General features: G+C 35.2%; 1 protein-coding gene across 1 annotated transcript; it reads left to right on the top strand.

Moving 5' to 3' along the window:
* The first annotated feature begins 29,350 nt into the window (after window positions 1-29,350).
* LOC132556775 (uncharacterized) lies at window positions 29,351-56,539 on the top strand. The gene is made up of 3 exons (XM_060221217.1): window positions 29,351-29,446; window positions 42,166-42,601; window positions 56,481-56,539. The coding sequence occupies exons 1-3, from the start codon at window positions 29,351-29,353 to the stop codon at window positions 56,537-56,539; spliced, it is 591 nt and encodes a 196-aa protein (XP_060077200.1).
* The last annotated feature ends 11,059 nt before the right edge of the window (window positions 56,540-67,598 follow it).

Raw genomic sequence — 67,598 nt, forward strand, 5'->3', positions numbered from 1 at the left:
ATATTATAAGAGAAGCTGAGATAACCAGAATGCTGATATTACAAGAGAAGATGAGATAACCAGGGTGCCGATATTACAAGAGACAATGAGATAACCAGGGTGCCGATGTTATAAGAGAAGCTGAGATAACCAGTGGTGTCGATATTACAAGATAAGATGAGATAACCAGGGTGCCGATATTACAAGAGAAGCTGAGATAACCAGCCTATATTACAACATAAGTGGTGTCGATATTACAAGAGAAGATGCCGAGATAACCAGGGTGCCGATATTACGAGAGAAGCTGAGATAACCAGGGTGCCGATATTACAAGAGAAGATAAGAGTGAACCAGGGTGCCGATATTACAAGAGAAGATGAGATAACCAGGGTGCCGATATTACAAGAGAAGATGAGATAACCAGGGTGCCGATATTACAAGAGAAGCTGAGATAACCAGGGTGCCGATATTACAAGAGAAGATGAGAAGATATTACAAGAGAAGATAACCAGGGTGCCGATATTACGAGAGAAGCTGAGATAACCAGGGTGCCGATATTACAAGAGAAGATGAGATAACCAGGGTGCCGATATTACAAGAGAAGATGAGATAACCAGGGTGCTGATATTACGAGAGAAGCTGAGAAAACCAGGGTGCCGATATTACAAGAGAAGATGAGATAACCAGGGTGCCGATACTGAGATAACCAGGGTGCTGATGTTACAAAAGAAGAGGTGTCGATATTAAAAGAGAAGATGAGATAACCAGGGTGCCGATATTACAAGAGAAGATGAGATAACCAGGGTGCCGATATTACAAGAGAAGCTGAGATAACCAGTGGTGCCGATATTACAAGAGAAGATGAGATAACCAGGGTGCCGATATTACAAGAGAAGATAAGATAACCAGTGGTGCCGATATTACAAGAGAAGCTGATGTTACCAGAGGTGTCGATATTAAAAGAGAAGCTGAGATAACCAGGGTGCCGATATTACAAGAGAAGCTGAGATAACCAGGGTACCGATATTATAAGAGAAGCTGAGATAACCAGAATGCTGATATTACAAGAGAAGATGAGATAACCAGGGTGCCGATATTACAAGAGACAATGAGATAACCAGGGTGCCGATATTACAAGAGACGATGAGATAACCAGGGTGACGATATTACAAGAAAAGCTGAAATAACCAGGTTGCCGAAATTAGAAGAGAAGCTGAAATAACCAGGTTGCCGATATTACAACATAAGATGAGATAACCAGGGTGCCGATATTACAAGAGAAGCTGAAATAACCAGGGTGCCGATATTACAAGATAACATGAGATACCAGGGTGCCGATATTACAAGAGAAGATGAGATAACCAGGGTTCCGATATTATCAGATAAGATGAGATACCAGGGTGCTGATATTATAAGAGAAGCTGAGATAACCAGAGTGCCGATATTACAAGAGAAGATGAGATAACCAGGGTGTCGATATTACAAGAGAAGATGAGATAACCAGGGTGCCGATATAACGAGAGAAGCTGAGATAACCAGGGTGCTGATATTATAAGATAAGATGAGAAAACCAGGGTGCTGATATTACAAAATATGCTGATGTTACCAGAGGTGTCGATATTAAAAGAGAAGATGAGATAACCAGGGTACCGATATCACAAGATAAGATCAGATAACCAGGGTGCCGATATTACAAGAGAAGATGAGATATCAGGGTATCGATATTATAAGAGAAGCTGAGATAACCAGGATGCCGATATTACAAGAGAAGATGAGATAACCAGGGTGCCGATATTACAAGAGAAGATGAGATAACCAGGGTGCCGATATTACGAGAGAAGCTGAGATAACCAGGGTGCCGATATTACAAGAGAAGATGAGAAGATGAGAGTAAACCAGGGTGCCGATATTACGAGAGAAGCTGAGATAACCAGGGTGCCGATATTACGAGAGAAGCTGAGATAACCAGGGTGCCGATATTACAAGAGAAGATGAGATAACCAGGGTGCCGATATTACGAGAGAAGCTGAGATAACCAGGGTGACGATATTACAAGAGAAGATGAGATAACCAGGGTGCCGATATTACAAGAGAAGATGAGATAACCAGGGTGCCGATATTACAAGAGAAGCTGAGATAACCAGGGTGCCGATATTACAAGAGAAGATGAGATAACCAGGGTGCCGATATTACAAGAGAAGATGAGATAACCAGGATGCCGATATTACAAGAGAAGATGAGATAACCAGGGTGCCGATATTACAAAGAGAAGCTGAGATAACCAGGGTGCCGATATTACAAGAGAAGATGAGATAACCAGGGTGCCGATATTACAAGAGAAGATGAGATAACCAGGATGCCGATATTACAAGAGAAGATGAGATAACCAGGGTGCCGATATTACAAGAGAAGCTGAGATAACCAGGATGCCGATATTACAAGAGAAGCTGATAACCAGGTTGCCGATATTACAAGAGAAGATGAGATAACCAGGGTGCCGATATTACAAGAGAAGCTGAGATAACCAGGGTGCCGATATTACAAGATATTACGAACAGCTGAGATAACCAGGGTGCCGATATTACAAGAGAAGATGAGATAACCAGGGTGCCGATATTACAAGAGAAGATGAGATAACCAGGGTGCCGATATTACGAGAGAAGCTGAGATAACCAGGGTGCCGATATTACGAGAGAAGATGAGATAACCAGGGTGCCGATATTACAAGAGACGATGAGATAACCAGGGTGACGATATTACAAGAGAAGATGAGATAACCAGGGTGCCGATATTACAAGAGAATATGAGATAACCAGGGTGCCGATATTACAAAGAAGATGAGATATCCAGGGTGCCGATATTACAAGAGAAGCTGAGATAACCAGGGTGCCGATATTACAAGAGAAGATGAGATAACCAGGGTGCCGATATTACAAGAGAAGATGAGATAACCAGGGTGCCGATATTATAAGAGAAGCTGAGATAACCAGGGTGCCGATATTACAAGAGAAGATGAGATAACCAGGGTGCCGATATTACAAGAGAAGATGAGATAACCAGGGTGCTGATATTACGAGAGAAGCTGAGAAAACCAGGGTGCCGATATTACAAGAAAGCTGATGTTACCAGAGGTGCCAATATTACAAGAGAAGCTGAGATAACCAGGGTGCCGATATTACAAGAAAAGATAAGTGAACAAGGGTGCCGATATTACATGAGAAGCTGAGATAACCAGGGTGCCGATATTACAAGAGAAGATAAGTGAACAAGGGTGCCGATATTACATGAGAAGCTGAGATAACCAGGGTGCCGATATTACAAGAGAAGCTGAGATAACCAGGGTGCCGATGTTATAAGAGAAGCTGAGATAACCAGGATGCCGATATTACAAGAGAAGATGAGATAACCAGGGTGCCGATATTACAAGAGAAAGATAACCAGGGTGCTGATATTGCTGAGATAACCAGGGTGCCGATATTACAAGAGACGATGAGATAACCAGGGTGACGATATTACAAGAGAAGCTGAAATAACCAGGTTGCCGAAATTAGAAGACAAGCTGAAATAACCAGGTTGCCGATATTACAACATAAGATGAGATAAGATAACCAGGGTGCCGATATTACAAGAGAAGCTGAGATAACCAGGGTGCCGATATTACAAGAGAAGATGAGATAACCAGGGTGCCGATATTACAAGAGAAGATGAGATAACCAGGGTTCCGATATTATCAGAAGAGAAGATGAGATACCAGGGTGCTGATATTATAAGAGAAGCTGAGATAACCAGAGTGCCGATATTACAAGAGAAGATGAGATAACCAGGGTGTCGATATTACAAGAGAAGCTGAGATAACCAGGGTGACGATATTACAAGAGAAGCTGAGATAACCAGGCTGCTGATATTATAAGATAAGATGAGAAAACCAGGGTGCCGATATTACAAAATATGCTGAGATACCAGGGTGTCGATATTAAAAGAGAAGATGAGATAACCAGGGTGCCGATATTACAAGAGAAGATGAGATAACCAGGATGCCGATATTACAAGAGAAGATGAGATAACCAGGGTGCCGATATTACAAGAGAAGCTGAGATAACCAGGATGCCGATATTACAAGAGAAGATGAGATAACCAGGGTGCCGATATTACAAGAGAAGATGAGATAACCAGGGTGCCGATATTACGAAAGAAGCTGAGATAACCAGGGTGCCGATATTACAAGAGAAGATGAGATAACCAGGATGCCGATATTACAAGAGAAGATGAGTAAACCAGGGTGCCGATATTACGAGAGAAGCTGAGATAACCAGGGTGCCGATATTACGAGAGAAGCTGAGATAACCAGGGTGCCGATATTACAAGAGAAGATGAGATAACCAGGATGCTGATATTACAAGAGAAGATGAGATACCAGGGTACCGATATTATAAGAGAAGCTGAGATAACCAGGATGCTGATATTACAAGAGAAGATGAGATAACCAGGGTGCCGATATTACAAGAGACGATGAGATAACCAGGGTGCCGATATTACAAGATAAGCTGAGATAACCAGTGGTGCCGATATTACAAGATAAGATGAGATAACCAGGATGCTGATATTACAAGAGAAGATGAGATACCAGGGTACCGATATTATAAGAGAAGCTGAGATAACCAGTGATATTACAAGAGAAGATGAGATAACCAGGGTGCCGATATTACAAGAGACGATGAGATAACCAGGGTGCCGATATTACAAGAGACGATGAGATAACCAGGGTGACGATATTACAAGAGAAGCTGAAATAACCAGGGTGCCGATATTACAAGATAACATGAGATACCAGGGTGCCGATATTACAAGAGAAGATGAGATAACCAGGGTTCCGATATTATAAGATAAGATGAGATACCAGGGTGCTGATATTATAAGAGAAGCTGAGATAACCAGGATGTCGATATTACAAGAGAAGATGAGATAACCAGGGTGCTGATATAACGAGAGAAGCTGAGATAACCAGGGTGCCGATATTACAAGAGAAGATGAGATAACCAGGGTGCCGATATTACAAAATATGCTGATGTTACCAGAGGTGTCGATATTAAAAGAGAAGATGAGATAACCAGGGTACCGATATCACAAGATAAGATCAGATAACCAGGGTGCCGATATTACAAGAGAAGATGAGATACCAGGGTATCGATATTATAAGAGAAGCTGAGATAACCAGGATGCCGATATTACAAGAGAAGATGAGATAACCAGGGTGCCGATATTACAAGAGAAGATGAGATAACCAGTGGTGCCGATATTACAAGAGAAGATGAGATAACCAGGGTGCCGATATTACGAGAGAAGATGAGATAACCAGGGTGCCGATATTACAAGAGAAGCTGAGATAACCAGGGTGTCGATATTACAAGAGAAGCTGAGATAACCAGGTTGCCGACATTACGAGAGAAGCTGAGATAACCAGGGTGCCGATATTACAAGACAAGATGAGATAACCAGGGTGCCGATATTACAAGATAAGATGAGATACTAGGGAGCTGATATTACAAGAGAAGATGAGATAACCAGGGTGCCGATATTACGAGAGAAGTTGAGATAACAAGGGCGCCGAAATTACAAGAGAAGATGAGATAACCACGGTGCCGATATTACAAGAGAAGCTGAGATAACCAGGTTGCCGACATTACGAGAGAAGCTGAGATAACCAGGGTGCCGATATTACAAGAGAAGATGAGATAACCAGAGTGCCGATATTACAAGATAAGATGAGATACTAGGGAGCTGATATTACAAGAGAAATGAAGATAACAAGGGTGCCGATATTACGAGAGAAGTTGAGATAACAAGGGTGCCGAAATTACAAGAGAAGCTGAGATAACCAGGGTGCCGATATTACAAGAGAAGATGAGATAACCAGGGTGCCGATATTACAAGAGAAGATGAGATAACCAGGGTGCCGATATTATGAGAGAAGCTGAGATAACCAGGTTTCCCATATTACAAGATAAAATGAGATACCAGGGTGCCGATATTATGAGAGAATATGAGATAACTAGGGTGCCGATATTACAAGATAAAATGAGATACCAGGGTGCCGATATTATGAGAGAAGCTGAGATAACCAGGTTTCCCATATTACAAGATAAAATGAGATACCAGGGTGCCGATATTACAAGAGAAGCTGAGATAACCAGTGGTGTCCATATTAGATGAGAAGCTGAGATAACCAGGGTGCCGATATTACAAAATACGCTGCTGTTACCAGAGGTGTCGATGTTACAAGAGAGGCTGGGATAACCAGGGTGCCGATATTAAAAGAGAGGCTGAGATAACCAGGGTATCGATATTACAAGATAAGCTGAGATAACTAGGGTGCCGATATTACAAGAGAAGATGAGATAACCAGGGTGCCGATATTACAAGAGAAGATGAGATAACCAGGGTGCCGATATTACAAGAGAAGCTGAGATAACCAGTGGTGCCGATATTACAAGAGAAGATGAGATATCCACTGTGCCGATATTACAAGAGAAGCTGAGATAACCAATATGCCGACATTACGAGAGAAGCTGAGATTACTAAGGTGCCTATATTACAAAAGAAGATGAGATAACCAGGGTGCCGACATTACGAGACATATTGAGAGTAACAAGGTGCCGATATTAAAAGAGAAGATGAGATAACCAGGGTGCCGATATAACGAGAGAAGCTGAGATAACCAGGGTGCCGATATTACAAGAGAAGCTGAGATAACCAGGCTGCTGATATTATAAGATAAGATGAGAAAACCAGGTGCCGATATTACAAAATATGCTGATGTTACCAGAGGTGTCGATATTACAAGATAAGCTGAGATAACCAGGGTGCCGATATTACAAGATACGCTGAGATAACTAGAGTGCCGATATTACAAGAGAAGATGAGATAAGCAGGATGCCGATATTACATGAGAAATGGAGATAACCAGTGGTGCCGATATTACAAAAGAAGCTGAGATAACCAGGGTGCCGATATTACAAGAGAAATGGAGATAACCAGTGGTACCGATATTACAAGAGAAGCTGAGATAACCAGGGTGCCGATATTACAAAATACGCTGATGTTAGCAGAGGTGCCGATATTACAAGAGAAGCTGGGATAACCAGGGTGTCGATATTACAAGATACGCTGAGATAACCAGGGTGCCGATATTACAAGATGAGATGAGATAACCAGGGTGCCGATATTACAAGAGAAGCTGAGATAACCACTGTGCCGATATTACAAGAGAAGCTGAGATAACCAATGTGCCGACATTACGAGAGAAGCTGAGATTACTAAGGTGCCTATATTACAAAAGAAAATGAGATAACCAGGGTGCCGACATTACGAGACATATTGAGAGTAACAAGGTGCTGATATTAAAAGAGAAGCTGAGATAACCAGGGTGCCGATATTACAAGATAAGCTGAGATAACCAGTGGTGCCGATATTACAAGATACGCTGAGATAACTAGAGTGCCGATATTACAAGAGAAGATGAGATAAGCAGGATGCCGATATTACATGAGAAATGGAGATAACCAGTGGTGCCGATATTACAAAAGAAGCTGAGATAACCAGGATGCCGATATTACAAGAGAAATGGAGATAACCAGTGGTACCGATATTACAAGATACGCTGAGATAACCAGGGTGCCGATATTACAAGATGAGATGAGATAACCAGGATGCCGATATTACAAGAGAAATGGAGATAACCAGTGGTACCGATATTACAAGATACGCTGAGATAACCAGGGTGCCGATATTACAAGATGAGATGAGATAACCAGGGTGCCGATATTACAAGAGAAGCTGAGATAACCAGGACGCCGATATTACATGAGAAATGGAGATAACCAGTGGTTCCGATATTACAAGAGAAATTGAGATAACCAGGGTGCCGATATTACGAGACATACTGAGAGTAACGAGGTATCGATGTTAGAAGATACGATGAAACCCCTAAGGTTCACAGGTATACTGTCGTACTGATTCTCTAAGGTTCACAAATATACTGTCATACTGATACCCTAAGGTTCACAGATGTACTGTCATACTGATACCCTAAGGTTCTCTGGTATACTGTCAAACTGATACCCTAAGGTTCACAGATATACTGTCATACTGATACCCTAAGGTTCGCTGGTATACTGTCATACTGATACCCGAAGGTTCACAGATATACTGTTGTACTGATTCTCTAAGGTTCACAGGTGTACTGTCATACTGATACCCTAAGGTTCACAGGTATACTGTCATACTGATACCCTAAGGTTCACAGATATACTGTCGTACTGATTCTCTAAGGTTCACAGGTGTACTGTCATACTGATACCCTAAGGTTCGCTGGTATACTGTCATACTGATTCTCTAAGGTTCACAGGTGTACTGTCATACTGATACCCTAAGGTTCACGGATATACTGTCATACTGATTCTCTAAGGTTCACAGGTATACTGTCATACTGATACCCTAAGGTTCGCTGGTATACTCTCGTACTGATTCTCTAAGGTTCACAGGTGTACTGTCATACTGATACCCTAAGGTTCACAGATATACTGTCATACTGATACCCTAAGGTTCACAGATATACTGTCATACTGATACCCTCAGGTTCACAGATATACTGTCGTTCTGATTCTCTAAGGTTCACAGATATACTGTCATACTGATACCCTAAGGTTCACTGGTATACTGTCATACTGATACCCTAAGGTTCACAAGTATACTGTCATACTGATACCCTAAGGTTCACAGATATACTGTCATACTGATACCCTAAGGTTCACAGATATACTGTCATACTGATACCCTAAGGTTCACAGATATACTGTCATACTGATACCCTAAGGTTCACTGGTATACTGTCATACTGATACCCTAAGGTTCACAAGTATACTGTCATACTGATACCCTAAGGTTCACAGATATACTGTCATACTGATACCCTAAGGTTCACAGATATACTGTCATACTGATACCCTAAGGTTCACAGGTATACTGTCATACTGATACCCTAAGGTTCACAGGTATACCGTCGTTCTGATTCTCTAAGGTTCGCTGGTATACTGTCGTACTGATTCTCTGTCTGTGTGCTCTGCTGATACCAACACAGCAGCAGGCGTCAGCAGCGACTGGATCAGAGGGTTCATTTTACATCACGATACAGCCAGCGATCAGCGACATATGGATACAAACCAAATATCTTCGTGTTATGTCCTTCACAGTCAGCTTTGGTAAGATCGGATTCAAAATTGTCAGTTTTTGACTGATATGATTAGAAAAACCCTAATGGTTCGCATTAACGTTTTGTGAAATAGTAATTTTGAATTTTGTTTCCTAATATGGTCTAATAAGTTTACTGTGCTAGGCAAGTCACGCTCTCACCGCGCCTGTACATTGTACGCCGTCCACGTCGACACCGAGATCAATTCCTCGTGATGTTAACACTTTTGATAAAGGATACTTCATTGGTACAAAGATGGAGTTAGAACGCTGATTTTTTTATCTCGCTTGTCTGTAAAAACACTAAAGAGACAGAAAATTCGATAGATTAAGTCAATAATACACCAGGCAAGATAAACCAAACACTAGTTTAATACAAACATCGCCGTACTTAGTGTGAACGCTATTAATTTGTTTTCTAAATAGGGCTTTTACTCGACATCGTATGTGTTATAATGTGTAGAGATTGCACGTCGTCTATATTCTACTTCGATGTCTGTGGTCGTGTTTAAATGTATACAACACGCTTCATCGATACAGACAGAAAATTTAAGATCACTGCAAGACTGCAAGGCGCGTAGGAACTTACCGACGGACAAGGATTCCTATCATTGATTTGTACACCAGATTCCTGTAAAAGATAACATTGTTCTTTGTCATGATTCGATATTTTCATTTACCTCCTTCTTTTCCAAAAACTCTTTAACGAGATCTGATTTATTATGATGTCAGAATAAGATATTATGTCATTGCAATGGACAAGAAAGTTTATGTCACAATCGTAACTCTAATTTATTCAATTATTACATCCAATTGTCACCGAATCAACATGGTCATTTCTCAACAACTGATTTCTCTAGATTCAACGGTCACTATAAATTGATATATAGTTTGTTTAATAATTGTTGTAAAATAAATGATTATTATATTTCAAACAGGGTTTACTTATCCTGCAGTGTATATGTATCTGATTTATGTTCAAGGACATCGCCGAATATTTCTCCTAACAATTGTAATCACGCCCTAACACGTTCAATTTTGTCCTTTTTCATGTAACAAACTCTCGTGTTACATTTGAATAAAATGGGGAAAAAATCCACATCGGTTTATAATATTTATTGCTAATTTGAAAAAGAATTATGAAAAAACGAGACAAATTACATGTTCTAATATCAGACTATTTAATTCATAACTGACAAAAAGTTGATGTGATAAAAAATATGACAAGACAATATTAAAAGTATTGAAATGTTCGTAAATCATAATTTACGTTTTATTTTTACAAAGTTTTGATTCATTGAGATGGCAGCACTTAAACTGAAAGAATAGTACTGTTTATATTAGGAAGACATACTACAGACTATAATACAACACTATATTTTCGTATGCTTATGTCCTTCGCGATTAAACAAGATACAACGCTATATACATATCGTCTGACAGATGTTTAGGTAGTTGTGTCATTATGATGGCATTTATGTCAAAGTCGTGCGAGCTTTGTGTCTGGGTGCTTGTTGAGGATAGTAAGTAACGAACGCCTGTAATCTGAGTTTATAGGCGATATATCAACCGAATCGATCGATACATCACTATGGTTATAATGAGTTTGCCGATTTTTTAAACCGTCAAATCTCATTGTCTCGTGAGTACGGTATGTCTGGCGAGTTCAGGTCATGTTATTGTTCAAAGCCACGGGCCTTGTGTTCGGAAATCATTACTTAAGTCCGCTGTTTATTTGTCAGATATTCTATGTCAAAGATGCAACAGAGAGAGAGGACATTTGTCGATGTTGTTCTTGGATGTTAGTGTCTAATGCTGATGTGAATCAACTTATATCTTTGAGGTTCTGTTCCATCAGTATGAGTCATTCATGACACACGAACAAAACAATGTCATATTAAAAAATCAGCTGAATTGACGATTGAGTCAACCAAATTTGAAACTGCGCAGTTATATCTCTCTTTTTTCATTCCGTCACCTATGACGCTATGAAATGTTGTGTATTTATAAATTGGCCTCCATCTATGACTGGAATATACAGTCTTGTTCTTGATATTACTAAGTAATTCATAAATTTGAAGATTTAGAATTGTCAATTTTTGTGTGTTATAGTGATCTCCCTATGTACGCATTCACATTTCCATGCCTAACAGTTTAGGGAATATAATAACTGACAAGTTTTTAAATGACGAAACAGCTCCATTGTGCTATCTTAGCTTTTTTGTTACACTAACTCTCGCTTAATGTTATTCACTTATTTGTCTTTTGTAATATTTGACAAAACGTTAATGATCATACAATTCAAATAACAGTGTATATATAATCCATATAAAATTGTACTAATTAGTTTATGTTATAGGAAATTAATCTGGAGTATGATTACACATTCAGATTTCATGTTTGCTAAATGCTACCAAGAGCAACTAACAAGGAGTAACATACAAGAATGGAACATCGAAATCACAGGGACAAAAAATCCAGATATTGAACCTCCGTTGACCCTGATAATTGCCAAGCAACGTTTGAGCATACTCCTTATTAGTCGTCGTTGGCTTACTCATCTGTTAGGTACGTTGTCATTCTTTAAGCTTTGCCGTCTAAAGCTCTTTCGTTTTGGGTTGGCACAAGCTGAAAAGAAAAGGCCCGGATTACTCAAAGGTTAGTTAAAGTTAAGCAGTGGTTAGTAAAAAATTCAAATTCTGCCACTGAAAAAAGGGCGCTAGATGTCAAATCAACGTTCAAAATATATCAGTGTGATTTGTTTCAAGAAGTCAACAGCTGTGAAATCATGGATGTTCTCAAGTTTGATAAATTAATGTTTCAACGTTTCTACAAACCACTAGTTATCTGTAATTAGCCTTTGAACGTCCAGGGCCTGATCTACAATAACCCAACTGCCAGTTTGATTGTTGAGGACACTGTCTAGCTTGTCGATGGACTCCGAATTGGTGGCATGGACGGTCATCGAGTTCTCACATTAAAGGCATATAGTCTTCTTAAATGTGTAGCCTGTTGAAATCCGTTATTTAAAGCAGGAACACTAACGAACGAATGAAGTCGTGCCAAATTGCAGATTAATCGATCCTGCTTGGCTGTCATACATCGAGATCCTCCAGGTCTTGGCTGATGTTGGACATCGTTTGGCTGTCGAAAGCGATGCCGCAGCCAGCTTTTCACACCCTGAGAATATTAAACTCTGCGGCCATCTTTCTCTAACTTTGACCAACCTGGATAAACCCCGCGCGGCTTCCATATCACTTAATTGTCTTTGCACGGTTTGTTTGATTAAAATTAGCGAAGAAGCGTTGGAAAACACCCAAACCTGACTAAATTTCAGTTAAGGTTTTACAAAAATCAAATATCAGAATTTCATCAGTAGTCATTAATCAGTCACGTTTTCACACCACCGAATTTCACTAGAGCAGTGATGCACGTGCATAAGGCATGGTCGACACTTCGGGAATACGTTGGAAAAACTACTGGTGCACATATGAGAAACCCATTATTTTCATTTGAGATCTTTAACTTATTTTGTCGAGTATAAGACATCTTGGTTGATATATCAATCATCTTTATTTTTATTCCAAACGATCTATGTGATTTTATACTAGTCAAGACTTTCAACAACAAGATCCTATACTTGTACATAGACAATATGCACTTAGAACAAAACGTATCCACTCTATTTGTAAATTGCGGACGGAAATATGAATCAATGCTGTATAAAGATATGACGTGAGCAAAAATTATATTCGGCGTATAATTTTTAACAGACCTATGTATTTAATCAAATGAACAGATGAATACAGGTCTCTATATATAAAATTTGTGTAGGCATTTTTGTTATGTCACAAAGGTTATTCCGGATATTGTGACGGGAATATCACGGCGTTTGCCTTGGAGATATAAAGTATATTATTTGACCTAGGAAATATCACATGTCAAGGTATATCCCTAAATGAGGATACTGGGTTTGATCTAATGAATACAACATGCCTAAATGATGCAGGATTTGACCTACCAAATCAAACACATCGATATATTACTTAATGAAGATCGATAATTTTACCACTAAATCATGCCGAAATGAAGATACATAAAAATGATAGATCGACTCGTGTGTATTATACCAGTTCTTGTCATGTCACATGTGATTATCACTCGGTCGATTAAAGTCAAGAAACACAGCTTAAATATCAGATACAACAGAACGGCCGTATTACCGACAGGATGTTCACTAAAGTGACATAAACTATTCGTAAAGCTGACATAATAACGAGCAGTCAGTGAGGAGTAAGTGAGATTTGGGTGAACTCCCTTCACCTGATCCGATTCACACGCACTATCAATGTTAACCGGATGACGTAGAGTAAATGTGTTGGGTAAAGGAAATCATATACCAATGGGATTCAATGATGATGAGAAAGGAACTATTAGAGGACAATGTGAATGCGAATTGCGTTATCATTTCAGGAATAGTCGCCTGAAAGGTTTCAAAATCTAGACCTTCGGCAGCATTGATGAGTCCCAGAAAAACGAAACAACTATATGATGCAGCACCACGGATGAGTCCTAGAAGAACGAAAAACTGTATGATGTAGCATCACTGATGAGCACTAGAAGAATGAAACCACTGTATGATATAGCATCACGTATAAGTCCTACAAGAACGAAAATCTGTATGATGTAGCATCACTGACGAATCCTAGAAGGACGAAACAACTCTATGATGTAGCATCAATGACGAATCCTAGAAGGACGAAACAACTATATGTTGTAGCATCACTGACTGTATGTTGTAGCATCACTGACGAATCCTAGAAGGACAAAAAACTGTATGATGTAGCATCACTGATGAGCACTAGAAGAATGAAACCACTGTATGATATAGCATCACGTATAAGTCCTACAAGAACGAAAAACTGTATGATGTAGAATCACTGACGAATCCTAGAAGGACGAAACAACTCTATGATGTAGCATCACTGACGATTCCTACAAGAACGAAAATCTGTATGATGTAGCATCACTGACGAATCCTAGAAGGACGAAACAACTCTATGATGTAGCATCAATGACGAATCCTAGAAGGACGAAACAACTGTATGTTGTAGCATCACTGACGATTCCTAGAAGGACGAAAAACTGCATGATGTAGCATCACTGACGACTCCTAGAAGGACGAAACAACTGTATGATGTAGCATCACTGACGACTCCTAGAAGGACGAAACAACTGTATGATGTAGCATCACTGACGACTCCTAGAAGGACGAAACAACTGTATGATGTAGCATCACTGACGACTCCAAGAAGAATGAAACAACTGTATGTTACAGTTTCATTTATAGTTTGTCTCTACTGTGTCGATCTCAGAATATGTATTAAAAGGTATTATTACATGTCCTATGACATATTGTTTTAAAGGAAGACATCTCCAAGGGGTTTTGACATATAAGGACTTTGTTTAAAAAAAGTTAAATATATAATTCCTGTCATATGGAAGAAACAGTTTTCTTGCCAGTATGATATCAAATAGATATAAATGCATTTAAGCCAGTTTTGACAGGAAAGGGAGTATGATTTGATATACGATGAATAACGATGAAGAATTTGACTTTTGCTACTTCGTTATCTATATATGTCAACGATTTTAACGTTTTCTCTTTGCTGAGATGCACATCTTGAAGCATTTATTCAATCAATTGTACATCAGAAACGAAGTATTTTCTTTGAATTGTAGTCGTTGAAAAACGGGACTTGAGATCGTTTGTCACTTTGTCAACGTTAAAATATTTGTTTTGCAATCTTATGGTGAAAAGTGGAAATGTACACAGTGAAAAAATCTCTGCTTCCGATTATAAAGATTCTTATGAATATTGCTACAAAAATGTATTTGTCGCTTAGACATTACTTTTTGAAAACGTATATTTTTAAAATGTATCACTACAACAAAAGTGGAATTGTAGCCATTTTTACGTCAGTGTCGAGTCATTATTAGTAGTGGGCGTAATTTTCTCCGCCCACCTGTTCCTTATAAGGGTACAGTGGAAGTAACGTACCCGTTTTCCTCCAGTCAATAGGGATATTGTCGGCGTAATGACATATTTCTGATATATATTAGACTTCCCTATTGAATGACGTCGTTTGATTCCTCTTATAATTCGATCGACCAATACTAATGTCTTCATTTCCAGTCTGTAAATCAATTTTTATTTGGTTGGAATTGGACATGGCATCGTTTAAAAGCATATTTGATAATTGGGGTTAAACACTGCATTTACATACTCTATTCAAGATATCAATTGTAATCGTTGGTGTGGGTGAAATCAGAAGAAGAAATAAATATTAGTTTGTTATTTTTCTAGATTATCTAGGTTTCTAGGTTAGGGAAATACTGTAGTTGCCATCCTGAACTGTTATCATCACCATATTACAACATATGTATAAGATTCACTCACTCCTAATCCAGTATCGTTCTCGAGCTGTGAAGGCGTCCGATTGGACTATAGAATTCACTAGAAATTTCATTTTGGACTTTACGCCTTTAATATAGCGAAATCGAACGATGATGATTTCCATTTATATGGGCATCAGTGAATGGCACCCAAGGGATGGCTTTAGTGACACCACTCCGAAATGTTACAACCTGGACATGGTAAAATAACGCATGGCTTGTCCCATTTCAACCAGAAACGCATGACACCTTCGAACTGAGAGAGAGGGGATAGGGGAGAAAAATAGACACTCGTTGTCGAACAATTGATGTAGCTAGTTCACAACTTCTATCCTCTGTGCCTCACACACACGTCAATCCATATGTCTGTATAGGTTAAATTCGCTTCGGGCCACACTTGGAAATCAGTGGCTTGAAACAGTAGGTCATTTGAAATATAGACCCCAACTGATGTGTTTAATATCGAACTACAGATTATTTTTAAAATGTTGTAGATTCAAATTGTTAAGTAATTGGATTGAAAATGATATTAATGAGACGAGTATAGTCTCATTTCTTTCAATTCTAGATTAGGTAAATAACAATGCCAATGCTGTGTAGGTATTGATAACACATTCATGTCACATATTTCGTTACTCTATTATTAATGTTTCCTTATTTTAACAACACTCATATCCATTCAAATACAATGGCCTGTTTTTCAACTCAGGTTCAATTATTATTATTATTATTTATTACATCATTATAAAAAATGTCTTTGCCTACCATTATGAATCTCTTGTAACTTCTTTACTGATTAATAAATCATTTCATTTACACGAGTCTTCTCTACAACCGTCTTGATAAAAACGAGAAATTAAAATATCTTGAAAGCAGCGAAATACGGTTTTCCAAAACTGTTAATCAAAATATAATTTGTTTACCTATAAGTAAACTTCGTTAAAGTAATATAAGTAACTTCTGTGGTTGTGGAACACTATCAGCATGCTTTGCCTTTTGGTAACAATGTGGCAGATCTATTTCAGTTATCCAGCAGGAGACTCACGTGTAAGGCAAATGCTTTAAACTAATCCGACGCTAAATGAATGAGACCTGTCATTACGTTAGGCCGATCTTGCAATGATTGAATTTTATGGGTCATCTTCTCAGCTGATATTGCGGATGTTACGATTTAAATTGGAAAACAAGATTGAGAGCAAAGCCCCATATGGGTAGTGCCGCGGAGATTTTGAAACTAAAACAAGGAAACTTCATAAAGGATGACAAAACCATGATTCTGATCAATAGTTCATGTAAGACATAACCTTGTAACTTAAAAAAATCTGCTGAAAAATATCACTGATATCAGAACCTTTGATTTCTCCACTCTGTGCACTTCCAAACCGCATTCCGGGAATTCTTTTATTCTCTGCTTATCAAAGATTTTAAGGTAATCCGAACAGTAGTGTAAGTATATGGCTGTGAAACGTGCATTCGCGTATTTCAGGAAACGTACGTTTAAATTCTAGAAGTAAGATCCTTAGGATAAAAGCTTGAGATTTATCGAAGTTCTGGGTGACAATACCTTTATCGAGTTTGGCAATCTGATCGTTCAACAGGCTATTAGCATATCCATGGAAACAAACTTTGTTTCTTTCTTGATTGGCTATCTTAAGTTTCAAAAATAGATGATCATGTTCTCCTTGTATTTTACCAACAAATCCAGTGTAAGTCTGTATTTTGTGCATTCTTTTCTCACGACTCATCAATTTTGAGTTTGATTATATATAATGTGATTTAGAGGTCATTCATTTCTTTATATCCAAATAAGTTGAAAAGCAACTAGAAAATTCCAAAATGTCAACATAATCATAATCCAAACCTAAACTATAAAAGCACGAGAAGCATAAGACCGGGTGTTCTGGAAGAGTAAGCGTCTGCTGCTTTATCGACGACTACCGCCATGTAAACCTTGATCAATCCAAGAAAGTAATGTCACGTTTTCAAATGAGAACAAGGTTTACACCAATGGAACCAACAGGCAAATAAACAAGCATAGACAATTAAGTTTCATATCGCACAAAGAAATACATGTAGAATATTTTGCAATCAGAAACTGCACCTCAAAGGATTCATTCATTTAAGGCAATTGCTCTTGTCTTCTCTCACAAACAAACGATGCTACAATCAATATTTGCTCCCAAGAACAGTACTCACAAGAGTAGATAACTCCGCATTACGTTCAGATGGAATTAAGCCACTCACGTCTCTTATGATACTGTATATTAGGATTGTTTGTCGCGTAACTATTTTTTTTTTTTTTTTTTTTTGCAAGTTTAGCAAACCTTTCAAAACACAAAAAACAAAATTGCAAAATTTGCATGTTTTCTCTTTTAATTCCAAACGCATGGGTAATATCTCTATAGAGATACAAACATTGTGTAACAGAGATCATTATTTATTTCAATGGTACCGCTCGGATGAATCCGGGGCCCCTGCCTTACTGATCTGACGCTAAACCGTTAAAGAGGTACTGTTGCCGCACGGTAATTGTGGCTAGTATATTACCCGAGTTATAGTTATAGCATCAGAAAAAAAATGGGACTCGTATTCCATTTGGGTTATGTACTTACTAAGTACTTGAGAGAAACTCTAGTAATGACATGAAACACTAAGCCTATCCGTTGACTTTGCTTCATTTCTGTCACTAAGCATATCCGTTGTATGGATCATGTTGATTCATCTTCTTCCTAAAGAAATAAGCTCTACAATTCGTCACATGATCACCAGGTATACAGTTAAGAAGGTACGGTGTAAGTTATATTTCATTTTATTTACTAAGCCCCTAATATGCGCTATATATCGTAAAGGACATCATAGTCTACATCATCTTTTTTGGCTTTTGCTCTGTACCTTCTCTCTGTACCTTCTCTCTGTACCTTTTCTTTGCGCCTTTTCTCTGTGCCCTCTGTACCTTTTCTTCTCTCTGAACCTGTTTTTTTCATCATAGTCTACATCATCTTTTTTGGCTTTTGCTCTGTACCTTTTCTCTGTGCCCTTTGCTCTGTACCTTCTCTCTGAACCTTTTCTCTGTACCTTTTCTCTGCGCCTTTTCTCTGTACCTTCTCTCTGTACCTTCTCTCTGTACCTTTTCTTTGCGCCTTTTCTCTGCGCCATTTCTCTGTACCTTTTCTCTGCGCTGTTTTTCAATTGAATTGCAATAAGCTAATCTTTAACATCTCCATAAAGTTCTCATTAATACCTTAAGAAAATAGTCTTTCTTTTTACTAATGAATTTTTTATTACACACATGTAAGCTACCTACACCTGTTTTAACAGACCATTGTTTGAAGTCGCACTTTTGAGTTATGATCAATATATGATCGACTACTTTCAACAGAAACAGCGATTAACTGAACCAACGCAGTGTTCCACAGGGCTTATCTCTTCCCCCTTGTCAAATGTTCCATGTATCGTCTATAAACTACGTTTTTATGTTTGTCGGGTTATAAACGAATTTTGCGCTTTCACGCATGGGGTAGAGAGAGACAAACATATTCTGGAAGACTGTGCCACTAACAACAATAGTACCAAATACCTTATATCCTGTCACCTGTCTCTTCCACGCACATGTTCTATCTAATCTATGATGTACCGTTTTGAAAAATTAACACAAATATGAACTAAAATTGGAATCTAAATAAGAGATAGGAGATTAAATAAGATACTATATAGAGAATTTTAACCTAAAGAACAGTGTTAAATCTCGTCAACGTGTATTTATCAGTATGACACGCAGAGGAGGTAGCCTATCTGGGGAGACCTTAAAATTAGTACTTGGTGATAATCGGGATGTAACTTAAAAACAGATCTAGCGTATACAATCTAGGATTTTTATTGCTTTTATAGGGATGTTTTTTTTTTTTATCAAAATGCGCATTTTACCTACAAAATCTTCATACATATATCCTTAAAGAATAGAGAAACAGTATCTGGAAATTTTACTAGTGAGAAGAAAAAGTTACGGTCGTAAAGTGTAAGACGTTATGACTGTACATTTTGGTTCTAATAAGTAATATACATAAAACTCTATAGCAACTTTATTACGTGTTAAAGTGTGTTAAACCATAATAAACGCAGTCACAAAAACAGCAGCGGCAATCATCCTCATACATCCCTTTCCCCACATACCGTGTTTACACTGTGCCAGCCGTATTTGTTCGATACACACAACTATGACATGATCGAACAGACGAAATAATATCTGATTTCGTGGCAAATTTTCATTTTTTTAAATTAGGATCATATGGATCCCTGTCTTAAATATTGAACACCTTACCGCTATTACAAAGTGACGTGTAGTGTTACTTTAGTTACAGATTAATTGCCGTTATTAATACACATATATTTTATGACTGTGATCGATCCGAATTTTTAATCCAGATTAATGAGATACATACGAGCCATCACCCTCACGTACATCAACATTACTTTAATTTAACATTTTCATTATCTTGGTATAAATGCATCAGAGGATCTGCATTCTATATTCCGTTTTGCATTAGTTCAAAAATACTAATAACATGTGTATTTCTCTATTGAAAGCATAGTTAGAATTTAGCTTGGACATATTTCTTGTGCAAAATATGGCTGATGTTAATAACATCCACTCCCTTATTTCCGATTTCAATAAATTGGCAAATTGCTGGAGAATCGCGGCTATGTGTACGGTTTAAGATACATTATTTGTGTCTTTTCATCAATAATTTGAAGAAATTACCAAGTTAGTGTCCAGAGGACACGAGGTGCAGTTTTAGCTTTATCACAGCACGGAAGGAGGAAGCAAATACAGCTAGTTGGAACATGATTGACACCTGACGGTTTAGTTACCATAATATCTTCAAACCTGACAGTGGGCTCATTAGATTAGTTGTAATGCTACATGGCTACGATTCCATTTAATATGAGCAGTAATTAAAGCCCTAACGTTAATGTAACTACATCCGGGACTGAACAAATTTCAAACCGAGCCCTCTCGATCATTGCAACCATATGACATAGCAGTGCCAGGGAGCCCAATACTGTAAACGTGTGTTATTTTAGCGTGGTTCTAATTTCCTCGATGTTCGTGGTTGTATTAGAAATATAGTTCTACTGATGATTTAGACCAATGTATAAAATGTATTAACCATTTCTACGGATTTTTTTGCTCCATTTACGAATCATTCCCGTGAGCCGTCTCAATGAGGTAAAGACATTGATAATTCACTAAATTAACTTTAACCTATACTTCATAAAACTGCACACCGAGAGAGCAAAAAAGATCACGCGAACCTAGTTAAACCACAAATATTTAGTCAAACAAATAAAAGCACTTGTATAGTAAATATTTATCTAAGATACATTGTCTTAACTGTAGGATTAATAGTACGATGGTATTTTTCCTGAATATGAACAATCATCAACCGTATTGAATGATCGGGGAGGATGAAATGTTGATACAAGCGATGTTTTCCCCACTACTCACGGCAAAACGATGATCATTCATATATGGCCTTCACTGTCCATTTCTGTCATCAACATGATATTAAACCTTACCCAGCACATAACAAACATCACTGAAAATCTAATAGCTTTAGATGTTCAAAGCCCCTGGCGGAATTTTCTTTTTTAAGTGAAAAAATTGTAATAGTTCTTGTCTGTCACAAGTTTGTTGCGGGTTTTTGCGGGTACGAAAACTTACCAGCACATCTCAAAATATGAACAGTGTTGGGTTCGCACATTGCATTGAAAATAAGTCGTGCGTCGTCCACAGATTCCACATCGTGCAAGTGACGTAGTATCATTTTATCAGGTAATATAATTTGTCAAGAACGTCGTTCCTACCGCTCCTAATCATAGGTGGTGTCCAAATTCATATTAAACACGATATTATGGAAAGATCTTCCTGCTTACTGATATTTTTTCAAATTCTAGTATTGTCCGCACTTCGTGATTGCATCATATTATTGTTAATCTATTCAACTTGGAAACCGAAAACGCCTGTAATGGCAAGTGTCTGTACTAAACATTTAATTGCCATTAAACTTGCAGTTATTAAATGTTGTAAGGAAATAATTTATTTTAACAAAGGTACATTTGTATGGTATCTGAAGTATGATTGAAACTGAAGCATATCCCGAATATTGAAAAAAGTAAAATGACTCATTTTACGTTAGAGCAATAATACAAATAAAACGTCGATTCTAAACTACAATTTTGTATGATGGCATAATTTTTGTTCTCACGATATAGCAAACTCCAACCTCAATTGGTAATGTATAAAGGCCTCATAACAGGTTAATAAATAACGAAAGATAGAGAAAAAAAATTAAAAGACTACAAAACAAAATTAGTGTTAAGTGCATGCCTCATTTCGAAGTATTAGAAGCCTTATAACTGCAAATTGATACATCATTCTTTGTAGGTTTCTTTAAATATGAGATAACTTTCGTGTACTTTCGCTGTATAATTGTAATGAACTGAACTATGAATGGGGATCAGAATGATGTGGATACCTTAATGGCCACATACACCCACATTTACGGGATTTTTGGGGTTTTTTTTGTCTTTGTCAAGAGAAACAATAACCTTCGTCTAAATTAAACGTTCGAGTTCTATATTAGTACATTGGGGAACGGTATAGAAGCTTCGATTTGTGTATCGACTCAAAACTGAAAAGTGCAATGTACTGCTTTCAAGTTTCCTACGATATGATTACTTTTCCTCGTATTGCGCAATATAGAGGAACTGATCAAATAATCACCACGTATACAAAACAAGACAAATTCAAGCTTCTTTGTGATTTTATTCTCAATATTAAGATCAAGATCGCGCTATAGACATCATAGATGTTAAGTAGGGGAAATATTGGGGAGGATCCGTGCAATGGTTTCTTTTGTTCTTACGCTGCCTTAGTCTCGTCGAATATGTTTGAAGCAAGATTCCGTTAACGTCTTGTCGATATGTACCTTACTGTTTTTGTTATGTTTAATTTGACATAAGTTGGTTTCCGAAAGAACAAAATCTAATTATACAAGATGCTACAGTATATCGATCAAGGATTTTTTTTGGTTCAACTTACTGCAAATGTTCTTGTCTGAAGCTGTGTCTATGTTAAAATTATGAATCTTTTGCCATTAACATGATGTAACAATGCATAGTATCAAATGGAACATTTTAGCCGATAATCCCACTACGATTTACTTAAGACATAACACAATGGGAATGACAATATATACATAATCGGCCCATTATAGATTAAAATCCTTTACACGTTTAATTTTTCAAAGAAAAGCTTCAGTGGATTAGGGATGGTAAAAGTTTTAGACGCGTGTTGACAGAGGAACAAAAATATAGTAATAGAAGAGAATTGAAACAATGGCTTAACATGTCTGATTCCATTAACTTCAGATAACTTATAACTTTACTTTTATATCAAAATCTGTTTTATATTTCAAACGTGACATTTGAAATACCATCAGTAAACGCGAAATAATAACAACTAACTCATAGAGACAGATATAAGAAATGTCCAAATTGTATCTTAGATCTTAAAACGTATCAAACCCATTTTGAATAAAACCAAAATGATTTGTCGACCATAAATTAATAACGTCTTTCAGTATTGAATTCCATTACGACTTCTGTGGATTTTTCGGTTGGACTAATACTTCATACTAAATCGTGAAAACATTTTAGTGTCAGTCATCTTCTTAGAGACTAATATATATTATCAATCTTTTAAATGATTTAACGACTTTAATGGTCAGAAGTAGAGATGAAATTAGAATAAACACATAATCATGTATACCAGGTTAAACTTTGGTGATTAATTTCAATATTCATAAATCATCCCAGATCCCAGAAAAACAAATTTGCAGTCATGTTAGCAGTGACGGTTCTGCCAGCTAACAAATCCAAATATATATATATATATATCAATAAAACACTTTTACTTGATAAATTCTGGAGACAAACATGTCAGTGAATGAATTGTGTTAGATATACAATTAAGGCGGTGCTTCTTATTGATACGCGCTCATGCTACTCTTATTCCATTGTCGCTCAACCAGCTTTTAGAATTTGTTGCCAGTTGTTGAAATGCATGACAAGAGCTTAAGTCAGTGATCGGCGTGTATTTGGTATTTTTGCTTTTTGTTAAGGGTGCTGAAACACATGTTTGTCTATCATTTGTTATATTGAGACTACTTTATATTTGTCTTTGCATGTATTAAGAAATGATTGGAACCAGATGATATTACTGGATTTTTCTATGAGTAGAACATGAGGACCAGAACAATTTGCTATAAGAAAACACCAAAATTTATTTTGCAATCTACCACTGCACATTACTTTCTCACAAAGCACGGTTGAGTCAGCAATAGCAAGGATAAAAGTTGTTTACGCTACCGGTGAGACCATTACTCTGACCAATAGGGTTATGCTGACTAGTCGAGCAATTACTGAGGACTACTGGGACCATGTAACGGTTGGTGCTATATACTTACCAAAGCGACAGTGGAGTTCAACAGAACTTCGAACATGAAACAAATCTGGTTTCACAAATTCTACGTTTCTAGCAACGCAAAGGAGTGTTTCTAAAACAAATCTGGTATCACCAAGCCATATATACTACAGAGCTGTTACTTTACTATGACGTCGTATTGACAATACCAATGATAGTATCAGCAAGGGAAGAACCATTGACGTTTGGAATGTCGCTGATAATACGATAAGTCACCGTAATGTACTACAGTCATACCTGCTACGTGTACTCTGTAATACAACCTTCTCATATATTACGATTAAAAAGGAAACACTTTATAGCATTCAGCAATCCTAGTTCCCGTGATAGTCTTACTAAAAGATAAAGTTGAATTTATTTGAACAAACTATTATCGAAGTGAACATTAAATTAAAGACCTCTGTTTACGTATTCTAATAGTTACTGTCAAGCAATTAAAAAGGAGAAGGTATATTGTGACTGCCAACCCCGTCTGTAGTCATATTGGTTAAATAGAATTTTGAATGATCAGTAGCATTACAGAAGTGATAATTACAAACGGATGTGGAAAAGACACACAAGAGAATAACACGTTTGATTATAGAATTAAATACAGCGCAGATGAATGATGAATTTAACTGTACCATACAACTGTTTCATTCTTCTAAGGTACATCAATGATGCTAAAGGTCTAAAGTTTGAAACTTAAGAGGCGACCGAGGAAAATCCTAATTGATCGAAATAAAAACAGATAGGGTTGTGCATTAGCCACATAAATTTCATAAGAACACCGTCGTATATTCTGAATAAAGCCACGATGCGAATTAGGTAAAACGTGATAAGCAGGTAGGGCAAACCTCGAGGACAAAAGTCCGCCAGCAGTGTTTGCCACCTGCAATCACAAACAGTGTACAAGAGACATGAAATTACAAGAACATTTCAGTACAAATTTACAATCAGATACAATATAGCTAACAATTTTAAATGAATAAAGTGTAACTGAACCATTTATTTTTTTCTATTCAACCGTCAAAAACGTATCCATGGTTTTAGCAGCAAGAAAAAAATACCTTCGTCTTCATAAAATTGATAAATACAGGGGAAATTATGAACGAAACAAAGATTTAGAAAGAGACACTCAAAAAATGCATAATATGAATGGGAGTCACAATCCAAACTCAAATGCAACAAAACATGGGACACAATATAATCAAAAGAAAGATGAAACAGTACAAGTGGAATAAGGCCATGTGTTCCGGAAGAGTAAGCGTAAGCTGTTTCATCGACGAATGAGAATACGATAAACAACTACAGAACTAACAGGGATATAACCAAGTTAGTAATATCGCGTTCTAAATTGCGATCAAACTTCATTCCGCACAAATAACTTTATTTTCTGTAGTTGACTGATTATCGCTTTTAAATGAAATACGTCATCGAATGTGAATAAGATTCGTGTGAAACAGATTACTCTTAAAAAGAGTTTAAAATTCATTATTTTTCGTGACATCCAAATGAACGGGTATCGTTGTAATGTTTCTGTCCAAACTGTCTGAAATTCTCATTATAGGTTGGAAGTATCATTTTCTAGGATTTTATTTGATTTTTTAATTATCATGATTACTAAAGTGTCTTTCAGGAAATGATGATGGAGGATGGAAACGCCCAGACGCTGAGAGGATATTACATAACATATTATCGCTGACCAGTGATGAAATAATTTATATTCAATTATGTCTATTATCATAAAATGTAGTCGCGAGGATTTCACGTGCAAAAAGACACAAATTGCACCTCTCAGTTGACGCTTAGAAAAAATAGTTTCTGCAATCACAAAGCCTATTTAAAGAATTACTCACCAAAGCCGGATGGAGACATCAAAAGGAGGTTTACAAATTTAAAGGTAACAGAAACGATAAGAAAATACCAACGTATGATCAAAATCATAATACCAACTCAAAGTCGGCAAACTATGAACAAAAGACATATTTACACACCTAAAAAATAGGATAATAAGACCATGTGTCTGGAAGAATAAGCGTCTCATGCTTCATCGACGACACCCGCTATGTCTGTTATCTATTATTTATCCTTGTACTATCGCTAAAATTCGTGTTTTTGTACATTCTGTTCCTGTATATACAACAAATATATTCATAAAACAGTGGGGATATTGACTGAAGATCATCGGTAAAATGCTAAAATTTTGGTTAGTAGATATGCTTTACGGAGGTAGTCAATTTTGAAAATTAAAAACATTTAAATGCGGTCTGGAACCCCATATTGTACTTTCACTCTAGCTGATGTAAAGGCTGAAATGAGTCGGTAATGGTGTTGATTTATTAAATTGATTGTGTTCTTGTTTTTCGCACAAGTCAACTCAAATAGCCTGTGTTATGGAAGCGCAACATAGTCTAAACATACGGTTACATATCATAGATTTTAGCACATGTATTTACACATTAATGAAAAACAGTCATTCCGTATTGAAAATACATGGATACGTATTAGTAGTAACTTTTACAGACACGAAGTATATTCTGATTTCATTAATGAAAACGAAGTCCAGCCGCTTTGACATTTTTCCATTAAATGTATAACGTTACCTATATAAGCCATGTATACTTCGTTCACTTGATTTCCATTGCTAGTTAGCTAGGTTTGGTCTCATCATTGGCCAGTGTCATGCTACTCTCCATCAGTGCTGTGCTCCGTTATGTGGTTCTTGATTTGTGTTTAATTTACAATATATACAAATGTAATTAAAACATATTGCAAGGTTGGATTGGATTTATGTGATTAAATAGCATACATCTGTTGTGTTCTTAAATTAGGGCTCTTCGGTGATGCTAAGGGCCTAAATGTAGAAACCAAGGAGGGGATATCCAAAACGATCAAAGGAAATGCGGAAATCTAGATGAAGATATGCACTTGTCCCATGATTAAATAATTGTCGCAATCTTCATAAATCTGATAATTTCGAATGAATATCCCGTATATGTGCCATGGAGGATACGGCAAACGTCGGGACTAAAAGTCAACGACACACAACTGTCATGGTCTAATTTACATTTTTAACAGATCTATATAGTCACACGTTTTTTCTGCATACTCCATATAAAACGCTTCATGTAATTGATTTGCATAAGGCCCATCATGTAGGACTGGACGACTTTCATCAAAACATCATAAAATGATAACCATAAAAGCTTAAGGAAAAACACAACTTCATACAATAAAATATATTGAAAAATCAACCTTTAAAGGAGTAGTTATAAAAAGTTAACAGCCTAGGGAAGTTTTTCTCCGGATTTCGTCATACACTTGACAATTGGGATCGTTGGCATACATTTCCATTGAACACTGCCCCAAAAAGATTTTTTTTCTCTTATTTTAGAATGAATGTATTTTCCTATTCTTATCTTTTTTCATTTTATTACTTGTTTTCTTTTCTTTCTTTTAATATTTCGAGCATAAATCCCTTTTTAATTCTTGATTAATGTTCAAATATAGCACTGCTGACTCGGCTTATATCCATATAAGATACCTAAATTACATTTTTAATTAATAAATAATGTTTATCCTGAATTTAGGTTATATTGCATTATTGCCAAGGAAAGGGTTTAAAATATAGACCAGAGTATTTAGAAATCTTGATCAGAATTCAAATGTATTACTAATAATAATGTCCAGCATCCTTGAAAGTTAATTCCATATAATGAGAGAAAGCGTTGGAGATAATATGAATTGCCAAATCTTTCAATACATATTGAAATCAACATATTATTTCTTCATTGTTTTGTTATTCCTTTATAGAATAGCAGTAGTGTACCGTCACGTTCTCTGGTGTTAGATCTCTAATCGACAACAGGACATAACTTACTTGAGTTACGAAATATTCATAATCATTTTCAAAAGTAATTCAACAGTCGAAGGTCGCGAAAACATGCGCTGAACGAGATATAAAGAATCCTTTCTCCTTGTATTAATTAGGAGCAGCAATAACCAAGACGAGTAAATCACTGATGAAGAAACCTTGGTTTTAAAGTTGGATTGTGAAAAGTATCGTATCGGTGCTGTGCGGAATATATAAAATTACACAATGATGAATTCGCTTCAAAATGTATTTCCTGTGTGGATAATTGGACTGTTTGCAACTCTTTACTTTTTATATAACAATACACGTGTATATTTGACCAAGCTGATTTGTCTTCAGAACATTGTTTTCAGGCACTCTTACATAAAATTGTCAGTAATAGTTTCAGGTACCAATATGTTACGTTTTGTTAGAAACAATACTTTTACAGCTGTATATAAAATATAATAAAGTACAAGAATTCACCAATAAGAATCTTTACTATTTAGATTAGATTTAGATTTATAGTATTAATTCAGAGTGATCAATTAATAAGGAATGTCACCAGTCGTGGTACGTATTAATTAGTAAGTATGAAAGGGAGCACGCTTATATTTGTATCCATGTCTATCGTTTAATATGTTCCTAATCATCTCCCCCCTTTATTAGTGATCAATATACCAGTTGTGATAACATTTGCATGTGAACCACTCTTCACTGAGTAGTGCATGTTTACTCGTGTTAATTCGGTGTTAGTCCTAAGCTTGTATCGGAGCCTTCAGCTACACGCCTAGTCCATTGATCCTCCTCCCATAGTCAACGCTTCACAGGCAATGGTGTTGCTTGCAGGGTGGATTTGTCCAGAGAAAACGCTAGATTTTAATATTAATAATCCAAAGCTAGTGTTTTCATTGGCTGATATCTGATCAGTAAGTGGCCCTTAACTGCTTCAGCGAAGGAAGAAGGGGTGTGCTTTAGCAAGCCATATATAACGATATCTGCCCACGTGAAGGGAGGGAGACAGATACCACACCAGAAACTCTGACATCTCGGGGAATTCACGTAACAGGTCCGGACGCCATGGCAACTACATCCTATATATATCACCGATTCTGACAGCACTAAGGACAAGTTTTAACTCTTAAAGAGGGTCGTTTCCATCAACGTCATCGACTCTCTACCCCACCGGACATTTTTATACTCGTCAAATTGAAACTTGTATTTTTCCCCTTTATTCAATTTCGTGTATATAAAGTGTTAAGATTAAGATAAGGTGCTTTGATAACACTATGGTGAATTTGGACTCGATAACGGTTGTGGGGCTTCTGATTGTGGCTGTTTTTGGAGTTGAAGCTTTCACAGAAAATTCTCTTTGGAGCGAATCGGTAAGCATTTTTTTTCTTGTTTCCATTAATTTGCTAAGAAATATATATTCAAAGCAATAATTTAGTTGCATATCACGGAACATGCTAAACGGTTTTATTGTGGATTTCTTGTTTTAAATGTCGAATGTTGGAGAATGATTGTTGATAAACTTTCAGCAAATAAGACTGGAGGTCAGCTATACTAGATTGGAAACGTTTTACCTTCATAATGGTCAAAATAATGTGTTTTGTCGAAGTAAATCAGGCCTAAGACTTTGTGGACGTTTTGAGAATATCACTGATTGAATCGTTTTCCAATCTTTGCTTTCTACTTTGGAGCTCCATATTTTTTATGTAAAACCATCCAAATACTATATTCAATTATATGGCAGTTTAAATATTAAAGGAGAAAATCTAATAGAGCATTTACTACGAAGATAAATACTTCTGTTGTTTCTTGTTAGTCAAATTTTGATCTTCCAAGTGCATATTTAAAGATGGGATGAACCCTTCATATCGTACAACATAGCTGAACTGAGTTCTTGGCGAGAGGACTTCAATTCGGATTTCATGTCATCTAGAAATAGTGAACTAGCTGACCGTTATTAAAACTCGAAGGCTTTTGCATGCTCCTTGAAAGCAAGTACTCGTGATTTAAAAAAAGCAATGTTCGTTTTATGTACTGTATCATGTTTGGTATTGTTAAAGACAAAATTGTCTGGTCTGCAAGCGCTGAATCTATATGATATTGGTTAAGTATAAATAGTTACATTAAAGTTCATTATGAAATAGAAGGAAATGTTGATATACTTGATTTTTTTTTTCTATTCTACGAAATTTCTTCTCATATTGAAGTATAAAAAGTTAGCAAAAATGTACAAAGTATAAAAATAGTAAGTATAAATGTACAAGTCAAATATATAAGTAAAAAAGTAAAGATATAGAAGTCAAATATATGAATGCATAAAAAGTCAGTAAAAATATACGAGTCAAATATAAAAGTATAAAAAATAAGTATAAATATGTACAAGTCAAATGAAAATGTAATTGTAAATGTAAGTAAATGTAATCCAGTAAATGAATTATCCTACAAGTCATATTAAGTACAATTACGATAAAATACGATAAATATCTAATATTTGTATGGTTAAGTCATCACAATAGCTAACGTTTAAATAACAATAGATGGTTTTATCGATTTTCACTATCATGCTTTAGTATACTACATTTCCAAGCGGCGGTTGATAAAGAATCTTGAATGTTGTGTATTGCAAGTTAATAGCATATTTGTGCACGTGACGATAGGACTTGTGTGCACTTGAGAACATGCACGGATATGTTTTTTTAAGGAAAACGAGTGGTTGATATTAATTATACCTTTGCCGGAGAAGAGTCTGCATGCTTACACGAGAACTATATCTGTACAGACGTTCATTGGAGGGAGTGATGTACCAGTGCTGACGTTTTATAGAATTCAATAGCCAATTTGTTATCAATCAATCTTCAAAGATGATTTTCTATATTTAGCTCACTTTTGACGTCACGTTACATGACATATACGATTTCTATACAGATGTTTATCTCATTAAGATCCTTTTTTTATTTCATTGCACTCTGATTTCACTTCTTAACTATACCAAGTTTGCAACATGTCGAGACATTTCATGATATCGTTAATGAGACATTTATCCGGAAAACGCCAGAAATTTATAATCGGATGATGCCCTAACTATGGCCTCGAAATAAAGAGAAATCAAGGAAGACAGCTGTAATTGTGTTTATTGAAATTTTATATTTGCTCCTGTGTGCCTGGTTTGTCAACAAAATAATGTTCCTCAGACATTCTCTGACAAAGATGATTACTTAGTGAAATCTTATATCGTGTCTCTAACTAGGAGCTAAAAATATCGAGTACTTTTTAACACGAAAGACGGTAACGTAACCTATTTTCCAGACGGGAAAGTAAATAGAATAAAAACTGGCTTCAGTCGAGTTTGAAACAATCTAATTTTCTTATTTCTACCTTCGTAGAAGTAGATATATTACGCAGGGTTTCATGGCACAACAAACAACTGTGAAAAAACCAACAACAGTACCACCATGTACATGAATATCATATATTTGAATTTGAATTTAATATCTTCTGTTTTTCGTTTAGTATTCACTTATATCACAACTTTAGTAGGTCAGTTAAAAGTATACATGTGATTCGTTTAGTCTGCCCGTACATTTTTCATGAAATTAATTTATCTCAAAAAATAGTTTGCCAGGTAACTTACTGTTTGACTCGGCGTATCCTAACTAGCGGGTTGTCATGTAATTGTTGCTGCAAGACATTCACAATCCCAGTCAACATAATAAAGATATCTGCAATAAATGTCTGTATTTGTCTTTGAAACGTGGTAAGAGGATATAAATAGTATTGTTTACCTAAAGTCTCTCTCTGATGAATTGATACTCTTTCCTATATATGAATTACTGGGAGATGGTTAAATAGTTTCATTGTTTATCTTAGAAGTACCAAATACTTATCAACAGTATTATTATGCAATTTGGTTGAACATGAAACATGAATATTAATCTTAAAGATTCTATTGCACTCTAAAATACCTGTTTTCATAAGCTGATATTTGATTCTATTTGTGATTTGTTTTTCATTTTAACCCTACCTGATTTTATTTTAACTTTATACATAAGAACTATCATGGGTCTAGACTCAAATATTTTCCAAACTCAAAGTTATCTTCCAGAATGAAACGTTGTCTCAAATGTTGAGATGTTACGTGTTTCTGCCTGCATACGGAAAAGAATTTTATGAGGCGTAAGACGCTGTGTAAACACAACTAATAGGTTCACATCATGGCAAAAGACAAAGATGTCGTAAATAACCTTTCTAATATCAGAAATCAAAACGAACTTTTCAGAACATGACTTGTATTGAATTCACTTAGATTAACATGGTGGATGTCAACATTGAAGCAGAAAACACTCACCTTCCTAGAATACAGGGCATTATTTATCCTCTTTCCAGAGTATCTCAATAGATTTGTATCTGCTTTTCTTTATTTGATCGATATTGAGCTGTTCTGTTAATTCAGATCTTATCAATTAATGACTTCAGAGATGACTTAAAAATTATAACAAACACACTTGTGATTTGCACTGTTGAATACCAATTCAGAAATTGAATTAAGAAATCGATATTTTCGTAAGACACGTCAAATGGAGAGGTCCATTCATCCCCATTTTTTTTCTTTTCTGGTTTTGTTATGGCATGTTGTAAAACCGTAATTTAAAAAAAAAAAAAAAATTTGGGGGGGGGGGGAGTATTTTGCATTGACGTCGTCAGTATACTTAATCTACGAATTCATATGTCAAATTATATATTAGTGATCTATTGAGGTATACATATCCACGAAAACAAGTGTACACTAAAAAAGTATTCTTTGAAGAAACAAAAAAAGAAAAGAAAAGAAAACTGATCCAGACGATAATTATTGATTTTACAATATTTTGAAAAAGAACAAGTATTTTTATGTATATTCTGAACCGTGCCACTATGCGAACGAATCAAAACGTTTATTGCAAACTCCGGAGACTTAAGGTCACCAGCACTGTCTGCCATCTGCAATATTAAAGAATGCACAAAGTAAATTTGCTTGAATGTGTTTTTATGTGATTTGCATCAATAAAAAGGCTGATATTCTGATGACTCAGGAGTTATATCAGCGATATGTATCACCCTTAACATTGGCTTATCGTTCGATATAAATACTCGATATAACTATAACCCTCCTGATAATTTGTTGTTTTTTTATTATTATTTCTTATGTATGACACATGCAGCAATAAATGTATGGATCACTGAAATCGATATGATTTTATCCATGAGATTGCTTTTAAAATGTTCAACCTGCATGAAAAAAGTACAAAACAGGGTTATAGAGTTGAAGGTTGATGGAGATTATGAGAAAAATTATAGTCATGATCTCATTGCGAAGAAAGTATTTATTGTGTGATATGAGTTAATATTTATATTGTGATGTCTTGTTGCTGTAAAACTGGTTCTCATTTCCCCCTAAAAATACGGTTTACACGGATTGATTTATATGAAGGGTGTCGTCGATGAAGCAGAAGACGCTTACTCTTCCTGAACACCTGACCTTATTCCCCTTGTAATTATTATGGAATCTCCGTGTAAATCTTTCTTTTGTTCATAGTTTGCCCTAGTTTTAATGAATCTGCGTTTATATAATGATTATTTTCACAAGTTATTTTCTTATTTCTTATACTGCCCTGAATATATAAGCCTACAGTAATATCACTATATTTTACGTGCCTTTCTCATTCATATTATACTTTATTTTGAAACAAAATTTTATCTTATTCATATTTCTCTATAGAAAATTTTATATATAACATACACTTTTCTACAACAAAGTTTCTTCACCCAGCAGTAAATACCTTCATTCTCTTTACAACAACTTTTGTCTTCGGCCACGCCTCATTTATCACAATTTTTGGCAGTGAACTAATTTATCAGTTTGATCAAATATTGACAGAATATACTGACGTTTCCACTCGTCCTCTGTATATGAAGTATATAGTGTTCGTTGTCCATTTTTTATAGTTTTCATTGCCAATTTGTACCATACAGCAACAATTCAATTTGTTTTGTTCATATTTGCTTTACAGCAATCCTGAACTTCCCTTTCCTCATTTCTATTATTCTACATCTCTTTTCCACTTCTATCTGTAATGATAATAAGACGTAAAGCAAAAATAACTACCATAGAAACATTACATTCTTTTTCCGTTGGCATCCCATACTCTACACCAACCTCTATCCAACAGAAACCTGTCACTTTTCTTTTACCCATTTCTGCTGTATGGTGTATTTTACTTCTCTTTGTCTATCTCTCGTCTACAACAACCTTCCACTTCTCTTATCTATCTCTCCTCTGCAACACCTTCCACTTCTCTTGTCTATCTCTGTTCTGCAACAATCTCTCACTTCTCTTTTCTATATCTCTTCTGCAACACACTTCCACTTTTCCTGACTATTCTTCCTCTACATCAACTTTTCCAGTTCTAAAGCATCCGTCATTTACTCTATACAATCCTTTCTTTTCACCATACTAGAAAATACCTTTTATTCAAAATGTCCAGGATTTTCAATAACCTGTTAGATCAATACTTCCTTAACCTTACTCTCTTGCATTAGTTACAAGTAGTGCCAATGTTTTCACTTATAAGTCGACTAATGACCACCAATTAGCAGGATTGTGACCAGAAAGCAAAACGTGACTGAAATGTCGATTATATATATGGTATCAAATAGAAAGATTAGATACTCCATAGAATTTAAGTTGTCTTCCATAATAAAAACAATAACGGTTTTGTTACTAACCGTTTGTCATTTTAGTTAACATGATTTCAGTCTACACATTCGGCTGCCGCGGGAAAACTATTGAAGCAAGCTATGATACAGATCGTGATGTGAATTATGGGTTTTTATGGTTTGGTTTAGGTTTCACATATCCCTAAAATTTGAAAGTTTTAAACTGACAAGAGCGTCCTATGACTGCGGGGGTCACTCAAAGGTTTCGTTCAATCATCATCAATATGAAGTTAAACACCCTAGATACTTCAACAATTTATACATAGTATTTACTCGAGTCTGGTAACTGTAGCCAGCGGTGTTTTCGAAACAACTTCGGCAGAAACTGTGCATGTCATGCCAGAGGTCTTCAATGTGCGACTCCTGTAATCTTGCTTTTTTTCTGTCTATGAGACACTTGATTCTATCAGTTACTCCACGAATGAAAACACTGATGACGTCTTGTCGACTTAAGAAAAGAACCCTTGCGAGTCTTTACATGTGCTATGCAAACACATGAACGCCACTGATTGACTTGGGTCGTTTAGAAGGCTTCGATATGTGGTCTATTGTGACAGTGGACTTTAATACCACTTGGGAATTCTAATTCTATCTTCTGTATTTATCGACTATTGTCAAACCCAGGACAAGGTTTCTAATCACGTATGCTTGGATACAAGTGACATTTGATCCTTGGTTAGGAGAATAGCCGACCCATAGTATACATAGACCTACCTTGTGCCCATCGCAAAGGAGCATGGCAAACGAAAAAGACAGGAATACACACCAGACCTTTCATACGGATTTGAAAATAAGACGATGTTGAAAATATTTCATGCAATGTATCTTGCAAAAATGTTAGATAATTTTGAATGTTTCATAATATCGGAATTTGTATTTAAATGCATATCATCAAATTGGTATTACTGTAATAAGTTGGGTTTGGAACAGAACATATGTAAACAGAGGTGATCTATATTGGCGACTAGGAATGAAAATTGAAAACGGGAACATTACTTTACATAATGAGCTTTAACTACACATACGTTTGAAGATTTATTGGGGTATTTAGAAATGAAGCAGTAGTGATAGTAGGTAAAGTTCATACTTTCATCATTGACTGGTGGTAAAGAAGAAGACATAAGAATATTAAATACAGGCAGGACAAAACAGCCTTCCACTGTAGCATTAATCTTGTTTCCTCATGGTAAGTATCGTTTTGGAAGAGAGAGGTAGTTGGTGATAAATACTTCTTTCTGATTATCAGCTGTCTTTCTGAATGATTAGAATTATACGCGAACCGTCAGGTAATGGCGGGGGCATTATACACGGACTCTGGAGCAGTAATTTCACAAATCACTAAGATAGATATTGGGGAAATTATATACTACGAGAAAAGAATGATTTTGTTGAATGCCTTTACTTAAACTCGTGTATGGTTACAGAATTTTCACTTCTGTATGATGTGGACAGAAACATAGCAATCCGAAAAATTTGTTAAATTTTTAAACTAAAGGCTTTTCCCTTACCAATATCGATAACGCACATGTGAAGCATGGGAAAATTATTCCCTTTCCCACCATATCATACTGAATTAGTCAGTGATTCTTCGTTTTGTTCCCTTTCTGCCTTTAAATATTATTAATCCATAATCTGGCGAAATAACGAAACACAACATCAGAATGAAAGAAATTTGAACATTGCAAGTGGCGTATTGATAAAATTTATCGTATTATAGATTTTAATACCGCATGATTTAAAGATCATTACCAGGCATGTCAACTATCACTCTTTAAGGGAAAATGATGTCCTTCAAGCTGTTCTAGATTTGGAAGGTGACTTCCACTGAGGGGTTTGGTGGAGGGGGGGGGGCAAATAACATCACTAGCAACCACACATCAAAAAAGAAAAGAACATCCAGACCAGAAAGTGAGATTATGAAGCCACACAGTAACCTTACATCTATACCTGAGGAGATGTACACGACAGAGATCTTTTAAAAATGTGATGATCTTTTTTAAAATGTGAAAAGGGCTGAGTTTGAGGAGAAATAGCAAATATATGAACCCAAGCAAACACAAGTAAAGCAAATACAAAAATTAAAAACAAAAAAAACAGCAACTTCAGGAACTACCACATTATTTCAATGCCTATGTTACCCCCCAAAAAACCTAATAGGTATGTAATTACTTGATAGACGGGGTATTTTGATATAAAACTGATTGACAAAACATATATTCAAGGGAAAAATCATCTTGTTTTCCAAAGTTAATGGGTATTAAGACTTCGAACGGTGATTAGCTTTCCGAGTTACGACCATGATATGATATCAAATATTCGTTGCTTAAATGGCAAAAGCCCAATAAAATATTTAATGGAACTTTTAAATGAAATAATAAATACTCTTTGGCTTAATTGGTAACTGTTCATTTTGTCAATGACACTCAAGTAGTGTCATGAAAAATGTAGCTGCCATAGTGTTTATACGCTTCTATAGAGGTACAGAAACAAATAACAAAACAAATCGTTAAGTGAGAACACTTTAAATAGGTGATAGGATGATAGTGTAAGGATTTGGTACAGGCTAGTTCAAGCTTAGAAGTATTTGATAACATTAATTAATGTTGCAATTTAATAATCAATCTTTTTCGCGATAGAATCCTGGCTTGGCTTACTGGCAAAAATCAGATGAATGCGTCGGATATTTGATGATGATGTAATTGTTAATGAAAAAATAAATTACCAAAAATATATTAGTGTCACCTGTATCTGTGTTAATTCTTACCATAAAACATATGATATTGCCTTTTTTCGTTGTCCAGTCTGTAACGTTATGTTCTGTTTCATGGTTTATTTAGTTACTTTGTCGACATGAGGCAGAAACCCTAAACTGTGGCGGTTTTAAATCAAACACATGTTTACAGCTTCAAAAACCCTTTATTGGTGTCGTTTTGTTCCGATAGAGTTCCACCGGCCAGCAGATAGAAAATCCTAATTGAATAGTTGTTAGTGTAAAACATTCGAATTCAGAGAGCATCTGTTTTAATGGATTTCATCACTCAATCAACATGGAGTCAGTATTGTTTTCATATCAAAAAACAATTCCCAATTAAAAAAGGATTATTTCACACAAAAACGTTGCATTATCACTTCGTTCTATCGCAGATAAAATATGAAAAAAGGAAAATGAAAGGTGTTATTATTCAAGCGTTTATGATATAACACGTCAGAATTTCAAATGGCGAGAGCTCCTTGTGTAAAGATTGCGATCTAACATAAAACAGAAATTTCATATGGAAATGTTTCATTGTGTAAAGGTTTAGTTTCCAACATAAATATTCAGAGTTGTAAGATTTCATGCATTAGACACTTTTGATGGAGCATACAGAAAAGATGTTGCGAGATGAATCTTCGCACTAGAGTTATATCACACATTTATCGGAAGGTTTCAGGTGACGAGACAGTATGCATAAAGGTTTGATCTTTTCCGATAGATTAAAAGAATGCTGGCATTACTTGTTTTGTTTGTTGTTGTTATATTCATTTGTACCACCATAACAGAGAGGAGCTTTTTATTGCAGGAAAGAAAGCGGTCGTCATGTAATCGCATTGTTATTTATGTATGTTAGGAAAATCTGGAAAGACCTGAACAGATGTGTGGGTTTGAAAAACAAATTCATAATCCAATCTCAAATTCCATAAAACCAGAGCAAAATATATTTACAAAACTATTAACATGTTGACTCCTTAAAAAAAGTATCCGGATAATAATACCCTTTTTAAATTTCTGTCAATCCAAGTTAGTAATGTCACGTTATATACACGGTGTGCCGTTTTTGAAACACAGACTCTATTTGAGTTTTTCATAATCATCATTTAAGACGATAGCAACAATGCAATGCACAGCTACGTTGAAGTTTAACGCTACGGTATGAATATGTTATAATGATGAAGTCGACACCAGTATAAAAGAAAATATCAAGATTATTGGTCCAGATAATGCCATTCTGAACGGATGCATAGTATTGTTTGTGTGGCCTATTGGAAAACTGTGTTGGTTCGTGAGTTAAAGGATCAAAGAAAGCAAGAGCTATTTCATTTCCATTTTATGTCTATTTAACATAACAATACGTTTTCGATAAAAAAAAAGGTTAGGTAATAGAACGAATTGACTCTTCTTTGCGATCATTATTCCAGCTACTGTAGAATATCGACCTCAAGCTAACGCCTCTTTGCTCTGTTGTGACTTTCTAAGACACTCATGCCTAGTGGTGCTAATTTGTGGCGAAGTAGACAGACGTGTTGAGCGCACTAATGTGTCACATGCACCTAAAACTGAATTTTTTGTGAGGCAGATTACATCACATTTCGAGGAGAATTAACGTCAAAGTATTATAAACTATGTCCAAGTACACATTAACACCTCTTTCACAGAGACAAAGATCGCCATGTGAAAGGTGAGACAGATTGAAGTGAAAGGTAGATTTGGAGTTGGTATGTTTGTTGTTTTATTACATGGTGGATATATAAACCGAATACTTTTATTTCTAACATCATTGATATTGAATTCATATGATACTCCATTGTTTCGGACCCTGATAGTTTCAGTTTATTGATCTTGATCCCTTATTTCAATTCTGTAACTTCTATAGATACGTGGACTGATTTGATTTGATTTAGTCCTTTTGGTATTGACCACTTTTCTTTGTAGCAATAAATATCTCACCTCTAACGTATTTGAGAACAAATCATACATAAGAAATATAGCAATTCATTCTCCGAAAAGGATATGAATGGTTAACTGATCATCGACTAAACAATAATTTTGTGTTTCTTCAACTTCAACATACGCACAGAACCTGCTATCTCCATTGTTTAATGATAAACCTAGCTCGCTCTTTCATAAACAAATTTTCAGAACTAACTAATCATTAACTCGCATTAGGCCTTGTGCTATATCTCCTTCCAAGCATGGAAGGCTATGGGTTCTGTTCATTTACCGAGACTAAGTAAAGTGTATAACATCGATGCCTGTTGTTCTCTGCTTGACATTCAGCTAAATCAGTCAGCTCTCAGAGACCGTTAGCACATCGTCAGTTTAATATGACCTAGGCTGGTCCTACTACGGTGTCCAGCATGTGACATTTATGTGTAATTGCATAAAGTGTTCTTTGGTGGCTACCCTACACAAATATAAGCATTAAGGATTCTTCTCTCCGCTGCACTTTCCGTTGCCTGTTGGAAGTATATTTCATGATTACCGGATTATCGTGTTTTGTTGGAATTTTGCTTCCAGATACTGCATCTAATTACTGAATTCATATCACTAGACATTAAAACATTTACTCTCTGCATATACATTTAGCGATTTTTCAAAACGAAATATTGGCGTCAGTGTCAGTCACTTGTATTGCCTATTAATGAAGTTAAGATTGACCAAGGTTTAATGGATGTCTTCGATGAAGCAGAAGACACTTACTCTTGCGAAATACCTGGTCTTTTTTCAGGAGTATTGGAGTAAATCTTTCTTTTTTCAGATTTTGTCCTTTTTTTATTGAATTTGAATTTACATTTGTTAACATGCTGGAATATTCGAGTTTTCCCCTTTCTACTCTGTCATGGCAAAATTGTAAACTGTTCACAAATAAAAGCTATTGGACTAATCAATATCGATATATCAACAGTCAAGATGGCCGTCCTTCCATCCCATTAACTACAAACGTATCTTCTGATAGGTACACATTTTCATATCGGATAGAATAAAATAGATAATCAATTATTGACGATTAAGAGTAAAAGTGTAAAATACATAAAATATGAAACATAGAAAAATCCTCCAAACATGCAAGTCCAAGAGCCATTTTATAGAATGGTATTGATCCCAAATGGTACACTTTGTGTTCAAACGTGTGAAACCAATAGGCTTCCCATCCAATTTGCGTTTTTGGCAATTTGGCAATTTACATATATACGCGTTTGCGTTGTATTCATAAATATATTCACATCACAAATATTTTTAAAACAAATGAAGGCACCGTTATTATAAAATATTTTATTCGGGTTGCTATGAGCAGTAAACAGTATATGCACTTGGGTCGGATTTACATTGGATAATAATTCAGGCTTTGATCAAACAATATGATCTTCCATATATTAAGGTAGAGCATAGTGTAAGTGACAGTGATGAAATGGTGATGATGATAATATTAAATACGTATTAGATGATAATAGTTATAAAGGGAGTCAAAGATAGATCAAAAGAAGTTCAAAACGTGGGCTTATCACCATAAAACTTCTATGCTAAAAAGATGTCTTATCATAAACATACTTCTTAAAGTAGAATGTTAAACTGTATTGTCATGAAGTTCCAGTTTCTTCAATAAAATTTTCTAAAATTGAAAAGTTAGTTTTTGAAAATTTTGTACTCCTTGACAGCGTTTATTGCCAAACGTTATACATCCTTTAAAAGCCAGTCATAAATGTTTATAGATGAATGTTATTGTTTTATAATGTTAGAGTTTCTTTTTTTATTCATCACCTTTCAATGACGCATGGGGTTAGGAAATCACTAGTCATTAATACAGTGTGTGCGGCTACCATCATATTTATGGCCAAGCAAGAGTAGAAATAGACATAGAAACATTGTCGTATTCTGATTTCAACTTCTATCTTCTCCTCCTTAAAGGTGATATGTACTTGTGTGTCTGTTGTGTAATACTTTGTATCCTAGAAACGCTGAAGATTAATGTCCGAGCCTATACTTGTTGATGGCGACCACAGTTGACTTTAATTAAGCTTAGATTAACTGTCTACTGATTACGTTCATTAGACAACAAACAGACCGAACACTCTCAGATACGTAATCTACATTGTGTTTTTGCAACACCTGCAGCTCAGGCAACTGAGTTTAGTCATGGCAGACTTTGTTATGATAACGTGATATTCTGATATGTTGCCCGGAATTGTGACGATATATTACGAACGTGACAGTTAAGAATATATTTTCTTTTTGTAATCATAAAAGCGTAGAACCCTCATCTGTTCCCACATTAAAATACCTCGGATTTCTACACTTTCCTTTTTATAATGTGAAACATGAATGATTTTCAGCACATTAGCAAACGGAAATTTATTCGTACAGTTGTACAGCATTTCAATTATTTCTTATTCAACCATATTGGCTTTAGTCGGTACATTCTTTGTTCGCTATGTACGATTAAGTATTAGTATCATTTTTGTTGGTGTTGATGGTTCATTAAGTATTGACCGTTTAGGATTCAGAAAGGGTCCCTATTACCGTATTTCGGATAATAAAAGTACTATTGTGTTTAAATTCGATATATGAATGTTCTGCTTTCAGAAAGAGGCCCCAGACACATATGGGCATATGTTTGACTCGGAAGAGAGTGTACCAGCATACAGAGACAATACACGTGTCACACAACTGGTTGAATCACCAGAAGAGGCCTTTCGAATGATAGAGGCAATGAAGGCAAGGACACGAAGAAGGATGTCATCATTTTCTGCTATGAGAGGGAAAAAAGATAACTCTGAATTACAGAAAAAGCATGGCATGGATAAAGCACTTCGGGGAAAGCGAACGATACAAGACGAAAGTGACAGTGGTTCTTATGACCTTCAAAAGAGAGCAGCTTATTTCAAGGCGATGATGTCATCGCCACGTGGGAAAAGAATGGTGCCTCCTTATTCTAGCCCTGTCTCGGAATTCGAATATCAGCTACTGCTTCAGAAGGTGCTTGAGGCTGCGATGTCACTGTCCGGAAACAGGAATGAGGGTGAGTGCATGTTTTATGTTTTATTTTGAATAAACTTAAATCTGACGTCAACTTCTTAATTCTAAGCACATTCCTAATATATATAGTAAATTCGTTCTTTGATGTAAAGAGGATTTTGCCAGTAAACTATGTGTCCATTCAAGCAAATGCAAAAGTTGCACAGAAAAAACGAGGTCGCGAACATAATTTTACTGGTATCAAACCTTGTTTTCAATTATTTAGAGGGGTTGTTCAAAAGACAAAGTAGACAATAGCACGTTTTAATATAAACTTAGGATAACATATATATATATAAAATAGATCCAAAGCATTTGTATTCAAAAGGTGTTGAAACCAAGGAAGCGACAGAGGAAAGTCTAGAAGGGACGGCTCACTATTCCTCACAATTTAATGACTTTATGATTTTCAAACAAAACGGATGATTACTGGTGATTTCGAACGAACGTTATGAACACGTGTACTCTTTGAAATAGTTATCAAAACACTGGTATCTGAAAAACAAAAACTAAAAGTTTGTTTGATGTAATATTTTCATCTAAAACGTTGAATGAAAGACACAAATGTGCTAAATAAAATATCTAAGATATTTTAATTAGAAATACAAAATAAATATAAGAATGACTTTTTGGTCGACCACACCTTATATTGAGTTGTGATATATTATACTTGAATAGAGTTGAAATGGAATTTATTATCTTCTAATCAAGTGAAATAAAACAAGCAGCTCATTGTGTTTGTGTAAAGTTCTAAACAGGTTCCGGCATTCCGTCTTATTGTCAGAAAAAGAATATTCCTTGATGTACGTCACCCATTTCAAAAACGTTATTTTCTTCTTATATCATATTTATTACCTCCTCAAAGAAGCAAGGGAAGCTCCAATACCACCCTTGTAGGTGAATAAACCATCTTTATAAAAGAACACGGCCAACAAGGTCACCACACTCTGAACATCATACTGCAAATAACCAGTACAGGAACACTTCCGGTTTGGCATTTCCGGTATTAAGCCAATATCGTTAAGTGCTTCCAATAATAAACCCATTCTATTTGATAGGTTAATCCCCATTTTGATTACTTTGCTCTCCTGTTTATGGTGACGCGCGGAGGTTAATCTGTTTCAGGAGAGTTTTTTTATTACTAAGTATGTATGGATTCGTAGGTCTACTGACCTTACAGTGCAGTCTTTTATATTGACGCTTTGCAATAATATCCATTTATCACTGAAATTGTCGTGTTCAATTTATTTATCAGAATCGCAAATCATGTAAATGCCTTTATCTGTTTTTTTCGTAAAGTGTGCATTTAAATTTGTAAACCTAATTTCTGTCATCGAAATTCATCTCTATATGTAAGAGGCAGTTCTATTTTATCATTACTGGTACTGAAACTCGATCATTTGGAGATTTTTTTTCTGAATATTGCTAAATGATCAAGATATCAAGTCAACACGGCGTGACGCTAAGTCTTCCCATCTGTCTAAATGATTCAAATAAGGACAAGCCAAAGAACTCAGAGGAATAATAAAGATTGACATATCATCGTATCCTAAAAGATCCTAGGCGATTAAGCCAGGTTCCAAGGTCTTTTTGACGCTTATCCATGTTATCTCTTTGCTATCCCATTATTTACATAAGCCATGTCACTCAGTTTTACTTGTCCTTGGGATGAAGACACGAGGTTTTGTTCTGTAAAAGAGAAGCAAATAATCAGATGCGTTACTATTATTTTTTGGTAAACGATTTACAATACTTAAAACATATTCTTAGATTTAATGAAATAACAAGGAAAATTAAAACTTTGAATAAATATTTATCATTTTGTAAAACAAACGTCAATACCATAAGAAAAGATATCAATCAAATGCATTTTCGACCGTTTTTACAATCTGTACGGCTCAATGTATCGTAAGTAAAAGAAAAATCGGTAATAGGAAGCAAAATTATTCTGATTCTATTTAGCAATGCATGTCTAGTTTTTCTGTTCTTTTTCACTGGAAATAAATCACACATTCTCGAAAAAAATCTAGATTGTTTAATACAATATGCTGGAATGTCGATTCTTGCGGGTGATTTTTTAAAAAAAAATAACTACATGGCACCATTTCATTCGTACGCTTGTTTTATTCTACTTTTTGAATAAAATAAGCAAATAATTATGGTACCTTTGAATAATTTGTGACAATAATCCTGAAAGTAACACTGCGAAATAGTTGTAAATTCCAGTTCCATTTTGGTTAATACCTCCTACAGCTTATCTGTTTAATGTTTTATTATTTATGAACTATTTTCAGAGAGTTTAATTGCTTTTGTTATTGATACAAAAAATATTTTTATACCTTACTACAGTACCTAAACTTCCTGTCTCAGATGAACACTTTAATTTTAATGGATGTATAATTTTATCTTGCATTTCTGTATAAAATGCTGCAGTATTACTTAAACATCTTCGCCTTCGTTAACGTTTATGGTGGCTATCAATTTATTATTTACTAAATCAACTTGATTTATTAAAGTTATCAATTATTACTTTAATCAATCAATAAATCATTTTACTGATTAATAAACATTAAAAATGTTTACATCTTGAACATTGAAGCTATCAACTCGACAACGATTATTTTATCAAACCATTTTCCATAATGACACTTTTTGAATGATATGAAACCCACAGACTGTAAACGTTTACATGACCGAATGCTTTATCTGTTTCGCTTGACGCTTGTTTCTCGATAGCACGTGTTTCTCCCATAAAACACCTTAGTGACGGCAACACAAATGCCGGACTTGATCTCATTTTAACGTTAACGAAATCGTACGAATAACTTCAGACATGAACTCCTAGTCATTAAGGAGTGATAATTAAATTCTATCAATCTAATCTCAATCGATACTGATGCGTTTAGACAAAATCAACATGACGGTAGACACATCGATAATACTGTAGGAAATTGACTTTCATAGTTCGTGACATTCTCATTCTCAGTCTGAGACCGTATCCATTGTGGTCGACACTTACCCACAGATGTATTAATTGAAAAGCTATCGACACTGTGACTGTGGTAATTACTTGGTGTTAATCACACTGGTATTGATCCTTATGGAGCTCCAGAAGATCACAGCGCTTAAATTTAATAACTATACCTTATCAACGATCCAAAAGAAAGTGACAAACATAAAATTATAAAAAAAAAATATGTATTTCAATGAACATAGCACTTTCTTCATAATATTATCTGCTAATTTATTGACTTTCAAAGTAAGATCGTGTTTGGAATAAAGTTATATAGATAGTTATGTTCTAGTAATATGAAAAAAAAATGTCTGTTGGACTGAAAAATAACAGTTTACGATTACGATAGGTAGAGATCAGCAACTAGAGGAAATTAGTGAAAGTCTCAATTATGAATGTCAAATTGTTGGCTCAGAAGAGGCGATCCACGAAGGGATATACCACTTGTATAACTATTTGCACAAGAATCCTGCCAGACGTTTTCGTCAGTAAGACCTTCAGATTTTGGTTGGGTTAAGAACATTTTTGTATGACATTTCCCCCAAACGTCTCCTCTAGTTTGTCCTGCATAACAATTTCGTCACGGCATAGATTAAAACATCTCCCTGAATATCGGGAAGGACAACCGCTATGATACTCACTTACGTCATCTTACACCATTTTAATAATGATCAGTACAACTTTATATCACTACCACACTTGTAAAACAATCGACTGGATTAAATAAATACTAACATGCAGGGAAACATCTATACATTAAGTATTTATGTTTAAATATGCTCTTTTTTTTACATCTCTGTAAAACATATATTTTGTCTATTATATTAAAAATGACTGATGTAAAAGTACGTCGGCGGTAAAATTTCGTGAGAACACCGTTAGTCTGTTTCTCCTGCCCTCCTCTGTAGATGCTGGAATGGGATTACTTACATGATTCCCATAACAACACTTTTACTTGTTTTTATAACCAGATATTTTTTGGCGATTTCTCTCTTGGCACCAGTTTTCCTGTGATGACGTCATATCATCAAAAGATTTAGTAACGTTCTTCCCCTGAAGTACATCGAATACCCAAATGCATCTTTTTCTCATGTGGTGACGAAAAAACTGTTAGCAGTCATATAGGAGACATACTACATTGTATCTAAAACAGCAGGTCTGGACGTTGAAGATATCCAGCAGCTCTTCGCTTGAAAATCTTTGGGACAAAAGAAAAACCATTATCACAAGGATATTTGCGGAATTCATACATATCCAAAGCTAAAAGAGTGGATATACCACAAATAACGATAACAACTACAAAAGTAATAATATCAAATCTCTAGCAGCTGTAAGAATGAGGTGGGCCTATATGATTTGAAGTAATGGAGGTTATTGTAAGATGATTATGAAATTTATCCAAGAGATAAAAATAGTAAAGGACCTTATAAAACCTGACAAAGTACAATGACAGGTTATAATAATATTAGACATATGTAGAGATGAATGTCACTGTAGGTATGTAAGAAATAAAAGTATACATCTTATAAAAAAGGCATCTAGTATCAGAGTGATTGAAAATGTACAAAAGATACACGAGTGACCAAAACGTTGAATACAATTTTAAAATCGGGTACATTGGAGTCAAATGATAAAATCAAACCGCATCATACAGCTGTTTAGTCCTTTTAGGACTCGTCAGTGATGTTAATGGCAAAAATCGGCGAAAGAAATTCCAAAATCTAGATGACTAATTGAAATAGCACCTTAATTCAATATATTTCGTAATTTTCATATGTCTGATTAATTCTGAGAGAACCTAAAATAAATATGTATATATTCGAATTAATTAGAATATTGAATGCAGAATACTACAAACATCCACCAGCAGTGTGTACCACCGGCAGTCTCAGTGACGATAATAAAGATAAACAGATGGATTGTGCCTTCTAATGCTCTTTCAGAATTATATACTATAGAGTTAAATATTGAATTTAACTGCATCATGCAGCTTTTTCTTCATTCTAGGAATCGTTAGCGTTGCTGAAGGCATCGATTTTGAAACCTACGCACCTCCTCCCCCGGATCGAGATTTTGCCATCACTTCCGATCAATTTTAGGAGAAAAAGAGGGAAACCGAAGTTGATTGAAACACAAAATCTCGATCCGAGGGAGGGGGTGCTTTAGATTCATAATTCAATCAATTTCGTGAGTTTGCATATAACTAAAAATAAAAAAAATAAGTGGATGTCTGAGCTTCGAAAACCATAGTAAGTAACTAAAGTAAGTGTCATCGGAGTGATGGAAATTATAATACATTCGCAACATTGATCAGAGTGATAGAATACTTAGCAGATATAAAGAGGTAATGAAAGTGTAGCTGCTTTTAGAGAGGAATTATTGGATATATAAAGATGTTAATGTTATTCAGATATGAGTTGTTTTTTTTTCATAAGTTCAGTTTTTAAAGTTTGTACTTAATTTTGATTTTGAGGATTATAGGTAGACTTCCAATAAACCAGCAGACAGAAATTTGGATTTGATTTTTAAGATTGTTGAATATAGTGAAATAGTAAAGAGACCAACGTAGATGCATTTCTATGTTATTAAACGTTCAACTGCTACCAATGAACTCCATCGATATGATGTGAAAATATCACAGCGTGCAGGATGGTCACCAATATGTCCAACAGACATTTATTAAGCATCACCAGCGTTTACAAAGGTATGCCACACAGAAGAACGACTGGCAAAGACGCTCCTTGTAATCATTTGATGGTCATTAACTACTTCATTTACACAGCGCAGCACGTCAGTATGCTTTCCAACAAAGACGGTATATAAAGAGGGTTAGATCTAACGTAAGTATCGGAAGTGTCTGTGCTGTAGATCGACCGATTACAACTGTCATTCATTCATACACTGCGTGCAATTACCATTTTTGTACCACATGGCTCCAAGGCGAACTGATTTTTACCACCGGTCTTTGTTGTTATATTGAATCACACATAATTAATATGAAAAAGTTTTAAGACATCATGATCGAATAACCCTTTTCTGAAATCCTCATCAGAGAAACAGCATATGAATAATCAATAGATACTGAATCATCGATTTATCAATCGAAGCTAAACAAACAGCAAGCTACTACATGGCGCCTTATAAAGTTATAAGAATGGAACTAGGGCTGTTGAATCTAAATGGTAAAACTTGATGGTTGATCTTAATATGTGAGGGCGACATAGGAATATAAATTCTAGATATCATCAACATGAAATGATTTAATTCACCTAAAAACGTACACCATCAAGTGTAGAAGTGTAGAAATAAACGTCAACCCGTAAAGAAGGTGTTATCGTTGTTAGACATCTTAAATTACTTGTCAATTGACAGGTAAAGATCTGCACATTACCGATGTTGTTACAAGTCTTGATCTCATCCAGTTTTACTAAATATGTGTCATACTTTTTTCTTTCATCTGGACTGTCAAAAATATTACAGAATATATATATATAGTAAATTTTCCTGCTTTCACAGATCTAGATATCACCATGTATATGTGACTTCACTATGTGTATAAAAGAGTACCGTGCTAGCATTGACATTTGTCAGCGCTACAGGGATGGTATTGAAACCAAAATTCACATTACACCCGCGGATCACACAGAAATATGAATCATGGATATAATATACCAATAGTGTTATCAATAAAAGAATATGTATCCGATAAAACAATCGAGTTAAAGCATCATTATCTTATAAATAGGTTTGATTCATATTTCAGTTTCGCTATGATGTGTTTATAATGGAGTTAATCTTACCTTGGGTATATCAGATATGTGTTACAGATATATACAATATATCGTTAATGTCACTTCAATCTAATAAATTAGGTTTTTACAGGATATAGTATATTAGATGAAGAGTGACATATGGCAGTGCTCCCTTCGAGTATAACATACTATCCGTTCTTAACCTTAATCCTGAGTAACACACATTTTAAAGCCGAGTCCTTGGGTTTAGAAAACAGTTATTAATAATTCTGATGAATATTCAATATAAATGTTTTATAATTATAATCGTCAAAATACTACCCTATCCAATTAGTAACATCTGTCAACATGAGATTCTATTTCTCACGTTTTGATACAATACTGTCTATTGGATGATATTTCAGTATTGATCCACGTTTTAACAATTTACAATCGAAATGCATTAACACAAGTACACGAATGTATCAATTTATTTTGTATTTCCTCAAAGATATGTCAGTATATAACATTACTTTATGATAATAAAGACAATAAAGTGAAGTGTCAATGAACAAAATAGATGTGTTGCAAAAAAAAAACGTCAATTTATTTTGTCAAGAAAAATGAAAACCTCTCAGACTGTTCTCAGCGAAACAAAAACCTCAACAGAATGCCATATTCTTGATGTCAGTAGATAACATTTTATGAAAACATGTCAACTCGATAAGAGTTTTATAATATAGGAATTCAGACGAATGAGTAATTTGTTTAACCTTTTCGGATGTAAAACATGGTCCCGAAGATATATTATCATATGTCTGCAGCGGGCAAATTGTGCATATATTTAATGTCAAACTTCGCTATCAGATAACAGTTTTTCATGGTGGTAAAATATGTCCCTTCAAAAAATCTCAGAAAGCATGTTGATATGTTTTATAGTTTTTCCCCCGTCAAACACTGAATATGTTTCTCGAATATGACAAATACAGATGTATTTTACCACTGCGAAACGCCAATGAATAGCATATACATATATATATATCTAAACATACGATAACACATTAAAGTTTTACGCCAATTTTCTCCTAGTACCTAGCTCTCTTATGCCTCATTTTTGTGTTTCATTCTTGGTGTAGCTGTCTTATGTTTCAGCCTTGGTGTAGCTGTCTTATGTTTCAGCCTTGGTGTAGCTGTCTTATGTTTCAGCCTTGGTGTAGCTGTCTTATGTTTCAGCCTTGGTGTAGCTGTCTTATGTTTCAACCTTGGTGTAGCTGTCTTATGTTTCAGCCTTGGTGTAGCTGTCTTATGTTTCAGCCTTGGTGTAGCTGTCTTATGTTTCATTCCTGTTGATTTATCGTGTTTTTGGGGGTTTTTGTCTAAATGATGATGTTAGCATGCACGTTATTTACGAAGTACATTTTCAACTAAAAAGGCCAGTGTGTCACTGTACTTATATATCTACTATACTACAACCTTTGTGAATTTAAATTTATTTTGAGGAAAACAAACATGTTTTTCGATTTGAAAATGTCGCCAGCGCATTATAAGTGGAATCTAAACGTAGGTGTTCTGGGTTTCAAACATTTCAGGAAAGAAAGCAAAGTAATTCTTATTGATGAATATGAACAAAATCCATAGAGATTAATGGTACAAGTTCATGTGGTCACATTTTGTAATTATAATACTATCAACACAGGCATGGTCTCGGGGATCATACAGTACACAGTAATTAGCTAATGAGGGTACATAATTACAAGGCAAATTAATTGGCAGAAACTGTGTAAGTTTAGTGTTCTGTAATTAAATAAGTGTGACACATTGGGTCAGGGAAGAATGCAAAGAATGCATCCATTAGTACTATTAGCTTCGGTGTAATGTATGCAAACAACTGGGACACTCCTATAACTATCGGTGTCGGATGTAACACGAACTAGTCCAACATTATTTCTTTTGTGAATTAAACAAGTGCAAACATCGTTAATGATTTTGTTTCTTTTCAAATCGTCGAATCCCAAGCGGTGATACAATATTTGCTTTATAGATACGTGAATTTCAATATTGATTTTGAGTATAATTAATTTTGTTCTAAATATGTGACTGAATACATGAAATGACATGAAAAGGTAGAGTTCTTATAGAATATGAGTCATAACTATCAAATTTATAAGAATTTCTTTACAAGAATTATTTACAAGAATATCACATTTGTGTTTTTGAAAAACAAATCTTGAAATTCATTAACATATCGTTTATTCGTTTTTACCATTACAAATACACCAATCAAATATTCCATCTAAGTACTCTTGTCAGTACACGTTACAGGTTATATTGAATATGTTCTATCTTTTGAAATATATTGTGTCTGTCTTTAGACCGATTCATGATGTTTAATAATGCTGCTAACAAAATATTTCACTGCAGTGTAACATTGCTTTACATTTGTATCACTTCATTCAATCCATTAAAGAATGACCTACCATAAGGGCTAACGATATACTATACGAACGAATGAACTAACGACCGAAAAAAATCTTAATTACATGTGTTGATTATTAGAGATATCTATAAATTAAATATATTCTATACTAATTTTATTACTGAAACCTTCCAATACATTTGCTATATTGGTGATAGATTATGTGCAACAGATGCATATTATAGTATAGAGTTTTTACAGGCCTTTACGTCAAAATGTTTCTTATCATTACATGCATGATTTCTTCTATAAACAATTCCAAAAAGAATAGACGATAAGATAATAGTTATTTATCGGCAGATTTATAATCAGCAACAAGCTGTCTCTAATACTCCTACAAGTACAGTTCAGATATAGTATATATCATAAATAGAATGTGTTTTTCTTCTAATTTGATTTTAATCCCAAAAATCAATTTTGATACTTTAAACAGCAACATATGTACATTTCTTTAATTGGACTTAATAGACAATGCCTTTGCTTTAGTACTGACGTTTTACTACAAACAAACCATGATCACAATGAATGACTTTTTCGTATTGTCTGCTAAACTAAAAATAGATCATCTTATTGACGTGATGGTAAACAAATGAAAATAAGATTGGCTCATGTTTTTGACGTTATTGGTTATATATGGAAACTTCATTGTTTAAGCATTTTTCATAGCTAGCTTTTCTTCGATATAAGATAGGTGTTAAGCTATCTGTTGAATCGGTAAAACATCAGCAGAATTGTTAAGTTATCAATTGAATAAATAAAACAACAGCAGAGTTGTTGAGCTACCTGTTGAATCGGTAAGACATTAGCAGAATTGTTAAGTTATCAATTGAATAAATAAAACAAGAACAGAGTTGTTAAGCTACCTGTTGAATCGGTAAAACATCAGCAGAATTGTTAAGTTATCAATTGAATAAATGAAACAAGAACAGAGTTGTTAAGCTACCTGTTGAATCGGTAAAATATCAGCAGAATTGTTAAGTTGTCAATTGAATAAATGAAACAAGAACAGAGTTGTTAAGCTACCTGTTGAATCGGTAAAACATCAGCAGAATTGTTAAGTTGTCAATTGAATAAATAAAACAAGAACAGAGTTGTTAAGCTACCTGTTGAATCGGTAAAATATCAGCAGAATTGTTAAGTTATCAATTGAATAAATAAAACAACAGCAGAGTTGTTGAGCTACCTGTTGAATCGGTAAAACATCAGCAGAATTGTCAAGTTACCAATTGAATAAATAAAACAAGAACAGAGTTGTTAAGCTACCTGTTGAATCGGTAAAACATCAGCAGAATTGTTAAGTTATCAATTGAATAAATGAAACAAGAACAGATCTACCTGTTGAATCGGTAAAATATCAGCAGAATTGTTAAGTTGTCAATTGAATAAATGAAACAAGAACAGAGTTGTTAAGCTACCTGTTGAATCGGTAAAACATCAGCAGAATTGTTAAGTTGTCAATTGAATAAATAAAACAAGAACAGAGTTGTTAAGCTACCTGTTGAATCGGTAAAATATCAGCAGAATTGTTAAGTTGTCAATTGAATCAATAAAACAAGAACAGAGTTGTTAAGCTACCTGTTGAATCGGTAAAACCAATTGAATAAATAAAACAAGAACAGAATGTGCTAATTAAACAATTGAATAAATGAAACAAGAACAGAGTTGTTAAGCTACATGTTGAATCGGTAAAACATCAGCAGAATTGCTAATTAAACAATTGAATAAGTAGAGTTGTTAAGATTAAGAATAAGTGAATATTAAGGAAATCAATAGCACACTTGAAGTATTATCAACATATTAGAAGAATAGATACAATTAGCAACATCAGAAGACTGTCATTTAAATATGTAAAATCATAACAGTATCTGTTGAACAGTTGCAACATCGGAAAACTATTTCCTATATTGAAAAAACTTATGACATCAAAGCATCGTTGAACTCTTGCAGAAAATGCTTCTTTTCCAAAATGCATAATGTGGAATATGTGGTTTTGTGCTCAACTTAAGAACAAAGATAATCATTTTCATTTCGTGTTACACTCGTGTAATTTGTACAATGGGTATATGTAAGTTCGTCTCAGAGCACTTCATACTCCTACATCTAATTTACTTTAGTTAATCAATCATAACATTTTGCAGTTGTGACAGCGACACATGTCTTAACTAAGGTATCTGAAAAAAGTGTAAATAATTCTGGATTTATCAACAGCAATATCTGCATCTTTTAAGTTAACGAGGATGTTATATATAGTTAAAATTCGTTCATTAAAAAAACCACTGAATGATGACAAAGATATTTTACTGGTGGTATTTAGAATCTGTATCTCTTTAGTGCACAAGCTGTTTAATGTTTCTTTCATAGGCATCCGTCATTGTCACCTCATCAAGATAATTAATTAGTCCGTATCTTTACAACCTGCTTTTATTTCCAGTGCAAACGTAGTAAATTAAATTTATCTACTCATTGCGTGATAGTTTAATTATCTGATAACAAGATAATGTCACGAAACATGTGCTTGACATTTTACTAGTTAATAACATAAGATACAGTTCTGCATTTCCCGCCAATCCTTAACTGGGGCGTCTTCCAGCATTGTTGACTTGTACTTTTATCTCCGAAATATGTGTAATAGATGATCGTCAATCAACCGATACCAGAGTAATCGCCGCGTGCTCACGCACGTGACCGCAACACGAGATACAATAATGACACATGAACTTGTATTGATATTTAATTCCATCACCGATACGTTTTATCAATATCATCCTACACAGACCGAATGGACAAAATGGTGTACTGGTTTACACGATCAGACATAGCCAACGCTTTCTTGTTAACATTTCGTGATGGCAACATGTGAATTGGCAGACGGTTCAGAAATTGGCGTTGATAAAGGGACATAATCAAGTAATCAGTGACAAAAAACAGATAATTTGTTTATTTCGGTCGAATATTTGATGCAAATGAGGAGCAAATTCATAATTTGTCAATACCCTCATTAATACGAATCGTCAGTGATGCCAGGGGCTTAAAATCTCAAAATAAAGCAGACAAATTAGGGAAACCACTATCGGTAGAATTCATTTAACGGGCATTTGGAACACATTAACGATCTTTAGGTCGAGTAGAAAGGGTAGAACAATGAGCAAGACTGTTAAGTGGGCGAAGAGGGTGGATGGGATGGAGATGGAGTCGAATTTTCCGGTGTTTAGGTGGCATAAAACACTTGAAAACCTGGAGATACAATAACCTCATACTTTCCGTAACTTTCCAATATTTGATGAAATCTAAAAAAAAAAAAAGTGCGCGTATATTGATATCCATTCAGATGTGGCTTTGTTACGTGGGCGCCCACGTTACAGAGGTCATTATTTATTTCAATACCTCCGCTAGGAATCGGGCCCGGGACCCCTGGCTTACTAGTCTGACGTTCAACAAATCGAGCTAAAGAGAAGTTCTTTCTAGCCAAGTGGTATATTGCGGCTAGTATTTTACCAGAGGTACACCTGTATAAACCACAAGGATTTAAATCCGTCAACTGATTTAACCCTTTCTTATGAACATTTATGCCTAAAGCAATTTTCATGGCGTTAAAAATAATTAGAAATAAAGCTGAAATATAAAAATGATATTGATATAATTATTCAACATAGAAAAATAACAACAAGCCGTCTTTCATGCTGTATCATTGTAATGGAAATATTAGATAAAGTATATGTCCCTCTAACTGAATTGGTCGATGAATAAATTTTGTAACTGGCATTAAGTTCTCGACAGAATTTCCCGTTAAAGCACTGAGTTTCATTTTAAGGTTTGTTTTCCAACATCCTTATACCAAAATTACTCTAATGTCATAAGGAAACCTTTTAGCTGAAGTTGTGGTACAGCATTTGCTATTGAACAGATAGTCAGTTGACGTCCTGACTATTGGAAGACGCGAACAGAAAAATAAATACTTATAAGTATTCATATGTTAGAATTAATAGTCCTGTTCTAATTTCATCAAACGTTTTTCACTTGTACAAATATTCTTGATGAAAGGCAGTTGCAGCAAATTGTTTAGTCTCTGTCAGTCATTTTTACATGTTTATATGTGTGGAATGGATGAAATCATTTTGTATGATAATTTGATTGACTGAATTACAAATTAAGGAACTGCCCCCATATTAACGTGGCTTATTTTCTTTATGTTTGTAATAAAAGCGTCGTTTGGTACAATTCCAATTGTTTCAGCCGATGTTGTGTTTTAAAAAAGAATGTCTTCCCTCTTGATTTTATATTTATTTACGAATACTGGATTTGTATTTAACTACATGTCACTCTCTTTCTGTCCCTTTCTGCAATGGTCTCGTAAGCCTTTTAACATATATTTTTTTTCTTTTGCCGTTTCCGTATGTGCATGAGCGTTACGAAAAGAATTGCAAGCAAAGAACCACTAACACTGTAAAAACATAATCATTGTGCCTCCTATTCTGTTTCGGAGTACATTAGATCGCAATTTTAATATGAATTTAAGAACTACGTATTACGATAATTAAATCTTCGGAAGTGTTTTTTTTTTTTCAATTTTAAGATCCTGATATGAAGAAAATAAAATTATTTTTAACCTCAATGTTCCACATTGTAAATAATTGACCAAGTTTTTTTCTTTTGTAAATTTCAGATGAACAGAATTTGATGGACAAGAGGAACTATGGATTCCATGCTCTCCGCGGACGTTAACCTAGCTGTCAGCAATGTTCGGGGAAATCACGTTATGTTTCAACTAACATGATAAGCGTCCGATTAAATAACTGTCTTTGTAAATTCATTTATATATTATTTATTGGTATAACCATTCCCCACTTAATCTAACTGAGCACTCATCAGATCAGAATCCATGTAATATGTGAACATCAGTGCAGAGGATGAAGCATGCGTTTATTTAAAGCATTCCATAAAATGAGGGGAAATGACGTACTATGTGGGTACCTGGTACTTCAAAGGATCATAACTTCAAAGTGAACAAAAGAGACATTTTTTTCTGCTGATCGGAAACATCTTCACTAAACAGCTTTTGTTAAATATAGAGTATGAAACAACATATTAAAATATACTTTTCCATTATCGTTTGTTTGAGTTATTTCAGTGTCCTACCGAGAGTAAACCACAGTGGATTATAAATCGGTAATTTTACTCAGTAAACTGTTTAACAACAGACCATATTAAGAACTTTATTGTTTTCTTTTAACTATATATCAAATTATATCGTATTGGTATTTAATTACATCAGTACGCCCACATTATCCGTGATTAAGGTCGTTATTACGTCACTTATGAAGCGCTTCGATTTAATGTGATTATCTGAGAGTTGAACACATCCTTTCCTTATGTGGCGTACTCTAAATTCTAAACAAAGCGCACACATTATAGTTGGCAGTATAAAGTATTACAGTGATGTATTTAAACATTGACATACGGAAGAGATATTGTGTATAAAGTGATTGTGCAGCTTTTAATTTGTCCTTTATAAAGCAGAATAAACAATTATATGCAAACGAGTTCGGAAGTATTGAATACAGATCTATTTATTTAAAATCTGAACAGTAATGGACCGATTCAATTTTTTTATTTCAGTTCTCCAAGGATTTTAAAAGTCAGTCTGTTGATTTTGTTTTAATGTATATGAACTAAACCCAAAAATAGTGATACACGTTATATATAACAAGTAGGAGAAGATAAAAAAAATCGAATGCAAACAAACAGCAAATTGCAATTAATTATCTGAATTAATGTTTTTAATACTTACTTCATTAAGACGTGAAATATGTTTTCCAGTTGTACATGCCGTACTTGGATATTAAATATGACAGCCAGCTTTAATTTTGGGATTCGACATTCGATTTCATTTGCATTTTTAACAAACTACAGGAATGATCTTTTGAAACTTGGACATAAAGAAATGTCTTGTTTGTCCTAGATGTGTAGTCATATGTAAACCATGCTTTGCATTTCAAGATGGCAACCAGTAGATATTTTAGCGTAAAGAAGAGACACTATCAACCTCAGAACCATAAAGTCATTAAATAGCAACAGCTGTCCCTCTGTTATCTCTTTATGAATTGTAACAAGTAAAGGGAAGATAATTCGTAAAGTGTGAATTGTGATAACAATATTTATTTGTATATATCATCAGATAATAGTTTGTCAGGTAAATATTTTTCATTAGTTTCGCCTGAGATGGTTTCGGACTGTTTATCGACACTTTCCTGGTAGAGAAGAAATTTGATCAAAGTGAAGGAGTATGTGACTAACAATTCTTTATTTTTCCAAAGTTAACATATCTTTTCCCGGCTTCACGGACCGATACTGAAATATTCCCCCGATGATAAATATTTTCTCTGCCCTAGCATCAAGTTGGAAAATGGTCCATTTTCTATCCTAACATTATAGAGAATACGTGGTCAGTGTCTTAAGATATAAGGTATATTTTGGCGAAGGTGGAGAAAAGCAAAAATTCAGCAATTGTTTTTATTGCTAAACGTAATTTTCAGGTAATTTCATAAAGTAATTCTGCTGAATTAACGCACATGCTGCTAAAATACATCTGTTTTTCATCACTGTCGAATATAGTAATAATGTATGTGGCAGGTGTATTTCAACAATGATGGCGCCAGATGCAGGATGAAACGGATTATGGATTTTCACCTTGACAATTATGTTGTTGAAGGAGGCACTTAGCTGTGCGTCAAAAACATGTATAAAATGTATTAGATCAAAGACCCATACTGATTCATTTTAAACGGTTGAATAAATTCATCAGATGAAGTTCAAATATAAACAAAGAGACAAGCACTCAACATTCAAACGTTCTTGAAGGGATATTATTTCAAATTTAAGAGTTCATGCAATACTTAACGTTCTAGAATGTGCCTTTCTGATAATTTTGTTCTAAACTAATATCATGTTTAACTTGTTAAAGGATTTTTCAAAGTGAAATTTATCATGCTATTTTTGTGTCCAATCATTTGTGTTAAATGTGAATTGTGTTATCAAGGCTAGTAGACTATCTATTCCTTTGGTTAGGTAGATGGGGAAAACAGAGAATAGATGTTGAATGTTTAGCAAGATACTTAACATTCAGGTATATATCACACTAAACAACTCCAAGTTGTTTAATTTTACGAAGGACAAACATAAATATTGATTAAGAAAAAAAGTATAGAGAATAAAGTATGAAAAATAATACATGTACAAAAATATTTAGAGACATACACAGAAATGCTATAGATTATACGAAACCAGTATGTCAAAAAAGATAATTAAACCAGAATAAACCAGATGTATAATATGTATATGGTTTCTCTGTCTACCAATGCATCTCCTTAACAAAACAAAGGATCTAGGCTTTTTCAGTGAAAGTCATTGGAAAATGAAAATGGACTGCTGCGGATGGTGGCAATTTGAGTATCTGTGTGATGGCGTCATTCTCTTGTTTGCAATATTTTCAAATATCCAAATATTTCAAATATTTAAAAAAAAAAAAAAAAAATCGCATCTATGTGAGTTATCCTGACGATGGTAAAGACATATCTTTCTTGCATGCTTCACATGGTGATTATATTTTCCGTTGTATTCCCGAGCGGGGCTTGGCAAAAACACTGATCTCAGGTTTCAACACGTCGGATTATCACGAAGGTTTCCGAACTGTCTACACCGAATGTAACCGAGGTAATCCAAGCCGTTTGTTTGGGACGTTTTACCCCTCACAAAATCTAAGTTCATTGAAGACCGCTTATGTCCATAGATGATATCACCGCTTAATGGTGGTTTTTGGAGTCAGTTCACAGACATGTTATGACCCTGACATGGACTCAGTCCGTACCGCTAGTTTAAAACTTGACATCAGTGTCTAACCGGTACAAATATCAGCTAGCTATATGTCTAGATTATCATTGTGTCGTTATTAGCCAATGTTGACAGACAAGAAATGTAAATGCGTAGAAAAGGGTTAACCGGTCTTCCTACAGAGAGTCACATGTATATTAAGGTGATGGGGATGTGTGTGTGTGGGGGGGGGTGGTATTACATATATCGTTATTTGTTGTGAGACGTATTTCCCGGAGTTTGGTGGTAGGATCATCAAACAGATTTTTGGTATATTTCTGGGAACAAACTCTGACCCTCTTTTGCCTGACTTGATTTCTTTTCCATACGAAGCTAAATTTATTGAAGAACGTGTCAAACAGGTTACAAAGACTTTATAAAATCCTTCAGTTTCACTTTGAAATATATTGATGATGCCCTGTCTTTAAATAAAAAGAATTATATTTACCATTGACCCATCGTATTTACCGACCAAAACTGGAAATCTAGGACACGACAGATATTTCTACTACGACAGATTTCCAGCAAGGTGTATGTAATTCAATTTCCTTATAATGAATACACAACCTTTTATGGGTAGCAACATTACTGCATCACCAGCACGTGGTGTTTACATATTGCAGATGATTCCAAGGAAGTAGACCGTTTGTTTTTTTACGAGTCCTCTGTGTTAGAAGTTGCATTCCGTTTGTTTTACGGCTCCACTGTGTCAGTAGTCACCTGCACTTTTGTTTTACGACTCCACTGTGTCAGTAGTCACCTTTACGTATTTCCACTGTGTCAGTAGTCACCTTTACGTTTGTTTTACTGTTCCACTGTGTCAGTAGTCACCTTTACTGTGTTTGTTTTACTGTTCCACTGTGTCAGTAGTCACGTTTGTTTTACTGTTCCACTACGTTTGTTTTACTGTGTCAGTAGTCACCTTTCACTCCACTGTGTCAGTAGTCACCTTTATTTTTGTTTTCTACTGTGTCAGTAGTCACCTTTACGTTTGTTTTACTGTTCCACTGTGTCAGTAGTCACCTTTACGTTTGTTTTACGACTCCACTGTGTCAGTAGTCACCTTTACTTTTGTTTTACTGTTCCACTGTGTCAGTAGTCACCTTTACTTTTGTTTTACTGTTCCACTGTGTCAGTAGTCACCTTTACGTTTGTTTTACTGTTCCACTGTGTCAGTAGTCACCTTTACGTTTGTTTTACGACTCCACTGTGTCAGTAGTCACCTTTACGTTTGTTTTACGGCTCCTCTGTGTCAGTAGTCACCTTTACGTTTGTTTTACGACTCCACTGTGTCAGTAGTCACCTTTACTTTTGTTTTACTGTTCCACTGTGTCAGTAGTCACCTTTACGTTTGTTTTACTGTTCCACTGTGTCAGTAGTCACCTTTACGTTTGTTTTACTGTTCCACTGTGTCAGTAGTCACCTTTACGTTTGTTTTACTGTTCCACTGTGTCAGTAGTCACCTTTACGTTTGTTTTACTGTTCCACTGTGTCACGTTTGTAGTCACCTTTACGTTTGTTTTACTGTTCCACTGTGTCAGTAGTCACCTTTACGTTTGTTTCACTTTCCACTGTGTCAGTAGTCACCTTTTTTTGTTTTACGGCTCCACTGTGTCAGTAGTCACCTTTACGTTTGATTTACTGTTCCACTGTGTCAGTAGTCACCTTTACGTTTGTTTTACTGTTCCACTGTGTCAGTAGTCACCTTTACGTTTGTTTTACGACTCCTCTGTGTCAGTAGTCACCTTTACGTTTGTTTTACGACTCCACTGTGTCAGTAGTCACCTTTACTTTTGTTTTACGACTCCACTTTGTCAGTAGTCACCTTTACGTTTGTTTTACTGTTCCACTGTGTCAGTAGTCACCTTTACGTTTGTTTTACTGTTCCACTGTGTCAGTAGTCACCTTTACGTTTGTTTTACTGTTCCACTGTGTCAGTAGTCACCTTTACTTTTGTTTTACTGTTCCACTGTGTCAGTAGTCACCTTTACGTTTGTTTTACGACTCCACTGTGTCAGTAGTCACCTTTACGTTTGTTTTACTGTTCCACTGTGTCAGTAGTCACCTTTACGTTTGTTTTACTGTTCCACTGTGTCAGTAGTCACCTTTACGTTTGTTTTACTGTTCCACTGTGTCAGTAGTCACCTTTACGTTTGTTTTACTGTTCCACTGTGTCAGTAGTCACCTTTACGTTTGTTTTACGGCTCCTCTGTGTCAGTAGTCACCTTTACTTTTGTTTTACGACTCCACTTTGTCAGTAGTCACCTTTACGTTTGTTTTACTGTTCCACTGTGTCAGTAGTTTTACTGTTCCACTGTGTCAGTAGTCACCTTTACGTTTGTTTTACGACTCCACTGTGTCAGTAGTCACCTTTACGTTTGTTTTACGGCTCCTCTGTGTCAGTAGTCACCTTTACTTTGTTTTTGTTTGTACTGTTCCACTTTGTCACTCCACTGTGTAGTCACCTTTACGTTTGTTTTACTGTCACTGTGTCAGTAGTCACCTTTACGTTTGTTTTACTGTTCCACTGTGTCAGTAGTCACCTTTACGTTTGTTTTACTGTTCCACTGTGTCAGTAGTCACCTTTACTTTTGTTTTACTGTTCCACTGTGTCAATAATCACCTTTACGTTTGTTTTACGGCTCCACTGTGTCAGTAGTCACCTTTACGTTTGTTTTACTGTTCCACTGTGTCAGTAGTCACCTTTACGTTTGTTTTACGACTCCACTGTGTCAGTAGTCACCTTTACGTTTGTTTTACTGTCAGTAGTTACATTTCCGTATGTTTGTACGGCTCCGTTATGTCAGTAGTTACATTTCCGTGTTTGTACGACTCCTTTTTGTCAGTAGTTACATTTCCGTGTTTGTACGTCTCCTTTATGTCAGTAGTTACATTTCCGTATGTTTGTACGGCTCCTTTATGTCAGTAGTTACATTTCCGTATGTTTGTACGGCCCCTTTATGTCAGTAGTTACATTTCCGTGTTTGTACGGCCCCTTTATGTCAGTAGTTACATTTCCGTATGTTTGTATGACTCCTTTATGTCAGTAGTTACATTTCCGTGTGTTTGTACGGCCCCTTTATGTCAGTAGTTACCTTTCCGTGTTTGTACGGCCCCTTTGTGTCAGTAGTTACATTTCCGTATGTTTGTACGGCTCCTTTATGTCAGTAGTTACATTTCCGTATGTTTGTACGGCTCCTTTATGTCAGTAGTTACATTTCCGTATGTTTGTACGGCTCCGTTACCTTTCCGTGTTTGTACGGCTCCGTTATGTCAGTAGTTACCTTTCCGTGTTTGTACGGCTCCTTTATGTCAGTAGTTACATTTCCGTATGTTTGTACGGCTCCTTTGTGTCAGTAGTTACATTTCCGTATGTTAGTACGGCCCCTTTTATGTCGATAGTTACATTTCCGGTTTTTTTTTTTTTTTTTTTTGGGAGGGGGGGGTTGTTGAGGTTCTTCGGTTTCAAAAGTTACCTTTCCATTTCGCGTTTTATGAATTTGTGATAACCACGTCTTTACTCGTTCTACATTGCCTCATACGAAATTTGATAAGGGAAACAAAAAGTACAAGTTTAAATCAATTATTTACAATGACATGGGTACACAGGAATTTTTGTATCAAGAATAGAACATTACGTATTAGGTCTATTATATAAGATCAATAATCATAAGAAAAATGACATCTTACACGCTTGCTAGTTTAAAACTCAATAAAAAGATGTCATAGGTTATCATGAGTATGTCTACATCGATAGTATAAACGACTTCAGCGCGTGCCTCCGGGATGTAATGTAACATGAGGTTTACAAAAGCTTGCACACGAAAGTGCTTTGATAATAAGGTATATTAGAGCATGTTTATCTATGGAAGAAATATATCATAAAGGAATAATTTGTCGAAACAAAACCCGAAACTATGTTTTCTAAACGACATGTCACGTTAAAGCCTGTGTTGTTCCCAACCATAGTGACATCTTATTGTCATATCGTATATCTATGTAAACAACTAGTCAGCGCTTGTACAATTCTGGTGAGACAATTAATTAGTGGTTTTTTTTTATCAATTTCTAATTAACGTATATTCTCAAAATTAATCTGCTAGAGGATATTATAAACATATATAGTGCTAGTGTAGGTAAGAACCAGCACAAATGTTTGTATTATTTAAAGTATACGTTTACTACTGAAAATGAAAATCTGGAAAAGAAGTGACAATGATTTCTACAAACAGACACATGTAATGTATAAGCCCGTACCATAGGTGTAATGTCTATTAATACTTTTATGTAAATTGACAAGAGAACTGCATCGCATGCGTCTAATAAAGGGCCCTTCTCTGATCTAAGATCTCTGAAATTATCATGAGAAGCGCCGTCAAATACGTGTTTTATAAGATGTATACTTCGACGTATCGGACTGTTAATGAAATATTTCGGTATATTGAGTGAGACTTCCGGTCTAGTAAACACATGCAAAACATAAACTCCAACCCTTATATTTGTTGGCAGCATACTGTATACGTGGTTCCGCAGAATATTTCGTAGTACAAATCACCCACATGTACTGATATGATATCATTCTACACCAAGTATCCTTTTCAAATTATTGCTATTTTCGGGGGAAAAGAAAGAATTTGGGATTTTCATGATGTATAGAAGAAATGAAGAAGCCAATTTGTTTTGGTAGCTTTAAGCACGATCAATTGTTATGTTCAATGGTAATTCAGAGAATCGATTACAAACAGTGTCAATCCGCGAATATTGGCACTATTAAAGGAAACTTTAAATTAAATGTAAAGGAAGGCCATTTGTGCCCAGAACGACATAATAACATCGACACGAACTTTATTTTAATACTTCAGGATAATTCATAGCATAGAGGAAACTAGTGTGTCGATTCAGCGAACTTGTTTTTTGGATCACGCCATTAAAATGGCACTTTACATCACGCAAACACACTCAACTGGAAGAATAACTTTAACCGAAAATAGGTTGCATTTTTTTCTGAATGAATCAGTCGCTTGTTTTCACAGCAAAGGGTGTCATGCATCTACTTCTCAAAGATAGTCAAAAACGGCACTTCGGAATTCTTTGGGAATTCATGACAGATTGTTTCGGAAAGATATCATATATTACGTGAACATGTCTGAAGCGTATTTAATGTGAGATTTTTTCGCAGAAGAAGAAAAACAATGATAAATTAAATAACTTAGATAAATCATCAATAAAAGGAATATGAAACTAACATAAATAAAAAATAAAGACGCTTAATTGTACTTCTTTTTAATCAATATTAATATACACGAATCAATTTTAGGACGACCAGATCATCAGAATATTACGTCGATTGTTATGATGATTCCATTCCTTTGTTCGTTAGACACACGTCGTTGTAGTGAGTGTTTTTTTGTTGGCGATATTTTGAGGAGACTATTGTGAGGTTTGAAAATTATCGAATGATTTTATATTCTTTTGACCTTAAGTTAAAGTCTTTACCTAAAGTGTGAGCAATAACATGTAAAGTACTTGAATGAAATTAGAACTTTTTGTGTTTTTCTTTTTTCTTTGCTGAAACATACGTTTGAGTACGGCCATCAAGAAATAAAGTGTTCAACCAAAACAGAGTGACAGGTAAGAGGAAACGTACACCGTACTGTAAACTCACGTCCTTACGAATTTTTAATAATACTATCTAACTGTGATGTGTTACATTACGTCTACAATATGACAATAATAGGCAACATGGTCGCTGATTGCATCATCTTGATCACATCGTTTCTTGTCTAATCTCATAAATGAGAGAATCCATCCACGTTTATAAAGACTGTGTTATTGTGAGTTTATAACCACCTCCATCTAATCTCTCGATATGGCAGTAACAAGGACCATATGCTAATATGTTGATGAAAACAAATCATTTAATTTTAGCTTTGTCTTCCATGATTAAACTTCAATTTTTAGATAACGGTTATGTAACACATTTTACTAAATAATTTTTGACATCTAATTCCCGATCTATTCATGAATTGACTAGTTGATGTCATGACCATGCTTATGGCACTAGTCTTAGTATGGTGGTCTTCGATCCCCTTTAAGGCAGATAACCGATCTCAACAATTGGATAACGACAAACTCAAATGTGTCATTGAAATGTAAAGTGAGGCATACAATGATGCTGTCTTTGTGGAACATTTCCCTCGTTTTAAATAAGTTTGTATGCAATGTCGAAATACCGATAAATTACAATAGGTGACAATCTTTATCCACGGATCGAATACAATAATGATCTAAAAAAAACTAAGTAAGACAATATGGTATTGTTTCTTACCTTCAACGGCTAGTTGTATACAGAATGATACATAAATATAATCCTATTTGAAACCAATGTCCTTTATCGATTAACTTTAGTGAACGAATACCATTGCCATTCAGAGATATGCATGACGGATTTCTATAGACATGACAGAATTCGAGTATGTACACTAGAAATCAATCATTTAGACAGATAATCCAAGCAAAAAAACATTTCAAGATTTTATATGCCATGCCCAACATCCTAACCCGAATCTATCGACAACTTGAAAGCGAGCGGAGCTTCTACGTCATAAATAATTGCAAGAAGCGTTTCAATATTTTGTGGATCTTTGGTAGACACTGCTTGTGGGTTATTAGTCCCGTAATTTGCCTCTACCTGCTTGTCACGTTTTAATTCATTCGAAATGGTGCATGATTCACAATAAACACATGTACTTGACGTTCTTCTAAAATAACAACAACAGTAATTTCGTTCTTTAACTATTATCCTTATTATAACCAATTACCTCATCAGCATGTGCATTACACAGACAATGGATATCTTAGTTTTCATCCTTAGAATAACGTCACGACACAAATTCAGTAAAACAACATTTATCACACGATTGTCGTGCTATACAGAGAAAATGTTCCTGTGATATCTTCGTGAGTTACGTAAGTAATACGATTTATTGTGTTGTCAGTAGATGATGATTACATTGTACAGTCACAATAGTGGCCTTTGATAGGGAATGTAAATGTTTTCAAATGTGAAAACCGAAACCATGTTTTTAACGATATCTGGTTAATGGTTCATGTCATAAAAGGAGTCTGAAATTCATTTCCGTGCCATATGCTATCTATGAAACTCGTCACCAATTGTTTAGCTTACATTGGAATATTTTAAAGACTAGTTTCATAAATGTCAGATCAAATGACAACTCCTGTTTTATCATATGTTTATGAGAGGTTTTTCGAGAATTGAATGTCATGTTGAAGAAATCATGATGAAATATAAAAACACTCAGCAAGTTGTTTGAACACTCAACTGGATTTCAGTAACTGTGACAGTTGAGTTCACCATGTTCCAATTTAAAATTCAAAACCAAAAACAAAACAAAAATCGAACGAACGAACGAAAGAATAAATTATATTAACGGCTTCATCGTACCAAACCAAACAAATAACTTGTCATCATCAAGTCGGCAAATTTCAGCTGAATCCCATTGGTAGTTAAAAATATGAAAAATGTTAGCTTGGCGCACAGCGCCGACGATGGACGAAACACGATGTTTGTAGGTCATATTGGCCCTTTATGTCAGAAAACCTGGTAAAGCTTAAGATGATTTTCATTTCGATATCTAAGAATTTTGTTTGGTTCTTTTATCAGGGCATCATCATTTCAGATTGGATTCCTTAACTCGTTCTATTGTCACTGTCCAAAATATGTACTCCTTTATAATAGTGTCCAATATTGAACATGTACTAAGTATGTTGAGATCTGTGCACCTTCTCATCGGATAGTTTAACATTTGTTTCGTCCGGTTTCGATTTCCCGTGCTTGCCTTTCGATTCCCGTGCTTTAAACCCACATCCTTACTTAAGATTCCAGAGGGAAAGG

This window comes from Ylistrum balloti, unplaced genomic scaffold (genome assembly GCF_031769215.1).
Source record: "Ylistrum balloti isolate Yb309-2 unplaced genomic scaffold, AGI_CSIRO_Ybal_v1 Utg370590, whole genome shotgun sequence".
NCBI lineage: Eukaryota > Metazoa > Mollusca > Bivalvia > Pectinida > Pectinidae > Ylistrum > Ylistrum balloti.

What these genes read in the sequence shown, in the direction of transcription:
- LOC132556775 (XM_060221217.1), top strand. Translation starts at nt 29,351, where the DNA reads ATGGTGAATTTGGACTCGATAACGGTTGTGGGGCTTCTGATTGTGGCT. An exon ending in ATTCTCTTTGGAGCGAATCG is followed by an intron (nt 29,447 to 42,165) that starts GTAAGCATTTTT and finishes TTCTGCTTTCAG; the next exon opens with AAAGAGGCCCCAGACACATA. An exon ending in GTCCGGAAACAGGAATGAGG is followed by an intron (nt 42,602 to 56,480) that starts GTGAGTGCATGT and finishes TGTAAATTTCAG; the next exon opens with ATGAACAGAATTTGATGGAC.